Source organism: Cryptomeria japonica, chromosome 6 (assembly GCF_030272615.1).
Source record: "Cryptomeria japonica chromosome 6, Sugi_1.0, whole genome shotgun sequence".
Taxonomy (NCBI): Eukaryota; Viridiplantae; Streptophyta; class Pinopsida; order Cupressales; family Cupressaceae; genus Cryptomeria; species Cryptomeria japonica.
This window is the reverse complement of record NC_081410.1, coordinates 202735702-202807790: the sequence shown is the minus strand read 5'-3', so window position 1 is coordinate 202807790 and position 72089 is coordinate 202735702. Positions and strand designations below refer to the sequence as shown.

Genomic DNA, 72089 nt, shown 5'->3' with positions numbered 1-72089 from the left:
ACATTTAGTATTAGAACTATCAATTGGTATCAGAGCTTTGGATTCCAGAAGAAAAGTTTAAAGGCACTTGAGTTAAAGATCCAAAGATGTATAGGAGGGATGCACCGAAGCTGAACAAGTCAAGTTTCTCTACATGGCAGAAAAGGATGAAGCTGCATCTATCAGGAGTTGGAGAATATGATGTATACTATTTGGAGAATGATTTTGTTACACCAAGCACCTATCCATTGATAATGGAAGAGATAAAGGCAAAGCAAGAACATATTCAAGCAATGATTGAAATAACATTTGCATTGACCGATTTAGAGTTTAATGACCTAGAAGGCTGCAATGATGCAAAGGCTATGTGGGATAAGCTCATATCAGTGTATGGAGGAGATGAACATGTTCAAAGAGCCAAAGTAGATAGTCTAAGAGGACAACTTGAATCTATGAGGATGAATGAAGGTGAGAACATAACTCAGTACAATACAAGACTAAAGGAGATTGTCAATCAAATCAAAGGAGCAGGTGGAACTATTGAAGAAAAGGATATAACAAGTAAGTTGTTAAGAACCCTTCTACCAGCTTATGCAATCTGAGTCTTTGCAATCAATGAATTGAGGTCTGTACCTAATATGTCAGTTTCTTTAGATGCTACTATTGGTAAGCTACATGCATTTGAGTTAAGTAACTTTGATAACAGTGGATCTTCGGTAAATAAAGTTGAATCTGCATTTAGTTCTTTTCATCTTGATGAATCTAATGATTACAATGAAAGAAAGTATAAGTACTCTGAAGGAGATCATAGTGGAGCAAGTGAAAGATTTTGTAAGAACATGGAAGAAGTACACAAACTGTATGAGGAAATCAGAAAGCAGGAAGAGTTTGAAGCACTATTAGCCAGAAGGTTACCAAGAGGCAAAGGTAAGTATAAAGGAAAACTACCTTTGAAATGTTTCAATTGTGATAAAATAGGACATATAGCTTCTAACTGTCCTGACAAAGATTCTACTGAAAAGAGAGATTACCGAGATGATAGACAGAAAGATAATCATTACAGAGGACACCGAGACATTAGAAGAAGAGATAGAAAGACATGCTTAATAGCTAATGAGGAATCCAATGATGATAAATCAGATGAAACTGATACAGAGGAAGTAGTTTATGTGGCTATCAAAGATGGATCAGATGAAGAAAGGTTTGAAGAAAAAGCCTTAATATCTCACATAAATACTAATGATTCTTGGATCATAGATAGTGGATGCTCACATCATATGATAGGAGATAAACACAAGTTTGTTATATTAGAAGATTATGATGGAGGCTATGTTAGATTTGGTAATGATGCACCATGTCCGGTGAAAGGTAAAGGATCTATAACACTTCTTGGCAATGCTAAATGTAATGATGTTTATTGGGTTGAAGGTTTGAAATACAATTTGTTGAGTGTAGCACAACTAAACAACACAGGTTATCGATTAGAATTTCAGAAAGGAATTGTCAAAGTTCATGACAAGAATGGAAAGTTAGCTGCTATCAGGACACAAACAAAAGGTAACACATTTCACTTTGACTCAACTCATAACAAGTGTTTGTATGCAAAGATAGATGATACCTGGTTATGTCATGTAAATTTTGATAATCTAATCAAAATAAGTAAGAAACATCGAGTAAGAGGTCTATCGAGTCTTGAAAAAGCTGAGAATGTTATGTGCCGAGGATGCCAGATGGGTAAGATGACAAGATCAAGCTTTACAAATAAGTCTTACACTTCTAAGGGAATTTTAGATCTTGTGCACACTAATCTTTGTGGTACTATGAAAGTTCAAAGTTATTATGGTGATAAATATTTCATATTATTTGTGGATGACTATTCAAGGATGATGTCAGTAATGTTTTTAAAAGAAAAATCAGAAGCTTTTCAAATGTTTAAATGGTACAAGGCAAGAGTTGAAAATGAAACAGGAAGACAACTGAAATGTCTTAGATCAGATAGAGGAGGAGAGTTCACATTTGATGAATTCAACTTATTCTGCAATGATCATGGTATTAAAAGACAAGTCTCTGCACCGAGAACTCCACAACAGAATGGAATAGTTGAGAGAAGAAATAGATCTATTGTGGATTATGCTAGAACACTGATGATTGAAAAGAAAGTGCCACAAACATTTCAGAGAGAAGCAATAAGCACAACAGTTTACACCCTGAACTGAGTACAATTGAAGAAAGGTACTTTGAAGACACCATATGAAATCTGGTATGACAAGAAACCTAATGTAAATTATTTTAAAATCTTTGGAAGTAGATGCTATGTTCACAAAGATGATAGAAATGGGAAGTTTGATCAGAAAAGTGAAGAAGGAACATTTCTAGGTTATTCTTCTAGAAGTAGACATTTAAATGTCTGATCAAATCATCTAACAAAATAGTAGAAAGTGCAAATGTAAAAATTGATGAATTTGCAGAAAGAAATGATGAAGGAAATTCCACGGAACCAGAAGACTATGATGAATTTGTCTATGTTCAACTGACAAGTCTTACCGAGAAGACTGTTGAAGAAAATGAAGAGAATATCCAGTTACCGAGTGATGAAGAAGATCATACAGAGCCTACCGAGCCTGTATTAGACAAGTATGTTAGAAGACATCATGCACCAAGTCAAATTATAGGAGATAAGGATGATCCAGTGATGACAAGGAACAAACTGAGACAGAACACATGTTTGATATCTGAATTTGAACCGAGAATAGTGAAAGAGGCATTTAACAATGAAGATTGGATAAATGCTATGATAGAAGAGATTGATCAAATCAAGAAGAATGACACATGGACACTAATTCCAAGACCAAAGGACAAAAATGTAATCGGTACAAAGTGGATTTTCAGAAACAAGCTAAATGAAAAAGGAGAGGTCATTCGAAACAAAGCAAGACTAGTTTGCAAAGGTTATGCTCAAGAAGAAGGAATTGATTATGGTGAAACTTTTGCACCTGTTGCTAGACTTGAAGGAGTAAGAACATTGTTGGCATATGCTGCTTTCAAAAACTTCAAGGTAGATCAAATGGATGTCAAATCTGCATTTCTAAATGGAATATTAGAAGAAGAAGTTTTTATTGAACAACCTGAAGGATTTGTTGAAGACAAGAATAAAGATCAGGTATGTAAATTGAACAAAGCTTTATATGGTTTGAAACAAGCACCTAGAGCATGGTATGAAAGATTGCACTCTTATTTGATTAAGATTGGTTTTATAAGGACAAGTGAGAACAACAATATGTACATTAAGAATGATGAAAATGGAATACTGATCTCAGCCATATTTGTTGATGATATTATATTTTGTGGAAATGACTCTTTATGCAAGAACTTTGGAAATGAAATGAGCAAAGAATTTGAGATGTTATTAATCGATGAGATAAAGTATTTTATAGGTTTACAGATACTGCAACTGAAAAATGAGATTTTTATTACTCAATCCAAGTACATAAAGGAAATCTTGAAGAAATTTGGAATGGAGGATTCAAAACCAGTAAGTACTCCTATGACTACCAACTATAAATTATCAAAGAATGATGAATCTGCATCTGTTGATGAGACACTTTATCGACCCATGATTGGAAAGCTACAATATGTTGTTCAAAACAGACCAGATATAGCATATGCAGTAGGTATAGTTGCAAGATTCTCTACAGATCCTAGGGAAACACACATGACAACAATCAAAAGAATGTTTAGATACTTGAAAGGCACTAAAGATTATGGCTTAGTATATTAGAAAGGAAATGATTTTGATTTAAAAGTTTATACTGATGCTAATTGGGCAGACAACATTGATGACAGAAAAAGCGCAAGTGGAGGAACTTTCTTTTTAGGAGAAAGACTAGTGAGTTGGCTTAGCAAGAAACAAGGATGTGTTTCACAGTCAACAACATAAGCTGAATACGTTGCTGCAACATTGAATTGTACCAACATTGCATGGATCAAAAAACTATTGGAAGGTATAAATGAGAAAGTTACCGAGCCAGTAACTATATTCTGTGACAATACTAGTGCCATTAACATTTCAAAGAATCCTGTTATGCACTCTAAGACAAAGCACATCTCTATCAAATATCATTATCTTAGAGAAGAAGCTCAAGAGAAGAAAGTGGTGTTGAAGTATGTTAGCACAAATGAACAAATAGCAGATATCTTCACCAAACCACTACCAAGGGACACTTTTGAATATCTCAGAAGTAAGTTAGGGGTCCTACCCCTATCTTCAACTCACTGACTGAGTTTGGTGAAAACATTAATCCGATGACTCTAACGAATATCTTTTAGGAGTTGATGTTGATTTACACACTTTAGGATGTTTTCTAAAGGTGTACAGGGTACCATACAGGGAACAAACATTGAAGACAAAATGCTCTGACCGAGACTGAATTGACACATTACAGTAGGAATTCACTTCATACAGGAAGAAATTATGTTTTAGTTTTTTTTTTTTTTTTTTGCATTGTTGTCAAAGGGGGAGAAAACTGAGAAAGGGGAGAAGACTAAAGATTGGAAAGAAGACTGAAAACAGGAGAAGTCTAAAGTATGGGGGAGAAAATCTATTAAGGTCAAATCAATTGGTTTTGCCATCAATGCCAAAGGGGGAGATTGTTAGCATTTGGCATTATAACAGACAATGAAGGATTGTTGACATTTCAATAAAGGATATTGAGAAGGTTGTTGATGATTATGGATATAATTGATTAAGGATGTTTATTGTCTTGATATTATTATTTTGTCATTGATGTCAAGAAATTGATTTTCTAATTCAGTATGATGTTGCCATATCTTGAGAAATATGATTTGAAGAATATAAAGATGTCGGTAAAAGACATAGGAAAGAATATGATGAATAAGGGGATGAATAAGGTATTCAATGGGCAACTATTATCGAGTTAGACAATGATGAGATCATGATGTTTGGATTGTTTTAACATCATACATATGTTGTAAATTGTAAGGTTAATACTATACTATGTTACCAAGCAAAGAACCTAGTCGGTAAACCCTAAGGTTATCGCTATCGGTTAATGAAGGCGGAATGTCTACCAAGTGAAGTTTAGTATTTATCGAGTTGTAACCGAGTTGTAACAAAATGCATTAAATGTTTACATGCGTTATTTAATGAAGGAAGCTGATGAGCTGGAACTGATTAAATGATTGGTATGCCATAAATATAGTTTGTTAAGAATCTATGGCAATGGAAGATCGACAGGAAGATCTATAGTTCAGATTGAACCACAATACCCTAGCGCAAGTTCCAAGAAATGTATGCAAGTTCCAAGGCAGGGTAAAACATTTTTAGATCGAAAGATGCATTGAACCTAGTCAAGTTTGAAGATCTGATGGCTATGATTGATCATGGGAAATGTGATCAAGGAGATTAAGTGGTTAGCTAATTGTTTATAAATAGGAAACAATTGATAAACAATGTATGCGGGCAAGTGTATGCACAGGCATGCTACATAGTGATTACCGAGCACTGAAGCTTGAAGACCTGTTTTGAAAAACAGAGTATAGAAGCCCAACAGATGGACAAGATTAGTTCTATGTCTAGATTGTATTGAACAAATAAGAATCTGCTTTAGCATTTTAGATGTGAAGTTTCAGATAGATTTTTATTACTGTTATTTTGTGAAAGTGACAGAAAATCTCTTAACTGAGTGGACTTAACAGTCTTATTTGTAAAACCCTCTAGCAAGGTGACATTCTGATTGAGTGTTTGAAATCCTTTAACAAGGTCACTTCTAACAAGGTGAAGATCCTAACAGATCTGAGGGAAATCCCTTAACCGAGTCACATCTGGCAATGTGTTTGTAATCTTTAACAGGATTTGCTTTTAACCGAGCATACTCTAGAAGAGTATATTTCTTAGTGGGTCCGAAATCCCACAGTGGTTTTTCCCTATTTGGGTTTCCACGTTAAATCTGGTGTTATGAGGTTTATGATGTTTATATGCTTTTGAGTTTGCATGTTTAATAGTTTTGGTTATATTACTAAAGTATATGTTACCGAGGTTGAATCTGATGTTTTTATGGAAGATTAAGTTTGTATGATTCACCCCCCCCCCCTTCTCATCTTGTTGGTTATTGGATCTGTACTTACATTTAGTATCAGAACTATCACCTATGAGAGAGAGTGGCTTTCGAGCGGGGGCCGCACCCAAAGAGGATGGGAGGATAACTCCTCGAAAGTCAGTTAGGAAGTGATAACCTAATAATTAATTAGGGCGAGGGTAGCTAAAATATTTGTAACGTCGTAAATTGTACGCACTTGCTAGGGTGGTACAATTTCACACCTAGTTTAGCACCCGCCTTGGCGCATTTTGTATTTTGCATTGCATTTCCCCTTTAGCACTTAATTAATTAAATTAATTAGGTCTAAGGTCCTATTTTATCATCTCCTACATCATAAAGTTGGGCCCTTTCATTAAAGTGTGCCCCTTTCATTTTATTCTTCCAATACATCATTTAATCAAAAACCCTAATTAGGTCCTATTTTGAACTTGGGGGCTTAATTTCGGGGGTCAAAACATCTCGAAATCAGCTGTAACTTCGGGATTCTCTCTAAAATCATCATATCTGACGGCCCTAAAAATTTGGTGAAAAGTTGTCTGGACCATGGCGCCCGGAGTGCACATGGTCCCGGACATTTTTCTCGAAATTTTAGGAGCGCGATCCAATCATAAAATAAAGCTTAACCCCAAGAAATTGGCGGGATATTCAATCTCTAGGTCGGTCAAAAGTTGAAATTAAGACCTAGGGTTTCATATATAAGAGCTCTCTTTCTTCATTTGAGAGGGGATCCGAATTTTTGGCTTTGGAGGACCTTCTATGCAGTGAAAGGGCAGACCTTTGAAGACTTCAATAACATTCAACATCCATCCATCAAGCATTCATCAATTTCATTCATTTAGGGCTTGGAAGACATTGAAAAACAATAGGAGATTACCGACTGAAGATTGGCTTGTACCTCTCCCTTGGGGTTGGGTATGATTTCATGTTGTTTTCATGTCTTTGCATAAGCTTCAATACATCACTTATTCATGCTTTAGATCACTTTGCATCTTGATTTAGAGCATTTACATTATCATTTATAAGCAATTAGGGTTTACTTTCTAGGTTGCTCTAGTTTGCTTTCTTGCATTTTAGGACCTTGCACACACACTAGGTCTGCACACACAATACATTTTACAATACAACTTGGCTATTCGTGGAGGTGGAAATCACCAGAGCGGGGGTTTGACTAAGGCAAAACCCTATATAGCCGCCCATACCCTTTTCAGATATAAGTGCAGGTTTCGGGACTCGGACGACGCCGCAGGTTGCAGATCCGGAAGAAGCAGACTGAGACCGACCTTCCCACCAAGTTTCAGAGCAAAAGACCAGGACAGGGGCGTGGGGCGCCCTGGTCCTGCCAGGACAGGGGCGTTGGGTGCCCTGGTCCTCCTGACAGACAGCAGTTTTCAGCATTTTTGACAGCTTTCCAGGTTGCAAAACAGCAGTTTCCGGAGCAGTTTCAGGGGCAGATTCAGGACAGTGGCGCCCACACCCCCGTCCTGAACATTTTCATTCATATTTTAACACCAGGTATGCATTTACATTCTTGTCTTGTCCTTGTGTTTACAGCTTTCCATTGTTTAAGTTCAATTCTGCAATCTTGTTATTAGTTCATACTTGCACTTTGGGGTTAGGGATTGAACTTGCATCATTTTATCTTTCAATTACAACAAAGGAATAGAAATCCTAATAGGTAGCCCATGGCTCTCTCTTCCACAAAAAGAAGTACCCAATTGTGTGATACCTCTAGGCTCTTTCGTATTCCACAAGTGTGTGGTTGAAAGTGAGATTAGGGCATGTTTGCTTAGTGTCACTTTTTCTCCTACACATTTTGGTGAACCCGACATGAATCTATCATTGCTTCCTCTTGCATTGCATTTGTTAGATCTAGATCTAGATTTAATGTGTTTTCATTTCATTTTCATTAAAAAGAAAAAAAAAAAGTGTGTTTCTTTGCATTGTGTGTTTAAAATTTTATGCAATTTCAAAATGTCAGATTTTTATTTGCAAGATGTTCATATTTGTGATGATTATGAGTTAGATGAAGCTTTAGATGAATTTTTGAAACCTAAATATACCAAACCTTCATTTTACCAAAAACTCATAAACATTGTTACTATGCCATTTCGTTGTGATGAGAAAGATAAGTCGAATGATTCCTCTCAAGGGTACATTCCTATCAGCTCTTCCACTAAATCTAGTAACATGGTTGTTTTCAATGATCCCCTCTATGAAGAGATATCTCCTTTTGAATCAAAAGATAAACCTTTTAATAGATATGATCATGCTTTGTTGAATGATGCCCTTGATGCCTTTGTGTCTCCTAAAAAACACTCCCTTCATGAGGATCCTTTTGTGCAAGAAGATGACATTATCCCTACATTTCCTAGTGATGGCCTTTCCTTTTCCAACAAAATTCCCACTAGAGATGATGAATTAATGGTAAATGCTTACCCTTCTCCTAAAGTTGGTCTTACCCATAAGCATCCCTTAGAGAAAGAAGATGAAATAATAAGCAATTTCCTTAATTCTCTCTCCCCTATTTATGGAACATCTATTGATTCTCTCCCTCCCAAGGAGGAGGAATTAATAAACAATGTTACCTCCTCTCCCGAAATTGACAATACTTCAAACATTCCTTTCAACAACCTCACTATTTGGGATGAACCATTAGAAGAAGGTATAGATTATTCTCTACCCCTAGCCAAAGGGGATGAAATCAAGATTGGAAACTCCCTTGATAGTTTCTCCCCTTCCTTGAATCTCAATTATTCTCCCTTTAAAAATAAAGCATCTCCCTCTCCTCAACTTGGTTCTACTCATAAGGAAACCCTAGTTCAAAGCAAAATGGTTAACTTCTCTTTCAAAGATCTCCCTCTCAAAAGTGAGACTTTAGAGAGTAATGTTGATCCTTCTCCTAGAGAGTTTATTCCCCATGTAGATCCTTTGATGATAGAGGATGATATGACCTTTCCTAGTATTACTCTTCCTACTAGAACATCAATGCCTACCCCTTGTCTCTCTCCTAAAATTGATTTAATCTGTGATAAGATTTTAGTGCAAGAGAAGACTATCAATAATTCTTCCAACACTTTTGTTCATTCCTCTAAACCATCCTCAATCAATTTGATACATGTGAATGAAACACCTAATAAACCTCTCTTCACTGTCCAAGGTGCTTGTCCTTCTCAAAATTCTCAACCTTTAAATAAGCCTATCTTAGTGGTTCAAGGTGGTTATGCTAATGATTCTTTTTGCACTCCTAAGAAACCTGTTATTACTGTGCAAGGAGGTTATTCCTCTAAGAGCCCTTATGAGTATGCTAAGCAATTGACTAGAGAGAGTTATCATGCGGTTGCCCATACTTATAACACAAGAAACAATAGGCAACCTAATCCTCCTCCAGTTATCCCAACTTCACTTCTTCCTTCCCAACCAATTCTTCCGCAAGCTCCACGTATTTCACAAGTTCTTGGTAAGGACTATGATCTCATAGAACAACTTAAAACTACCCCTGCTAAGATATCCCTTTGGGATTTGATCCAAACTTCTTCCGCTCATCATGGAATGTTACAAGATGCCTTGAAAGATTTGAATGTTCCTCCACCTAATACATCTAGTAATATAGTGTCTTTGGTTAACTCTATGATGAATCCTAAAGCTCAAATTGTGTTTACTCAAGATGAGTTGCCTACTAGTGAAATTCAACATCAATATGATCCCTTGATGATTGTGGTTATCATAAATGACACTTCTATAAGACGAACACTGGTAGATAATGGCTCTGGCCTTAATGTGTGTAGCATTAATCTATTGCATAAGATGAATGTGGATAGATCCCTTATTGAGCCTGACTCTCGTCCCATTCGAGGCTTTGATAATGTGGCTAAGTCTTCATTAGGTATTATCACCTTACCCATCATAGTGGGACCCGTTACTTTGCCTACTCCTATCCATGTTATGTCAGGAAATCTAACATACAACTTGTTATTAGGGAGACCTTGGATTCACGGTATGCAAGCTGTCCCCTCTACATTGCATAGACAAGTTAAATTCATTTATAACAATAAGACATATACCTTGATAGGTGATACTAATTTTCAAGCTTGTTTGCAAACATCTAAGCCTTCCTCTTCTAGTAATGACTCTTTGAACAAGATACCTATGGATGAATCCTTACCCTCTGATAATCAAAATTCTTTGGATGAGTCTGAAGCTCCTGAAGAAGATCCTTCTCGACTTGAATATACACATAAAAAGGCTTTTGATCCTGAGAAGGTTCTCGCAGAAGACGATTGGAGATCTCTTGATTTTAATCCCACCTTTGTAGGTGAGTATAGGGTTCCTCCTAGAGAGCTTAAAGTTAAAAAGAAGGAAGAAACTAGAGATCAATCAGTCTTACCTGAACCTATGAGCAATAATTTTGTGGCCGCTTCTCAAACTTCTTCTCCTCACACCTCTAATTCTGAAGAATTTGATTCTTTGTCTTATGAAAAACCACCTTCTCTTCCTGAAATGGCTGATCGTTATGGTCGTGGTTTTCACATTTTTGCTAAGCATGGGTATCATGGAAATGGTTGTGGCGCTCATGAACAAGGGATAAAAGTTCCTCTAGAGACTAATTTTCACAATTATACCTTTGGACTCGGCTATAATCCCTGCAAACGTACCAAAGCATCTAAAAGACCATCTCTCAATGTGAATGCTATATTTAGTAGTGATGATGATCTCACTTCAACTAAATCATCTTCTACTTCTATCAACTCTCATTCCCCTCATAAGGAAATCTTGGCAATGAACAAATCTCTTTATGAATCCCCTCAAATTTCTAAATCCACTTATGAATCTTTATCTCCTATTCATCATAAAGTCCTTTCCTCTAGGGATAAGGCTCTAATAAATTACACTCATCCCTCTTCTAAGATTTCATGTGACTTTTCTTCTTCAATCTTTATCATTTTATACATGTTCTTGATCTCACTTATAGTTGAGCATTTAACATGTCATATTCAAATACCTCATTTAGTCTATCATGTCTTTAAATAACATTAATGGCTATTATGTTGCTCATCATTATGTGACATTGGTAGCTCATTTACTGGGGGCTCAGTGTCATTCATGATGGTACAATTTCAAGTGCAATCATATTTTTTGAAGCAACATAATAGCCTAATTTTCTTGTTCCTATGGGGACAAGAATGATTTCATACATCTCTTCTTTTGCTTATGTCCAAATCTCTCCCTAGAAGATTGTGTAATTCCTTCTCATTGTCCTTATCCTTGGGGGGCAATGATCTTTCCTTATTGTTATCTAAGGATCCACTTTTTCCTATTTCGTGGATGGTGTGAACTTTATTACTTGATGTTATTCCTTGTATGCATTTGTTGTTGTTCAAGGATTCTCTCTTACAAGAAGTGTAAGTCCTTGACTACAACCTCTTTTGCACTTGGTAAAATACATCCATAATGAATTCACTCTCCCAATTGGGTTACAAAGAGCGTCATCCTTCATTAAGAATCACTCTCACCTCGCAAAAGAAGAAAGTATTGCATTCTTATTCTCTTCTTTGTCTTATTCTAGAAGATGTTATATTTGTCTAATACAATTCCTCTCGAGGATAGGTGTCTTTTGTATAAAGATCTCTTCTCCTCTAAGGATCTCCTTTACACATACTACAAGATATCCCTTTCCAACTATCTTATCCTTGCTTAAAGAGTGCGAAACTCTCTTGCTTGGATCTATGACATTGTTGCATTTTTGGGGTATCTTCTTTTGTGATGAAGGTAGATATCCTTGTTCTACTTTACTTATGACATAAACATTACACTTTTTGAGCAGGTGATTATTCTCGGAACCAGAGCACAGACTCTTAGAGCGAGATGTCACGCTTTTGTACTATACATATATGGGTTGTAGCATACTCGGGCATAGACTCCTATGAGGTGCTTCTAACCTCCCTTACACACACATGCACGAGGTTGAGTGGAACTAGCGGCATAAGGCTAGACTTTCTCACTCTCCTCCCTTACATGGATCACCTAGACAGACTCTAGGGGCTAGTTTTCCATGTCCCTTTTTCCATGGATCACCTAGACAAGATCTAGGGGCGAGAAGTCCATGTTTTCTCTCTCACTATTCTTCTCATGGATCACCAATGTGTGTATTCATGCTTTTTTTCTTTCTTTTCTTCTCTTTGAATTTTGTTTCCATTTACATCCTTCATCTTGTGTTAGAGAACTCTTAAATCTTCACACTCTTTATTGTGTTGGAATTGAGATTTAGTCCTCTTTCTTACCAAATGATTCTCCATTAGTTTTTGATCTCATATCAAATCTTCTTGTGAGCATTTGTCATCAATATTCTTTAACAATTCGAAGTGGTAAACATGATACCCTGTTTCAACTCACTAAAATTAGCAAGCCGAAATAGGGGGGGGCATATAGCTACCCTCGAATTTTCATCACCTTCCTTAGTAAGCATTAGGTGATTTTGTGATCTAACGTGTGTTTTGTAGGGTGCGGTTCCTAACTGTGTACTGCAGATACTGCTGGGGGCTTCGTTCGACAGACTTATGGATATATCCTTTTTCAAATAATGTTTACTTTTCTGTACTTTAGCTTGCATATGCACGTAGTGTTCATATGACCGCTAAAGTGGGGGCTAAATGTAATGTCGTAAATTGTACGCACTTGCTAGGGTGGTACAATTTCACACCTAGTTTAGCACCCGCCTTGGCGCATTTTGTATTTTGCATTGCATTTCCCCTTTAGCACTTAATTAATTAAATTAATTAGGTCTAAGGTCCTATTTTATCATCTCCTACATCATAAAGTTGGGCCCTTTCATTAAAGTGTGCCCCTTTCATTTTATTCTTCCAATACATCATTTAATCAAAAACCCTAATTAGGTCCTATTTTGAACTTGGGGGCTTGATTTCGAGGGTCAAAACATCTCGAAATCAGCTGTAACTTCGGGATTCTCTCTAAAATCATCATATCTGATGACCCTAAAAATTTGGTGAAAAGTTGTCGGGACCATGGCGCCCGGAGTGCACATGGTCCCAGACATTTTTCTCGAAATTTTAGGAGCGCGATCCAATCATAAAATAAAGCTTAACCCCAAGAAATTGGCGGGATATTCAATCTCTAGGTCGGCCAAAAGTTGAAATTGAGACCTAGGGTTTCATATATAAGAGCTCTCTTTCTTCATTTGAGAGGGGATCCGAATTTTTGGCTTTGGAGGACCTTCTATGCAGCGAAAGGGCAGACCTTTGAAGACTTCAATAACATTCAACATCCATCCATCAAGCATTCATCAATTTCATTCATTTAGGGCTTGGAAGACATTGAAAAACAATAGGAGATTACCGACTGAAGATTGGCTTGTACCTCTCCCTTGGGGTTGGGTATGATTTCATGTTGTTTTCATGTCTTTGCATAAGCTTCAATACATCACTTATTCGTGCTTTAGATCACTTTGCATCTTGATTTAGAGCATTTACATTATCATTTATAAGCAATTAGGGTTTACTTTCTAGGTTGCTCTAGTTTGCTTTCTTGCATTTTAGGACCTTGCACACACACTAGGTCTGCACACACAATACATTTTACAATACAACTTGGCTATTCGTGGAGGTGGAAATCACCGAAGCAGGGGTTTGACTAAGGCAAAACCCTATATAGCCGCCCATACCCTTTTCAGATATAAGTGCAGGTTTCGGGACTCGGACGACGCCGCAGGTTGCAGATCCGGGAGAAGCAGACTGAGACCGACCTTCCCACCAAGTTTCAGAGCAAAAGACCAGGACAGGGGCGTGGGGCGCCCTGGTCCTGCCAGGACAGGGGCGCTGGGCGCCCTGGTCCTCCTGACAGACAGCAGTTTTCAGCATTTTTGACAGCTTTCCAGGTTGCAAAACAGCAGTTTCCGGAGCAGTTTCAGGGGCAGAATCAGGACAGTGGCGCCCACGCCCCCGTCCCGAACATTTTCATTCATATTTTAACACCAGGTATGCATTTACATTCTTGTCTTGTCCTTGTGTTTACAGCTTTCCATTGTTTAAGTTCAATTCTGCAATCTTGTTATTAGTTCATACTTGCACTTTGGGGTTAGGGATTGAACTTGCATCATTTTATCTTTCAATTACAACAAAGGAATAGAAATCCTAATAGGTAGCCCGTGGCTCTCTCTTCCACAAAAAGAAGTAGCCAATTGTGTGATACCTCTAGGCTCTTTCGTATTCCACAAGTGTGTGGTTGAAAGTGAGATTAGGGCATGTTTGCTTAGTGTCACTTTTTCTCCTACACAATATTAAATTAAGATAATGTGCCTCGCACATGGTTGAGTGCTTGTATAGGCTCAGGATGTGGTGAGAAGGCCTTGAATGGCAAACCTACCACCTTGTCTTCACGAAGGGATTGGTAGGGTCTGCATGATGCTTAGATGGAGTTGGGGGTTCGGGAGAGGTTACCAAGATAACTCAGGATGGGGGTCGGGACCTATGGAGGCCTACCTAGGGTAACCACCTTAAGCCATGCGATGACACTCTCTCCTTAGAGTCACTAGTGTTTATGAGTTGAGTCACATGGGTTTGCGGAGTCATGTTAGACTGTTGTACTTATCTTGTTTTGCTTGCTTGAGGGTCTTCTGTTATCTCCCAACATGGTGGGTTGGTTCCACTTTGGGATCACTTGGTCGGGTGGTAGTGCCACTTCCCATCGGATATCTGTGTTCATACCTTCATGCGAGGAAAGGCTTCACTGGTGTTTCTTGGTTCGTGGTTCATGTACCAGCTCATGTTCGTGATCATTGTTCAGTTGAGACCTTGTGGTCATTGTATCAAACATTTATGTAACCTTGGCATTGTAACTTTTGTATTCCGTGGTATTTTTGGAAGCCATGTATTTATGGATATTGTAATATTATATCAATGGAATGTATGTTAATTCAGTTGCTTTAATCTTTTGTATAAATGATCTATGAAAAAATAAATGCATTGGAATACTTTGATTCTTTCATTATGTAAATTAGATATATGAGTATGTTTTTAATTTAAGCATTTAATTTTCCTAATTAGATGAACAATTGGATTAACCATGGTGTTAGTATAATCTGCGAATTAATCTTCGTTGGTAACCCTTAGGAAATCATGTGTTAGACTTCCGCTGTGTTATTAAATGTGTAATTGTTATAATTAATGCACTTATCTTTTTTTAAAAAAATATTTCACCCTTCAGTTGCCTAGTTGTGTTGTTTTCCTTTAGGGTTTTTGGTGGGGCATTACGAGTCCAAGACCTGAATAGACTGTCGATACAATTTACATTTTGTTGAGCATTTACTTATGTATAATAAAAGAAATTTCTAGTAGTGCATATACTTATTTTATTTATGTATTAGTATAGTTTTGTTTTATTATTATTGTATCTTCCTTGCTCAACAGAGCGCTAGTTTAGTGAGGTAGCGAAGGTAGATTTTCTCCTTGAGGTTTATTGCTTCAAAGGTAGCAAATCTCCTCCTCTACAATATGCTTTCTTTAGGATCAATCCATGATCAAATTCATGATTTGGAGACCCTTAGATTGCTCCTTGAGTTTGATGAACCCAAGGTAGGATTGAGAGGGGGGTGAATTGGTCCAAACAAACAATTATAGTAGCACACAAACAATTAATTAACAACAAATATGAACATTGAGATTTATAAGTGGAAAACCCAAATAGGGAAAAACCACAATGGGAGTTAATCCACAAGAAAATATCCGCTATATATGAAATGATTACAAAGATAGAGCTCACTGCTCTGGACTTGTACACCAAGGCTGATTGCTCATGGGACAAGATGCAAAGAAGACTTGCAAAACCTGAAGCTAACTAGACTCAAGGAAATATACAGAAAAATAATCTGAAAAGAAGGGTCACCTAATCATGAAGTTGTCTGTGAACTCTGCATCAAGCGACTAACATCAACACACAACTCTGCTCTCAACTACCAATACTATCTCTCAACTCTCTTCCATAGTCACATAACAACCAACATATCATTCAAACACAACTCTTATTTGTTGCTCACACTTCCTATGATATTTTCACTTCACCACATCATCTACACTCCCTCATTCCCTTTTGTCTAACTCAAGATAGATCATCAAAGCTTAAAAACAAGTCAGCCTAAAAAAAGATATGCTTTTTGAATAAAAAAACATACATGTTGATCCATTCCAGGAGAAAGAGAGGACCAAAACACATCTTCCAAAGATTAATTCATTGATCTGCAATCACCAGAACCTAACCAACAACATATCCACATGCTACATAACCATATAAGCAATTACCAATCAAAACATACTCTCCAAAAAAAAATCAAATTCAAATCTCCACAAGCTATAGTGAGACCCATAAAACATCAAACATGCTTCCACAAATCATATCTGGACCTAAGGATAGGTCAATCATAGAATTTCACAACCAACAACAACACAACACTCAGAGAACACACAAATGTTTTCGGACCTCAAAACCAACATATCCATGATATCAAAACTATATCCAATGGATATAACAATAATGTTCAACACTAACAACATATTTTGGACCCAAGAACTTCCAGAACAACCAACACAACAACTGCACCAACAACACAACAAGATAACTCTCCACCACAGACATTCCAAACCAAACCAGAACAACTAGTTTGACATCAATGACAACCACATCAACACACCAACTCATATTTCCAACAGAGTTATGGTATTGTTATGCATTGAGTATATGATCTCTTGTGATGTTATTATGATGATTAGTATGTGTATCTATGTATTATTCTCACTCAATCATGAGCCCCATGTGTGTGGCGTTATAGCATGTTGGTTTGCAATGAGGTTGTTGATGTTGCTTGACCTGTGCCTTTTTTAGTGTAATGAATTGATGGCTCTTAATATGAGCAATTGTCATGAGTTCTTGAGTAATTATGAGAATATTGAAATAATTGCCTTGTATCATTTTATATTATTTTATTTCATTGTGGGATCAAGTGGATCCATTTTCTTAGTAGTATGACCAATTGAGTATGCCTTGCATATGGATGAAATGACATTGTGTAAAAGAGATATTTGATGTTATTGAGCATATGGAAAGTAGATCATTGCATTATATTTTATTTTGGATACCTCATTCAATTGAATAGGATGAGCCTAGGTCTAGGTACTAAAGTGGGTATAGGGAGTGGCTCCCAATTGTGTCCTTGGCTCGTAAGTGGTATACTTGCCAGATTATGGATTTTTGTAATCAAGTGATAACATAATAATAAACTTGAGAAACATTAATAAGATAATTGGTTCACCAAGCATGCATTGAGCACTAGTACGAGGCTAAGGATGACTTGGGAAGGCATGCTTACACATGGAGCAAGTGGGACTTGTCCAAAGAGACATGCCCACACATGTAGCGATTGGACTTACATGATCATCATTCTTGTCTATATAAGAGAATTCTTGGTTCTATGTGGTGTGTTCTCACAAGCGCACATGATGACACTCCCTACACTAGCACTCTAGTACATCTAGGTCCTGATGGTTGAGTAGTACCCTATGGATTTACTATTGCTTGATCTTTTTGTTATCTCATCATGGTATATGTCGTATGAAAAATTTGGTGTTGCTCTTGTGTGTCCCTTCTTTCCCTCATTGATATCAATTGATGATGCTTCCTCGTTCTTGTGGTATTTTACTTATTGTTGTCTGAGCACTCTCTCTTACTTGATTTTTGCTCAGTGATGTGAGTGATGTAGTGTTGGTATTTTCATCTTGTTGTGGCTTTATGACTCTTGATTGGATGTTATGTTCATGTTGAGTATTTTCTCCAAGTTTTCTTGTGTAAGTGCATTGCTCTCCCTTGTATGATTGTTTGGGTCGCGTGACTATCTACACGAGCATGGTGGGGTGGACCTAAGGGTACCACATGGTCAGGTGTGCGTTACCAACCACCATTGGGGATAAGAGGACATGGTTTGTGATTAGCTCGATGGATTTTACCTGCTTTCTTAACACTAGATTCTTCTCATCTTCTCTCTCTCATGTAAGATGTAATCATTTATATAATCGAATATGTAATGTATTATTGGTCATGTATGTATTGAGGACTCCTATTGGATATGGATGTAATGACTTATGTTGGATATGTATTGGTATTGCTTTACATGCATCGGTGTTGGAATCAGGCACAAAGAATGATCTCTTATGCTTCTCTATTCTTGATGTATCATGATGTTATCATAGGAACATTTCAATTGGTGTTTTAAAATGAACATAGATATGATGGTTAGTGTTGGAGGTTGATTTAGTCATCTCCTAGTGGGTCATGAGATATTGATAAAGTCTTGGATGCATTGCTAAGGTAGTGATATCAGGGAAACCTTAGAGGTGACTTGAGTTATCTCAAATGGAGTTCCAAGAGTTTAGACTTCTGCATGCAAATAGTTGGTTAACGATTGGTTGATCATATCTAGAGGTTGAGTGTTATACTTGTATATACAATGAGTGATGACACTTTATTACTTAATTTTTTTTTTCTTCCATGCATTTCTAGTATAGCTTGTTCATGTCCTCTAGGGTTCCTTGGTGGGACATTACAATTAGAGGGGAGCCCATAGGTCTTTTGTGATCAAAACTAAATAATTTAGAACATTTCAATTTAGTAAAGTCTTATAACTTCTATATTTTTGTCCAATCCGAGGTAATTTTTAATGCACCCAAAGCCATCTCTAATGAATCTCTACATAAGATGAGTTTGACTAGGGTTGAATACATTGGATGCATCTGATTTGGGGATCAAATATGTAGCCTTTACTACATGACATCAACACCCAAAGTGTTTAAAACACTTAGTGCACCTTTGTCTAGACCTTAGAGACTCTATTAATCTAGAACTACAATTGAGGTGGATCCTAGTTCCTTCAACCTTTGAGGTCCCTTATTAATCTACATGCCCATTAGGCTTGAAATTTTTGATATTTATTGCTTTGTGATCATGTGTGCCAATAAATTCAATTATTTTATTAAGTCTTTAAGCCTTAAATTTATATTTTAATTCACCTTAATTTGCTTTTGGGTGATTAAAAGTTAATATGTAAGTTTCCTTCTTAATTCCATGTTGATGTGATTTCAATTCTCCTTGGAGTGTGATGCCATCCACCTAGTTTTTAAATAATTAGTGATTGTTCTCTTATTATATGGTTAAAGAGATATTAAAAAAATCATGTATTAAGTGGTATTCATAATTTTTTCATTGTGATTCTTTCCTAATGAAATTATATATAGACATTTAAAGGAGAGTGTACTTCCTCTTCTTTCTTGTTCATTTAAATTAAGCATCTTACAATTGTTTATTCACAAGATATTAAAGGACTTGATCTATCATTTTCAATATTTAGTTTATGTGAGTTGACTCTACGTTTTGAGATCATGACACTCTTTTTATTTTTCTTTTAAAATGTTGGTTGGTAGGATGCTCTAGCTGGACCAACTCCTCATGAAATAAACGATTAGAAAGATGTTACCAAAGAAATGTACCAAAAAGTGACATCATAATCACTAAGTATAAAGAGTATAATACTATCATAATAAGTAGAATAAGTAGAAGGAACACTATCAAAACATACATAATGTTGTGAGACAATCATATATAGATCGTAAACAATCTCTCAATGTTTTACATATAATATAAAATCACATACTTCTCATATTATAATGTGCTAGTACTACAACTCGGGTAGCCATGTTAACTACAATAGTCATATAACTTATAGATTAATGCTAATTCTAGTTCAAAAATAATAGTCAATCTATAATATATTTTTATTTGGATACTATAAAGGAGAAACTTTTACCCTCATGTAGTTATCGAGCTTAGCCCCTTAGAACTCAAACCTAATTATGAGACTTAACCCACTAAATCTCAAACTTAGGTGTTTTACATGATAATGGTCCCATCATAATCACTACACTCAACTTGTTAAACGAGAGATCAAGTATCTTAATCCTATATATTTGTAGGTACCATGAGTTGGCATAGCTAGATAGAGTCATTACACTTTATCCAACATTTTTTTTTTCCTATCGAATATAACAATTTAACCAAAAAAAAATATTTTTTTATTAATTGAACAAATCAATTATTTTAATCCTATAGATTTATAGGTACCATGAATTGGAATGACTAGACAAAATCATTACACTTTATCTACAACTTTTTTTTCTTTCTTCCTACTAAAATTACAATTTTTATTTTTTATTTTTTATTTTTTATAGTTGAACAAAATTTGTGACAGTTAAAACACAAATGAAATGAAATAAGAGTAATATGGTGGGGTGGGCAATGGCCATAATGATGAAAATAGAGTCTTCAAGTTGATTCCCCTTCATGATTGCAGTGATTGCACACGCATTAAACATGACAATATGGGTAATAGCTCGAAAAACCTCGTTAATAAGTAGCATTCGAACCTTGGACGTTTGACAAACGAGGGCAAACGTTCGAACCTCATAACTCAAATCCAAATTTTGTGCAGTGCCTGTAAAAGTTTGGCCGTGTCTCTATGCGGGGTTTTACCATGTACGATATTTTGTTTGGGACAATCTCAAATTCTTATGGCGTTGCTTTTCTCTATATGAATTTTAAATAAATACCAGGAGAATAAGTTTTGACGAAGGACCCTTTCAACACGACAAATACAAGTCAATGTAGCATTTATATAAAGCATCCAATGGTGGGGATTAGCTTCGTCTTTCAAAGATTTAAATTACAGAATTATGCAGTTTCCTGCCACCTGTTATCGGAGCGGACAAGGATCGAAAAAGAAAAAGGCAAAATACAAGTCATGGATCTTTACTCAGTGATTAATGATAATGTACTGCAAAAGCCTTTGGTAATGGCTTTACTATCAAATATTTATTTATATAAAAGGGTCCCTTCCTGTCACATACATAAGACAAGGAGCATATTACGTTTGTACAAAGCTACCAAATTACATCAATCCAAATGCCTATTCCTACTTTTTAACAAGATAAAAATTCACGCTTTATCTGTGTACAGTGACGCATGCAGAGAGAATAAGGGCGGGCAAATAGAAGTTTCCATGCGCACTCAACAGAATTGACAAGAAAGAGAGAGAGAGAGAGATGTAAAAAGGATTAGTGAAGGCCAATGAAAGTCTATTAAAGCAATTGCAGACAAGAAAAGCTGCAGCACCATTGACATGAACGTTGCAAAAGAAGATAAAATGAAAACAGGTATAATTATTCCGTGGCAGCAGCCGCTACTGTATTTTGGTACAGTGATATGATGGTTGACATCTCCTCTTTTTGTCTGTTATCATGCGTCGTTAACATGATAACACATCATCATCTTTAATTTTTGTTGGTATCCACTGGCTTTCACTAAAATCTAAACCTCGGGGTCCCCTGTGTTTCGTAATGTGGGAAATCTATGCATGTAATCATATGAATCGAACGTGGGCTGGTAGTGGACTCAATCACATCTTGTCTCGATCCTGATCGTTCTTCCAAAGGTCCAGCCTCGTCGATTGAATGGTGCACAAGGAGAGTGAAGGAGGAGGGGCCCCTAATCCCTCTTATACCGTCTCTTTATCCCCCCTCCTCCTCCACAAATCTGACCCACAATCTTCCTCGGATCCTGTCTTTTATGGATTTGCTAAGTGGAAATATTTTGGACTCTAAGTGTTTGGCAAAATGTCTCATCGAGCTCTGAAGCCTGTCAGAGCTTTTCTGGTGTATACAAACTATTAATAGATTGACGTTGGGGAGATCCTTAGCTTTTGGTAATGGCCGGAAATGGGAAGACTGATAAGGCTCTCTTGCCGAAGCGGTCAAACCGCCCGAGCTTTTCGGGGAAGCGAGGCAGTGAATGGTAATGCTACTTCCTCTATATTTTTCAAGATTATTATTATATCGTTTGCTGAATTTAAATGGTAATGGGCCATTGCCTGGGTGACAGATATGTTTTCCAAGATTATTAATGAAGCCTCTATTTGTCAATGTCATGTTCTCTGTGCGATGTGATGATTTTATACAACAATATGTTTATTTTCATAACTTATTGATGGTTCCCGTTATAATTTAATTGCATGAGCATAACTACAATGATAGAGTGTTCGTATTCATCTGGAACCTTGATATGCATAAGCAGTAGTAGACTGGTTTGCTCATTTATTGAAGTGTTTGTCAATTTTGCTCATGTTGAAATCATTTAATTTTTTTTTGAACCCATATCTTTATTCGTTAACAATACGGAAGGATTTTTCGGAGCTCAATATCTGCACGCTCTTACCACACAATTCAGATCCTTGTGATTTAGCTTTCTGATCTTATAAATAGTTTTAACACTCGCTTTTTTGTTTCTTGTCTCTTTGTATTACCCAGCTAGTTATGTGGGTGTGGGAGTTGAGATATATCGGATCCACAAATGAATGTATACTTACAACGCAATTGCAGAGTTCCACTGCTCCTCACAGTTTCCTTATATGAATCTCTGTCCTATTGTGCCGATTGACGTATATTCTGTGATATACTTGATTTAAATGAGCTGTTTTAATTCATCTTGATCAAAGGAATGGAGAAAAACAGTTGCAAACTTAACATATATAAAAGTTGAATGAGCCTTGTGATCACAAGGGTAGAGATATACAAAACTACTGGTTGCAAGTTCAGATGCACTTAAAACCAAAGGTATTGAGGCATGGACTCGGGAACTTTGCAAACTAATTTTTGACTATCATCTGGACTTAAGGAAAAAAGTTGGCAGTTGAAACTGGCAAATTTAAAAGTTTAGAAAAGGTACGAGTTTCAATGGGAAAAAATAATTAATATGCATTCCTTATCGAATCAACTTCAAGTACACTCAAAGCTGATCAATTACATTTACTTTGCATGTGCACCAAGAAGTTTATGTGATATTGAAAGTTGAACTTGAAAACTGATATCAAAGAAGAGCTGCATTTATATTCATAAAGTTGATGTAAAATCCCTGGCAGTGGCATCACAAAAAATATCATAAAAAAAATACCAATCTAGTGTTGACAGTAGCGTGCATCACTTACCCCAACATTGTATTCACAACTTTTGATCAATCGGGTGCATCAAGTTGGCAACTACAACCATTATATCTACAATAGAGGTAGCAACATGATCATTCTCCACAATTTGTTGACCTCTAGTTGATGAGATTGTTTCTCCTTCTCCTCTAGGACTAAATATTTGTCTCATGAGCAACCTGATAAATCCATTATGTTCCTTCTCAATGTACTTAGAGTTGTTATCCTCAGCGAACCACACCAATTGTGGATCATACTTCTCTAGCTTATTGGAGGATTATATTTTTTCATCCCCTAGAGTTTTGTCATGGAGGTACAAGTTCTAATGCACAAATTACAAGCTCATTCAATCTTTAGATTGACAATTCTAGCATTTTTTGAGTATGCCCTGAGACATGCTCCCGTGACATATAATATAATTCAAAACATTGTTTGCATGTTCAGCCCGGCACTTGAACACCAATTCTATGAAGATTTAGCACCTTGGTGCTAAGAGTTTCACACCATATGTTTGTAATGATATGTTAACATGTAATAAACTTCCAAGTGCAATTAAAAAAAGCATAAATTCAATATTGGAAAATTTCAAAATATTAAACAAAGTATATAAAGTTTGTAAATTTAATTGTCTTAACAATTTTATGTAGTCTAGACTTTGTCCTAGCCATCTTAAAAATATATTGAGAAAAAAAAAAGGTTCTAGTGTTTGTAGATCTCAAGTTTGGACATCATCTTCACTTTGAACTATCTATTTGGTTTTGTGCCCTCTATGAATGTGTAGAGGACACCCATAATCTTCTTGTTAACTATGAGGCTCTCAAGGAATTGAAAGACTGTGTTTAGATGTACGCACAAGCATGAAGGCCCCTATAGAGATTTTTATCTGCTGATGGTCAATGATATCCCAATTGCACTTACTTGGCTTCCACATCGCCATAGAATGGTTGCAATTGCTTCTTGGTTTAGTCACCATGCCCTAATAAGTATGGACCATCGCACTTTTTTCTCTATCGAGTAAATGAATGAGAGAAATTGATGAATTTTTGATTTGTAAAAAGTTAAATATGTAAAAAATGAACCCACTAATTAAGTCACAGGTATAAAATTCCACTAGAAAGAAAATTTTGAAATGACTTACATCTACAATCACTTTTATGAAATTCCAAAACTAGGTCTCATTGAATATTCACTCTATTTTGACCCTAGTACTGGTCCTCGAGTATGAAGATGTGTTCTATTGCATGATAAAAATGTTCGCTTTAAAGAGTGTTTTGATTGTAGTAAATATAGTTTTAGTACTTGTCAAGTACTCAGCGAAAATTTCCAGTACTGAGTTTTTATAGGAAAAAATCGCCAAGTTGCAGTCACAAGTTTTTGGCAAGTTATGCACTGGAACTCATGGGTAGTTGGGGAATCCAAGTGCAGGAAAAAATAGGTGCTGCCCTAGACCCCTGTGAGGGTAACTACTCCTTGACCCCGCGAGGGGAACCGCCACTAGACTCATTTGGTACATTTTGTAACTGTTGTTTGCATATACATTATATCATTTATAGAGATTGAAGTATTTTTTAAGTTGCCGGGTTGGAAAATTTATGGCTTGTGGAGTCTGAGTATGCAAACTATGGTAGTAATGACTAAAAAGTTTTTGAATGATGTAAAAGATTAGGTTATATAATTATATTGAACTTGAGTGCACAAACTATGGTGGTAAAGACTAAAATATTTTTGATGGAGGTCAAAATATAAGTTATACGTTGGACTAGTTCTTTGTTCTCTTTGTTCTCTTTGATTAGGAGAACCCGTATGGTTACAGATTTATTTGTAAATATTATTGCTATGCTCAACAATTGGTCTTGCCCAATCCATTTTACCAATATCCTAGAGCAAAAAATCTATATAAGGGACTGAACATCGTCAAAAAGGTACAAGGTCGCTTCTACATAAGTATTTTACTTGTAGCAACATAATTTCAAACTAGCCACATAATTTGAGGTTTCAGCTTCATAGACCCTTCCTCAAGTTGCATTCACAAGTACTCACTTGGAATTGGCAATTCTCAATTCACTGCTTAAAACCAGCCACATTTTCCTCCGAGTTGAAGCATTGCACTGAAATCCAGTTAACAATACTGGAAATTTTTATTATCTTTTGTATTGATTTGACTCATAAAAACAACTCTGGAATTTTTATAATTACTTTTTATTTGTACAGGGAGGCTTAGTAATATGTACGAGACAAAATACTTGTGCACATTTTGAAATAGTTCCATTTAGATCTACTTATTCGAATTATTTCATTCCTGCCCTTTGTTCCGTGGTCTGAGGGAAACAACATAGATTAGGAGTGCAGTAGAAATATTTGGAATCCTCAAACTGTTGACATATAAAAATATACATCTGAGTTTATCCTGACTCCTACTTGAATAATATTGAAGCTGTCAAAGTACTCTGCCGTTGAAGTCAAGTTTTTTTGTTTCATAACTATGCAATGATCACCTTCTTGAGTTAACAAGGCCTATGCATTATTTGTCATTTCAGTAGGAATTCTGATTAAATGATTAACGAGATAAATATAAGCGAGGGCTTGTGATACACTAATACTGCAGTCATTCAACATCTTTTTTATTTGAAGCTACCTACTTTGTGAGGATGCTAATTGCACAGTACTTTTGTCTATGACATCATTGACATGTAATGCAAGTTTGCAAGTCCTTTGTTTACTAATGTCTACAAGTTGTAATTCAAGTTTTCAAGATTTCTTGTCAAACTCTTGCTGGGTAAGATGGACAAATCTGGCCTCATATATTTCCCTCAAATCCTGCTCTTGTCCGTACTTCCATAGAAGTTGGATTGAGTTGCATCCTACAATATACATTGATTGAAGCAATTGGCCTTAGATATTTAATGAAATTGTATTCCTTTATTTCTATTTTGAATATGCTGGTTAATTATGGGTTGGGGATGGGTAGTTTTGTAACTATTAGGTTTGTTATTTTGCAACTCTGCTGCAGGTGGATTATTATACAGACCAGTATTTAAGATTGAGATGACCATGACCCTATGCTTGAAACCATGATTCTGTAGGAAAGGGATTTGTAATTGAAGGTCATGGCTTGTTTTGTTGCCTTGTTTACACTCAGTGAACAATATAGATTCAAAGCTGATAAAATGTAAGGTGTAAAATAGGTAAACATTAACTTCATAGCGTGTGAAGAGTCCAGAGTTTATTTTATGTTGATCACATGCAAGGTTCTCCCAGGTTGAATTTTTATGTGTGCGGACCAGCAATTTCTCAAGTGAGTTGTTTGTAAAACCATACCTGGCTTTAGGAAGTGTGAAACTTGTAAATTATATGCATGGTTGTTTTTGGCCTCATTAAAAGTCTTTGAATGCATGTTGGCTTATTAGCTGTTGCTCTTACAGCCACCATCAGGTCTCCAATTCAGGAGATGATATACTATGTACTGTTTCACCATGAGTAAAAAAGCACCATTACAGGAGACATGGCATGATGTGTAAGCAAGAACTAGAAGAGGTGTTATCTTTAATTATGGCAATAATAATGAATTTTTCAATTCCTGATTTTTGAAATTAATTAGTTGCAGTAATCTGTTTTATAATGTATAACCATATGTGGTTTAAGAAAGCATGAAACTTGCAGTATGCTTATTTAGATCTCCCAAAGAGACTTTAAGGAATACAACACAATTGTTTCTCTCATGAACTTGAGTCAGCAAGTAGGTTTCCACTTCGGAAGGTGACATTTAACTCTTTGTTGAAACTATTAGAGAATAGCCCCAAACAGGAGACAAGACACAAGATGTGAAGGCCCAGAAGAGGCTGTTGACTTTATTTTTGACAGTTGGAATTCATTATGATATCATCCTTTATTTAAATCATTATCGAAACTATCATGAAATGATTCTATTCTAATTCTCTCTCCTTTGGCTAGCATATATTTCAAGGACAGAAAAAAATATCTTCTAGGGAAGACCATACTGCTGATATCAGCAATCTTGCCAGTCTAGAGTCTAGACTAAGTTCTTTGAATGGACTGTTTGACTTTATGTAAGGACACAATTATCAGAATATTAGCATTGACTAAAGGAAGACAATTGTATAGCAAGAGCACTGCTGTGTTGACCAAAGTTTTTCTGTTTGGCTGGCTAAGTTGGCTTTCTTCAATTGTTTGGATTACTGTGTTTATTTGACTGCATAAAATGATGAATGATGATTGCTGTAATTGTATAATCATGAAAAATTTGACTGTAAAAAATTAGCTGTTTCATCCACATATGCTGCTCCACTTTGAGTCATAAAATCTATGGTGTGAGCCAATTGTCAGGATGAGTGTGAGACTGAGGCCGAGGTAACCCATGGGCTGCTTACCTTGTGGCCCATTAATTTGTATTAGGTGCAGTAATTGTAGCTCATTGGCCATTTGAGAAATCAAGGGTATACTGAGGACTGAGATAACTCATGTCCTGATTAATGATGCAAGGCTCGGATTTTATTAAATGGTTAACAGTAGAATAAGATAAGAAAGACTAAGACTGCTTTCAGATTAATTTAGCTAATTTGAGAACAGATAAGAAAATGAAAGAGAATTTAAAGTCTTACTGATAGAAACAATGCAAGTCTTCCTATTGCATGCATGTCTTATTAAAGTTACTAACAGCAGAGTCTATGCAGGTCTTACTAAAGCCATCCATGTCTTACTAAAGGCAATAATTAAATTTGTTAAATCCATACAAGCATTTGCATTGAGAATGCAATCCAAGATGCTTTTCTTAAGCTGGAGTTTGCTTTCTTATTTGCTTCAGTGACACAACAGAACTGCTGCACTGACTAAAGTGCCTAATATTAAATATCAAAATAATTGCAATAAAGATACATAACAAAGGCTCAGGTCTGTTGAGGAGTGAGGTAACTCATGTACCAATTAATGATGTGACGCTCAGTTGAGAAAACTTATGGGCCATTAATTTGGTTTAGTCTTTTGGTGGACAAATGTGTATCTGGTTGAAGTTATCTGTTGGAATATTGAAGTGTATGTTGAGTTGAACTTATAATAAGCCATTGATTCCTTATATTTCATTATCTTATTGAATTTCTTCCTATTAATTGACTGGTCTCAATTGGTGCTCAACATTTGAATATTTAAATTTTATAAGGGCTCAATGTTAGCAATTGAGTGGTGTATATTTACAAGTTGAATCAAAATCAAGCTCCAATATGGTTGATATGCATATCGAATGACTTCTAAATTTCTAATACATCATTCATTATTTGGAAGTCCTTGAGTTCCATTAGGCTGTGATTTGTGGAGTATATTAATCTTGTGAGGCATTGTGATCTGTGAAGTCCTCAAACCTGTGAGAATTTGAAATAATGAAGTCATCAAAGACCATGGGACATGTTTGAAAACTTTGGTTCTTGAAATTCTGTGAAGTTTGGTATCACTGTTAAATTCTTCATTGTCATTGGTTCTTGAGCTGGATGGTTGAGATGAGCTGGGAAGAGTCCCTAATTAGGGCCATATCTATGGCAAAATGTTCCTCTGAGATTCAGGGGTGGCAATTTTTTTCCCAGAGTTTGGGGATGGTTATTAAAATAATATTTGAAAAATAATTACAAAAAAAAATGTAAAAGCAGTAAAAACAATAAAATTTATCATTAACATAAAGTTAAACAATATGAGCAAAAGAAGTTGATATTTGTACAAAGTTGTTCTGCTGTATGACATTTTGCATTAGAGATAATAAGTCGAAATGTGTCAAATCACCCCCCTATCTGCAGAATCTTTAGTGGAAATTGTACCATTGACCAAGATTCCACTGTTAGACTTTGTAGGATGATCTTAAGCACTGTCGGATGCTTCAATTTCAGCCTTGCTGTAGACAATCTAAGCAAATTCTGGCACTGTTTCTGCAGTTGCTGTTTTCCAAGATGATAAAATCTATTGCCATTCATCATCTTAGAAAAAGAGTGCTAGGCTCAAGCATACTCATCAAACAAATAATAGCAGATATGCCAATGCTAGCCAAATTTTGAATGGACCATTTTATGATATAATTTAGGAGCTTCAATAGATCCCAAGTAAGAGATTCACTAAAGAACAGAATTTGACAAAGAGCTCCATAGTGCCAGAGTACATGCAATCATCCACTAAGATTGTTATATTTAGTTTCTAAATCATTTGATTGCAACCATAAAATCATTCCTTGGAATTGGGATTGACTTGGCAAACAGGTATAAATGGAATTCAATTACTTGAGCTTTAATGAAGAAATCAAGAAACTAAAAAACATTGAAATATTAAGAAAAACAGGGAAAATCCAGAAAATCCAAAGATGCCTCTTTTCTATCCAGTGTACCCAAAAAAATATTTTTTTTTTGCTTTTAAAAACCAGACTCTAGGTCTGGGGGTGGCAATTGCTGGCACCAAGCCAAATTAAGGCCTTTGAGGCCACATGGACCTTTCTAGGACATGCCATTTTTCATTAATTTATTGTTTTTAACAAAGTTTTGAACCTTTCTTTTGTTTTGTCAATTTTTTTTTAATGTTTAAATGTCTTTTTTTTTTCAAATGGTTGTAGGGGATGTCATGTCCTTGCATATGTGAGGTTGTCCTAGATATGGTCCCCACTTGTGTAGGGACCTCCTTGGGATGGTCTCCAATGGGGGCCTAGGTGTGGGGAAGGCATAAGGGACATTTTGTCTATCTTGTTACACCTGCGATGTCCCCATACTGTGAAATGTCTCAGAAATACCGGGGGATCTGCCCCTGGTGTACGCTGCCGATGATAAACATCAAGGGCTGTTGGTGTTAGAAATTGGTTTGGCAACGGTCACTTCTTGTACATGACGTATTGTGTTTTCATTTGTTTACTTTGTGTGGTCTTTATGGAGATATTCCCATAACATGAATGCTGTTTTTTTTTCTGTTCTCTTTATATTTGAGTAGGAGGATCCACAATGCATAAGAGCAGAGTTTGAAAATGCCTTTTATAGTCTTGACTCTTGACAATCTGGTCAGCCTTCGGTTACAACTTACAATTGCTACCACTGCATTTACTTGTTGTGTGACTGTGTCCATGTATAATACATGGTAGAATGCATTTCCAAGACTTTGTTTTGAATTTTCCCTGCTAGTGAGCTGTCTTATAAGTCTCCTAGCATTCCAGTACATAATATTCCTATCAACATAGAGGAGTAGCCATAAACTTTAATTTGGCAACTGCAATGTTATCTTTATCTTTAACAGCTAAATAGGTTTCTAAATGTTTCAAACTTTCAACCATTCTTCAAGTGAGTTTGTGTGAATTTTACTCTTAAGAACATGGAATTGTTCAGTTTATCTAATCTTTTAATTGAGTTCTTTGGCCGAAATCATGCAGTTTGGCATTATTATATGAAGTTCCTGATGCTGACAGGTTAAGATGTATCATCAATGGCCAAAATTAGAAAATATGTCATCTTTGTTTGAAGATGATTTGCATTGATCACAACAAAAATGTTTTCCAGATTGCATTGCAGAGTTCTGTGGATATGCATATAATTCACTGGTATACACTTTATGAGTAATGTTGAATTAAACCATTGCACTTTGTGTCTTGTAGGAAAATCCTAGTCCATATGGGCACAAACAATAATTCTGCAAAATGTGAGGTTAGCGATAATTATCAATGGCTCTATGCTCATTTCTTAGAGAAGCAATTCTTCTTTCTTTAACATGAAGAATATGAACATATCATATTTCAATTCAGAGAGAGAGGAGATCGAAGGCATTTGTATTACATACACAATATGAATGCGCTGGACGGGTTTGATCCATGACACTCAAACTTTATTAAGAAGATGATGAATCCATTCTACCTCTTGGGCAGCTGTAATTGCTCCTTATCTGCTTCTGGAAAGGGGTGGATGAGTACCCTCCACTATGCAAGGATTGGGGTCTACTTCTGCTGGTCAATTGCCCCACCCTACTTTCTCTGCATTCCCCTCCCTTTCTATGGTAGGGACTGTCATGTTAGCTTGCTCTTATGCCAAAATTGTTTGGCTGTTACACTACTAACTAGCAAGAAACATAAACAAAAATCATGTACTATGCAGACATATTTGATATGTCATAAAAAAACAATTATGGTTGGTCACATTCATATTAAAATTTGTTTTGTCATGCAATTGAATATTATAGAGAGAAAAGATGAAGTGATAACGTGTTGCAAAATTTGTCAAAACGTTTGTGCAAACAAATGTATAGTGCCAAAAAGCCAAAGCAGGAGGCTATAAATGTGTAAATGAGTTATAGCATCAGGATGTAAGAAAGATGCCATGTACAAGAGAGCTAACAGGTATTCAAGGAGGCATTCAGAAGTGCTCAGTGCAGCTTGAACCTTCAGGAAATAGATCCTGTTCATTCTGACTCATGATTTTTTCTCATTCTCACGAGAAACTAACATGGTTGGTTGTGAGATCTAGTGCAGTATTAGCATTAACTGATATTTGTTATGCAAAGTGAAGTTATGTCACCAATTATTGTGCTGCAGAATGTAAAGCAAAGCACTGTCAGGACACATCAATAAATATCTTGGCATGAGCTGATGTCAATGATGCTAATGCAGAAATTGTAATAATCAAGTTAAGAAAAAACAAAAATTATAATGAAAATCAAGAAGTGAAAAGGTAAATGAGAATTGAGATTACTGTCATTGGCAAAAGCACAATAAAAAGTTATAGTAAATAAGCATGGGCTGTCTTACTTGTGGTTAATTCTTCCTTAAAGTGAGAATCATGGGCTGTCATACTTGTGGTTAATTCTTCCTTAAATTGGGAATCCCCTTATTTGTACATGACCAACCAAAAATAGAACAAGCAATGAATTCTTTGAAAAACAGAGACAATTTCTAGAGTATGGCGTGATCTTGTAGAAATTAAAAGGATGTTTAAAGATGAAATTAATCCTAAAATGTTCGTTCTGCCACATTGTAATGTCTGAATAATGGAAGGACATAAGGAGTTTTGCTGGAACACCATTCTTTTTTCTCTGAAAACCCAACAAATGATGGATAGTAGGGCCACTGCTTTGAGTAGAAAACTTTATATTATAGTTCGTGGTTAAATTCCTTAAAATATTAATAAATAGATAAAATTTTATAAAATCTTCCATATAGTGTACAATATTACAAGTCATAATACTTTTGTAAACAAAAAATTTATGATAGTAGTACCTAACAGATTATAATTTTTTCTGTTTGCTAGGTAAATGAGGGTTTAATAGGACCTCTGTTTTTAAGCTTGAGAATAATAGTATGATAGCATAAATTAAAATCTAGAAATCTAAGGACAGATCATCTGGGTAGATACAAATAAACCAAAAACCAGTAGTAGCAGAACTACAACAAACTTTGACTTTTGGTAGCTATCTGCTGCTATCATCTAGCAATAAAATAAAAATGACATAAATGCAGAACAAAGGCAGGTGACAGAAGGAGTTAATCTTTAGCTTTAATCCCAACAGGTGCATGAGAGGCTAAATTTTTCTAAGTAAACATTTTTGCTAGTAGAGGAGGGTTGTCCACAGAGTGAACAGATTCAATGTTTTCTTGCGTCATCTTCTTCTTCTCTTGCTCTTGCTCAGATGTGGGTTCCACTATGAACTCCTTTCATGCACCTAGTTGTGCCTTGCAGAACTATGATTAGCCTTGGTAAGGTACTTGTGCTGTTGCTTCATAGAGAAGGAAGCCCAGCAGGCCTCAATTGCAGGCTTCTTAGCAGAATTGGAAGCTTCCATGAGCTTGATTATGTGATATTTCGACAGATGTGGGCAAGACATGCTGCTACAAATATGGTTTATAAAGCCATCCTAAACAACCCCCCACCCCTCGACTACAGTTCTATAGTTGCAATCAGTTAACAATTCCATTACAGCCCATGAAAATAATCAACCATGTCTTCTGTAGTGGCTGTCCAAGCCATATATATTCATGCATCAAAATGTTTCAACTTCTTGTTCACAGCCTCAAATCTTCAGGCAATTACTGGCTTGGGCTTGGCAAAGCTTGTGTATTGAGGAGGGTGCAATAGAAAGGAGCAAGCCTTCTTGCATAGGATAGCTTAGTAACTTTAGCTTTAAAGGCATCAAGAAGGGCAGTTACAAACATGGGCCCATGATTATCTTGATCAAGAATAAACTTCACAAAAAACAGTCTTGGTGTTGTCTATCTTAAATGCAAATTCCATAGTACTCTGAGGGGCTGGGAGATATGTTGCAGGATTTGAAAACTTGCATTTTTTGGGATATCATGAAAATAAAACACAAACTCACTCTAAAGTTTAATACACAGCAGAGTGAGAATAATAAAAAGACTTGATCAAATGAATGAGAGAAATAATGCCTGTCAGGGGCTTTGAATCCATCATGACATTTTGAGGGTAAAATCTATCGAAAATTTATGTGAAGTGAACATAGACTAATGAGTAAATGAGCAATAAGTTTCTTTATATTTTTTGAAGCTAAGTAGCTGGTTTGGGTTTGGATTTTGTGGGTTTGGTATGTGGATTCAGCAAACAAAAAGGGGGGTTCGGTTTGTCTTGGATCTGTTTGCACAGTAAGTTACAAAAATCATAATTTCTTACATATTTGCAGCCTAAAAACACGAATTAAGCTCATAATACTACATAAATGCTACTTCAAGTTCGAAGTCAATCTGTCAAACTCGAATCTGATGATAGATATTCATTGTTCAATATTGAAATAATAGTATCAGCAGTCAGCATCTTATGGGATCTGCAAAAATATCAGCACCAGTTCCATGTCACAGTCAAATAATCTACCTATCTGAAATCAAAATTTCTAAGTACATAGTCCTTTCAATTATTTTATCTTTGCTTCATTTCCATCTATAATCTCCTTTATCTTGATTAATTTCCAATTGATTGAATTATAAAAGTAATTACAATTAATTTTATTTGAAAGTAATTACAATTAATTTTATTTGTTAGATAGGGTTATTGTTATCTTTACACTAGGAAAGCGTATTATTTTGTTGTACATATATGTTCCATTACAATTTAGTAAATTAGTATATTTTTGCTAGTTAAAAAATTAACTTTTCTAAATACTGAAAAAGTAGAAAGAAAACTAAGTAAAAGAATAAAAATCCTCGACTTTGGCAAGGGCAGTTGTAAATAGGAGGATGTAGTATATCAAGGAGGACATGTGCAATTGGCTGGACAGGCGTGCAAAGGCCAGGGCATCCTTTCCTTTTCCTTTTCATCTTTTTTCTGCTCGTCATGGATTTTTTTTTTTTTTGATTGATTTAAATTGCAAGAAAAAATGAGAGTTCAAAGTTTAACCAGGTTAAAAATAAATAAATGAGTTTGAAACAGGTCTGTTCTGGTCAATAAATGTCAAAGGCCTAAGATGATTTTAAAAACCAAAAGGAATTTAACAAAGTTGTCAAAGTCCTGCAGATTAATTTTGGGTTCTATAAAGTACTGCAAAATTTGGCCTCCCCAAGTTTGTTGAGGATGACCCCACAGACAAAAAGCAGTATGCTGGCAGAATCCCAGGCCAAATCAACTCAGGATCCAAAGTGAACCCAGATCCAAGGCCCCCAGGGGGTGATGCTCTTTTCTTGCAAAATTTGAATTAGGTCCCTCCAATTTGTTAGAGTGTTTACCTTGAGGTACTCATTTGGTATTTTCACAGTACTGGCACAGCAGTGACAGCAGCAGATCCAGATGTGCGTGTAACAGATGTATTAGCATGAATCATGAACATTTATGCAGGAAAGGGTGCATGCATGTGCCAACTTCATCCTCTTCCAGAATTAAAATGCTTTCCGGATTTAGAAGTCTGAGTTTAAATTTTGCTTTTGTTATTTTTGGAAGTTCATTTTTTCTTCTAGCCTTCTTCATCTATAAAAGAAAGGCAGGGGTGTCGGTGTTTGTTCATTCCATTTTTGAGCTAGTGCAGTGTATCTCTTTTCATGTTTAGTGAGAGAAAAGTTTCAGGTTTGAGAGTTCAATATTGGGTATTTGCTGTTCCTATTTTCAGCAGTATATGTTTGTAGATTTGCACATCCAGAGATTATTTTTTTGATTGAAGTTTTTAATGTTTTAAGCTACCTAGTTTTAAGGTTGATTTTTCTGAGAGCATGATCTGCTTGCCATGGTCTGAAAATTAACACAATTTGGGCAGGAGGGGTGCAGGTTACTTGTCATAGAACCAATGCTATCAACTCCTGCATTTGCTAAATAGTCAACTTTCTTGTTAGCTTGTCTGAAAATTAATATCCATGAAATGCTATCAAAGGTGCTCGTCATATTTCTTACTTCATTAAGGACTAAAGCAATCTTTCAATTGGTATTGTACCCTTCAGCCATGGCCCTGGTTATGATCTGTGAATCACCTTTGATGAGAAGGAGAGAGATAATTTCACTCTTTTTTCCACACCCACTGTGGTATCCATATTATTAGATTCATGACTGAATTTGATGGCAAAATCCCACACAAAACAACATGGTTCATCTCTGATGAGGCCACCACATCTTTTGCCCTTGGATTATCTCTAGATGCACAATCAAAATCTAGTTTAAAATGGCTACATCAGGGGGTGTCCATTTAGCAATGCCAATAACCTTTTTGCAATTTACTACTACTCAACCTTTTATTGGGGCCTGACAAATTATATTCTTAGTTTTTGCTATATGAGCTATAATTTTTGAAGTAGATTCAACTTCATACAAACCATGATTTTTGAAGTGGAGAATGACCAGTGTTCCTGACAAGCATATGGTCAAATTGTATTCAAAACTGCAAGGTAACTAATGATTAATGTAGAGAATGACAGATTGTAGCAAGCACGCATCATCACATTAAATTTCTGAAAGCTATTCTAGTTCTGTTTCAAGTGTTTTGTAGCATCTCCTGTATGCCAGTTGTATGTCATAATGTTGATTTTTTTTTTCTTTGTTAAAATTTTTACTTTGTGCTAAGCCTGAATGTGCTTAGATCTTTGGATATTGCAAATAGCATGCTTTGTACTTACCTGTCCCATTGACCAGTTTTTGATTGTCTGTGGATATCAAGTTTGTTTTCTTTTAATTTCCACACTAACAACAGTACTTTTCTTTTTGTTTTATTTATATCTTAACTTATTTATGTAGCAGAACACCACCTATACCCGTAACACTATAACAGCTTCAATGAGCATTTGTAAGGGTGGTTTTCTTTGTTGATGAAATTTGGTTCATATTCTTGACCTAGATGCAACTTTTTCATTTTGTTTAAATAAATAACGTTTAAAGGTGCATTTTTTGTGTCTTGGATATTTTAAAAGGTCTAAAATGCTAATGCACTGGCAATATATTACAGGATCTTTTCAGATGTCCCCAGTGATATTGTCATAGAGGTTGATGGTGTATGCTTTGCATTGCATAAGGTAAAATCTATATTGTCCCATTATAATGGAAATATTACTGTTGTCTTCCTCCCTTTTTCATGATGCCAAAACTATTTAACTTGGATATTTACATTATTTATTTATTGTTCATATCATATGAGACCTGCTTCTTGAAGTATTTAAGTATTAATTATATGATTCATGATGTTTTCATTTTGTGTCTGGATCTATTGATTTGAAGCATTATTGTGTATAATACTTGAATACAATTCTTATTGCAATTGTCAAAAGGAAATATTTACATGAATTTACTGCTAATCAAGTGGTCGGTTAATGCTGGTTGATCTGAGGGTAGTTAAAGTAAATTTCGTGAAAGCTTACAACCACCATAGTTATAAAAGAGTTTGTAAGATAAAAAATAACAGAACATGCTGGCTGAAACTGATTTACAGGAATAGTAGATCTTAAGTGAACTCCCACTCTTGCAACCGACACAAACTCACTAGCAAGACTAATGAGCCAGCCTATTGCCATATACTGACAATGATTAATAAAACCATATTCTATATAGATCTGCTCCGTGGGGCCCAAGATGGTGGCATGGAGCACAACACAATAAATTAGCTAGCAATCTACTGCATAATAATGAACATGCAACAACATAAAGTGAGATAAATACTGCAACATTTGAAGAGGCAAAGAGATAGCAAGAAAATGCTCTTATATTCACTATGAACGAGAATAGGACATATGGATGCTGGAGATCTAGAAGACGTAAGTGAGAATTCCCATGATGAGAGACTAAGGATGATAATGATAGTCTTAGCCAATTGGTTTAGCTGAATAAAACCACTTGATCCCCCTTATAGAGGTCAAATACCAGTATATATGAAATCACAAGAAGAGTTCATTATATTCAAGAACAGTTCAGTTTTGTAATGGAAAATAGTTCATATCCTTTTTTGTGTCATATTGCCTTCCTTAGTTGCAACGATGTCATTGTGCAAGTTCATCACTCAAGCAATGCTAATCTGACATGCTATAATGTCCCCAATTTTTAAGTTGACAATTAATTAAATTGATTTCTATGAAGTTGTCAAAAAATTAATAAAATATTCAAATGATGACTTAATATGAATTAATTTAATTAAATAATAATAAAATAAGTCACTTATTTGTTGAGACATGGACCAGCTAGGACTTGAACCTAGGACCTTCCATACGCTGCTGGAGTGCTCTACCACTGAGCTACTGGCCCTTCTTGGACCAGTCCATCGTTGGTCTGGGTGTGGCTTATTTCCAACACCAACACCCCCCCTTAAGCCACACCTCTCGTGTGCTTGGGGCTCCTAGCTTGGACCTGGCTCTGATACCATGTTGAGACATGGACCAGCTAGGACTCAAACCTAGGACCTTCCATATGCTGCTGGAGTGCTCTACCACTGAGCTACTGACCCTTCTTGGACCAGTCCATCGTTGGTCTGGGTGTGGCTTATTTCCAACACCAACATTATTAAAGTTACTCTCCAGTCGGCCTATCTTCTAGATGCTTCCTGGAGATCTTTACAAGGGGGTTCCTGGTGATGCATTAGATATGCTTGTGATTTTGATTAACAATTAATGGATTTTGGAGACGAAAACCTTCAAGAATTGACAGAAGGGTTGAACGAAAACCTATCTCTTTCAAAGGGGTGGATTCGTGACGGAGTCTACAGCTGTGCCAAATTTGTAAAGTCTCCTTTGGAGACAAATTTGATGATTGTTTCTGAAATAATGGTGGATACTTTATCAAGTGGTCAGTTATCTATTTGAAAAAATAATATTATTGAAATGTATGTTTTAAGATTGTCTTGAAGTTTAGCGTATCATTTTAAGGTGTGGCATGATCCTTGTTTTCATTTGAAAAATCTTAATTTCTGTGATCGTTGTGGGACTTTCGTTAAGAGCGATTAATACAGTGTTCCACAGAGTTTCCTGACTAGGGGACGACGGGGGGACCAAGGGCCTAAATTTGGGGACAACGAGGGGATGGTGGCGGGATGGCGGTGGGGGGTTGGTGCTGATATAAAAAATAGAGGTGAATTGAAATCTTCAAGGCAAAATCTGCAATATAACATCTCTATGAGTGCCCCATGAAAGGCCTACTAGTTTTCACAAAGTTAAAGGTTGCAATCAATATGTAGCAGCATGTGACATATAGCAAGCGACCCAACAGTGTCCTTGCCAGAGGTGGCGGAAGTGGTGGTGTTGTGGGGGGATGTTTCCCCCAAGTACCCAAGTCTCAGAAACGTCCCCCCTATAGGAGATGCGGTTTTTTTTGGGGGGGACGCGTCTCCGTGGAACGCTGGATTAATATTTCTCATTATCTGCACAATAGAAGTCTATTGGTTATTTTTTCTGGGCACTGGTTTGAATATATTTGTATGCTTATATCCATAACTCTTAGGGTGGCTTGCTCGACTAATATTTGCCTAGTTCTTCATCGACTTGTTTGCTTAGTATTGGCATAAGGAAATAAGGTCAAATATTTTATTATCGATAGTCTAAAGTAAAGAATTTGGGACAAGTATTTCATCCATCGGGCATAATCTGAGATTGAATATAATGGCGGAAATTCACAAGGAGATTATTCGTAGTGGAAGTTCTCTAATTATTGCAAGTATCCTTCTTCAGCTCGTGGTTCAATATTCCTGGGCGGGATTTCTCAAGATGGAAAATTACAAGAAGCAACTCGTGGCTTTTCCCTGAGCAATGGCATGAAGAACCGTACATGTGTTTGATGGAAAGGTGCATGGCTGTTCATCTATCAGAAAAGGACGGAATTTAGAGACTATATCAGGAGTTTTATATTCAGTTTGTAGCCCGAGTCTTCAACAAATATCTCTCTGGGATAACAACAACATTTGGCATCAATCATAGGTTGTACATCACTGTTATGCGGAGGAAATAATCATTAAGTTGGAATTGATTTTTTAAAGAATTGAATATATAAATTAATGTCTTGCACCTCTAAATGCAGACATTAATATGGTAGTGGTTTCATCCTTCATCTGGACTGCTACAATAAAGGTGCAAACTGTTCTACTTTTGCCAAGTCTTGTTGTGTTTTTCTATATGCTCTTGAGAAGGTGTTAATAGCTGAGACATTGAAGTTTGTTTTCATGGTTCCGTTATTTTAATTATATGTTTGAAATTGGAACTCTGAGCCTTGAAACCTAATCATATCTAGTTTGCAAGCACCTTTGATATTGTATTTGAGGAAGATAGTGTTGTTTTCCTGTTATATCTATTTGCGGATCTTTCACATGCACCAAATGGTGTGGGAATTGGTGTTAAACATGCAACTCGCAAGGAAATCTTATTTGACAAGTGCCAACCTAGGAGAAATCAATTAGGATGGCACCAATTTTTGTATGCCATTTTGGATGGTGTATTCTAGGATTGCCATTCCACATGTCACTTTCTTATGTGAACCAACATGTGTGATCAAAGAAGGTGCACTGGTGGTTAAGGTTGTTCTAAGATCGTCACACTTTCTTTAGAAGTCATGGTATCACTACCCATTGCACCTTTAGTCAGTAGGGAAACCAAGCCTAAAGTTGCAGAAGGTTGTACCACTTAGATTTGTTGGTAGATTGTCTAGCTTTGATGACTCCAAATGATTGATGGTGATGAGCATACTAAAAAATTACAAACTCAATAAAAACAAGCCAAAATTTTGAATTGAACTTGAAACCTGACAAAAACTTGGAAAATACTCTTTAACATTTAGAAAATACAAAAAATTATAAAAAAATTTTAAATAACGTTTAAAATATTGTTAAAAATCACAAGAAAATAATTTAATTTTGCATAGCTAGGAAAATTGGTCAAATCAACAACAATGGAAAAAAAATTGAAATGTTTTTGGGAAAAAAAATGTTATTGCTAGTCGGAGATTACTTAGGGAAAACTCAACAAGTGCTTTGCACAACTTGGCAAGCAAATTTTTGTCCAATGTCTTGCCAATCAATTTTGCTGGGAGTTTATGAGCATCTTGCGGGTTTTTCTAAACTATAGCAATAAGCACCTTGATAGGAGGACAGCTAAAAACTTGGAATTGGCTAAAATGTGACAGCCCGAAAATTAACTTGTATTTGGAGTTTGGACTGAGTTAAAATTTTGTCAAATAAAATAAACTTGAATGATGCACAAGAACTATAAAGAATGAATTTAGTGATTGTCAGTTTATCATCAAATTTTGATCAATAATTGCATATGTCATATACTTCAAATGCTGAAATTTCAAAATGTTGTACAACTATAGTCTACAACTTCTTTCCCCATTCTCTTTTGACAGATCTTGGTGAAGTACCATGCACTTTAGAGCTGGTCTAGAAGTTTGTCTATGTGAGTCGATAAATATTGTTTAGTCACCATGAGCTTATTGAGCATGCAATAATCAATGTATAAGTGCCATAAACCCTCTTTCTTTGGTGCAAGGCCTATTGGGCTGCCACAAGGAGAAAATCTTGGTACAATTTTTCTATTATTGGTGAGCTCTTGAATTTGACACCAAACTCCATTGCTCTCCCAAATCAATTAACAATAGAGGAGGCTATTTAGAAGTGAAGATGTAGGTACTAGTGCAAACAAGTACTTTATCACATATTGATTGGGAACACCTTTGGTTTACTCAAAGACATCTCCTTACTGCTGTAACAAGTTGGCAGTTTGGTGTTTTTGTGTTGTTCATTGGATTGACCATGTCTTGACTGGGTTTATGCTTAGTGTTTAGGGTCTCTAGGAGAACCAAGAGATAGGTGAAATTTTTTGTGTGATACACTAGCAAACATTTTTCATTGCTTGGCAGATACGGAAGTGACTTTGTTTGTTTAAATAGATTCCATAATGTGGTAGAAGAAATTATTGACTTTAACATACCAATGTTGTTGATTAGTTCTAAAGATGTCCGCTTGGTCATAAACATGTTGGTTTTAAGACAAATGTTGCAAACTTTAGTGAAGCTATGCCAGGGTGGTTGTATCACTTATGAGATTGCTACCATAGTTGAGAATGCATTGACTTCAAATTTGACTATTCTTGCCTTGCTAAAGTCATCTAAGAGGGCATTTAATGAGGATTTACTATGTTGTGGGACCTACACACTTAACTGCATCTCCTTGATAATGTTCTTTTGGCTCAAATTATTGAGGATGAGATGGAGAGATTTTCCTTTGATTCTATATTAAGTGTGAAATAAGCACTCCCCTTGGTGGTGTTGGAGTTAGAAGCACTAGTGCTTAGACAAGTTTCATCCCAATGGTTTCTTCCTTTGGAATAGTTCCTAGTGTAGATTACATGATCAAAGATTACTCCTTAGAGTTGTGGGTCTTGATCTTGTGGTGCTTGCACCATGTCCCCTTGTTTTCTCATGCCTTTGTTTGGTGGTGGTGGCACTAGAGACTTTTGTCGTGTAAGGGGTTGCTTTGGCTATGGTGTAGGGGTTTTGGCATGTTAGGCCCTAGCTTTCTTTTGCCCCCAACATGAGAAGAGGGACTATTCTATTTCATCTTTCCCTTTGCTTTGATCTTGGAGGCATGCCAATAAGTTTTCCCCAAAGAGTTAGAGGTTAGAAATTTAATCTTTTCGTTGATAAAATGGAAAAGTCCATAGAGGCACTTTAGCACCATATTTTGGTTTGTATCCTTGATCCGTAGATGTAAGGAAGTCATAAAATTTGATCATATAGTCTTGCATTGATGAATCCTTCTTTTGGCATAGCTACTGGAATTTCAAGGCAGGTGGTGTGTGTTGGTTGAAAATTTTGTACACTTGGGGGATGTGCAAAATTGTGGTTTCAGCCACAGTGTGTGAGTATGATACTCTCCTAATTTAGGGAAGGCTCCCCCTATCGACAGACTAAACTAATCTAATATGGGTGGGACAACAGTCTTTCTTCTTCTTTCAAGAAAAACTATACTCTTTTCTCTTCACAGAAAAGTAATAGCAATTGGAAATAAATAACAGGAAATACAGAAATGAGACTTTTTTGTAGGATTTGGAACATAAAGGGAAACAAAGTTTCCATGAAAGCACAAAGACCTCCGTCGCTTCCCCGGGATGGGAAAATAGAAAGAAAGCTCAAAGTCTTTAACTATCTATTCTCCTATCAACCTTTTTAGATGATTTTCTGCTAACCAAACACAGTATGTAGCAGCTCAAAGCCTAACTACATGATGCACTTCACCTTACATGCACAAGTCTTAAAAATAGAAGCAGCACAAAGTCTACAAGCTATCTTCCCACTTGAGCTTTCCACACTAGCTTCAAATATGATAAGCAACTCAAAGTCTGCAAGACCAAATTTGAAAACCTAACATATAACTCTAAATACAATTAGCAGTTCAAAGTCTGCAAGATTGAATTTAAATCCTTCTTGAACAATAGAACGAAACTCACAATCAACTCCAGAAAATGTCGTCACATAACAACTTGAATTGGCACAAAGTCTCAACACAACTTGCCTCTTTTATTGAAAGCAATCTGATTTACATCCAAGCTCAAAGTCTTAGAGTGCACATACAAATTGGCAGAATTTTGTCGCATTGCCAAAAGATAAAAATTACAATAGACCCCCTCAAGTATTTATAGGAGAGGAGGCTTGAGAAAAAGGTGGGAGGATCCTAACTAACTTGAGAAATTCTCTCAACCACCATGACTTATTCCAACTACAGTCCTGATTGAACTCAACTTGTAGTTGCTTTACATGTAATTACAAAAGTGCAAGTGATGAGTTAACTTGCAATTACAAAGTTGTTTTTTTTTACATGTAACTTGTCAAAACAAAATTACAAATGCATAATTGAAATTACTCTGTGTCCGAAGACACGACTCTAACTACATCATCCTTTGTTTTGAAAATCTTCATGCTGCTTCAGGATGCTAGAACTTGAAGTAGTCTAGATTGGTGAAGACATCTTGAACTGGAATGGGAATTTGCATCCTTAATGATCTTTGTGTCCTTGGTCAACGAACTTCAACCTTATCTTCTTGCTTGGGGAAGTACTGGCTTTTCAGGAGGGAAGTTTTTTGCAAGGCTGAAGTAAGAAGCCTATCTCTGTCTTGAAAGCATTCTATGCTCTCAACCATTCATATCACTTATTATTCTCCTTGTGTGGCTCCGTCATGTTGGTGTTCTTTCTCCAATCTTGGAATCTACTTGCAAAATAAGGTCCATGCCTTATTTTATTGATTTGGTAGGTTGTGTGTGCAAATAGGACTGACATGGGAAGGGATAAATTGATGCAAAAATGGGCTTACAAGTGAATTTCGGGTTCTGGAAACTGCACTACATGTGTGGTAAAACAAGAGCATTAACTTGCAATTGTGGAGAACAAACATGCAACTTCATGTGTAATGGGAAAACACAAGTTTGCACTTGTAATTGGACCTTTGAGACTCATTTTCAAGTGTTTTTTGAGTGCATTTTGGACCAATTTCGAGTTCTGGAAGGCTGACTGCAAGTGAAGACACAATTGCAATCAAGTTTTAAAATTCCGACTGCAAGTAGACTTTAAATGGGAAAAATGGATGAAAGTGAAATGAATGGATGAAATGGTGAGAATAGGGATTTTGACATGAGGGAATGATGGAAATAATGATACCAACCGGTAATGGCAAACTTTATGTGACAAGGAAAGACACATTTTCAACTTGACAATTTTGGAAAATGGGAAAAACTAACTACTTGCAATCAGATTTTGAAATCCCGAAATCAAATGAATGAGTCTCATGGCAATTCTTCAACATTTGTAAATTTTGTAAAAAGAAGATTAACTCTTTTACAATATGGGAAGAACAAATAAAAATAGAATTTAAACAAGATCAATGCAACCTCTTTCACGTCCAGAATCCAAGGCTCAACAACCGGCATGAATGTAGGGCACATTTAGCAGAAAACGTTTGAAGAAAACGTGTTCTTCTTGAATGCAAACACCAAGTATTAAGTGACAAACACTACGGTTTGAATGTAATGCAAGGCGTGGCCAAAACGTGAGCCAAAAACGGATTCAAAAACGTCTTCAACAACATCTTCAAAAATGCTTTCAAAAATGCAAAACGTGTTTGCCAAAACCGTTTTTGGTGAAAAACGTGGCAACCAGCATTGATTCCTAACGATTTTGCATGAATGTTGGACAAATTTTGGGGAAGAAAGCCACAAAAAAGGGATTTGTGGGAGCAAATGTGCAGGTCAGGTTCTTCATTTGCAAATACAAGTAACAAATGTCTTCAAAAAATATGCAATCGGGTTTTAGAAACCCCATTGCAAGTTTTAATTACTTCACTTTTCTCTTCCTTGGGCAAATTCAGGTTTTAGGGAAGAAAGAACAAAAAGACATGTCAAAATAACTTGTAATAGGGAAATAAAATCCCCTTTACAAGTTTAAATGACTTTGACAAAAAGACTTGTAATAGGGAAATAAAATCCCTTTTACAAGTTTAAAAGACTAAAACAACTAAAAGGACATAAAACATGTAATAGGGAAATAAATTTCTATTACATCCAAAAATCACTTAAGTAGGAACTTTTAAAAGAAATTACAAGTTTTTATAATTTTAAATTCACTTGTAATTTGTCCAAAAAGTTCCTACAATGACTTAAAAGACATAAAAAACAAGGGGGAAATAAAAAGTAAGTTACAAGTGACAAGTTTTAAATAAAGTGCACTTGTAATTGTTTTAAAATTTCCCTACAACACTAAAACAAGAGAAAATTAAAACTTGCAATCAAAGGAAAATTTCCCACCTGTAGTCAGGAAGAAAAAACCCGAAATTGAAGAAAAAGCATAGCAAACGAAATCGAAACACAATGAATTTTGAAACGTGAATCGAAGATGGACCGAAGATCAGTCCAATTCAACAAAGAGCAATTTTTGCCTCGGGAAGCGTGCCTTAGGAGCAAAATCTTCAACATGCAGTGACTGCTCTGAAACCCGAAACTGCACAAAAAGCTAGGAAAAAGAAAACCAAAACTCACCAAAGCTTGGACAATGATGGCAAAGACAGCCCCAAATTATTTGACACTAACAAATGTGAGTTTTGTACCTCGTAAAACATGCATTGGAGACAAAAGCAACTGATTTTAAGCAAAAATTTGTAAGGGTTGTCACATTTTTGAAAATTCAAAAATGAGGACAACAGTGTGGAGAATAATAAAATAAACTAGCTAGTAATCTATGGCATTATAATGAAAATTAACAACACCAAATGAGACAAATCATTACACATTTATAAAGGACAATAAATAGTAGAACAAAGCTCTTCTATTCTCAATGAAAAGGAAGAGTACATATGTGTTGACGTGTATTTTGTACACTATCAAACATAGAATAAAATACCTAAAGGTACCTTATCCTCTCTTGAGTAAAGCCTCTGATTGCTGAAGATATCGCGAAAAAGGATCAATCAGGATGACTTCAAGGTTCTGGTATGTAGGGTCTCTACGTGTGGATAAGCTCTTTGTGGTATGATGTGATTTGCTGGAATCACAAGGGGACTTACACTTGATGCCTGAACTTCTGATTTGCTTTGAATATTGCTGGAACACAGGATCTTACTAGCTTTGACTTGAAAAAAGGAAAAAAGATGAGGGCGAGGAAAGGATCTAATCCTAACACTAAGAATGTAAGAGCAATGAATGATCTTTGATGAAATTCTAACTAAGTCTTGTTTTGACATCCCAGGACCATCTCCACAAGGTTAGTGCGATCTTCGAAGGAAAGCTTTATGATGTTCAAATCATCACTGCAGGCATAGACACCATCAGGTTGATGCATATCGATGAAGAAGCGACAATTGAAGTTAAGCTTAGGCTGAATGATTCCAGTTGACTACGCAAGGCAAGTCTGCAATCAACAAATTGCTAGTAGTATGGATATACGAATTTCACCATCAATCAAGCACATTTCTTCCACTCATCTAATAACATGAAATCAAATATGAGAAGTATAAAGACCATGCAAATTGTCGAATCGACCCATAAATTTCACCATTTCTTCAATGAAGTTACAAGTCTTTTACAACAACATCTTGGCAACAATCTTTGCCTTCTCTCTCTACTCTACTTTAATTGCTATTCTATCTTATTACTTATCTATCTATCTTCTAACTGCTTCCAACTATATTCTATTATCTTAATGCCTTTACAAATGAAATGCCAGGGCTTATATAGTGCCCTCAATACAATTCGATGGCTTAGATCAATTTGAGATCAATGGCCAAGATTCAACAATGAAAACCCTAATTAGGGTTTGTTACAACCATTACATAACATTTAATGCTCGACCGATGAAATAATTGTATTGCCTGGACACATGTCCTCTCTAGAAAATTCCACCAATGGATAGCTGGGGTAGGTACATCGGAGTTTGCGCCACCTTCCATGAGTTAGGTACATTGAATTTGGAAATGCTGAGGTGGACCACACTGATTGGAGAAGTGATGACTAGGATGCCACCTCGTCTGACACTTGTAACTTGGTAGATATTCAACTTGATGTTGTTGAGAAGCTAGCTTTAATTAATTCATCTGGAACTATCTGCTTCTTCAACGAACCCTTGTTCTAACTTCTTGTGTCCTTGATGTGCAGGATGATTGATGTACCTCGCCTTGGAATACTGGATTGGAGAAGTCACCCTTGATGACGTTAGTCCAAAGAAGGCCGTCCTTGTCGATGCTAGGCCGGATCGAAGAAGGTCGTCCTTGTCCTTGCTTGATTTTCCTTGAGGAGAGTCTTCCGGCTTGTAGATCCTCCGGGCTTTGGAGTCGCCATCTTGATACCTACACAACATTTCACAATTAATAATATATCTTGAAATCTAAAAATTAAACTTTAAAAGGAAGATTCAAGATTTTAATTTAGGAAACCTCATGATAAATCTTGAGTTATCATTTCCTAATTTAGGATTTTCAAAGCAAAATTTAAATCTTCAAAAATGGTGCCAAGGTGATTACACCATACCTTCACTTGGGAATTAATTCTAAAAAATGATGCAAAGATAGGAGAATTCGCTAGGCAAAATGTAGATCAAGACTCCCTTTAGCAAAATGCGCCCCCTTTAGCTTGGAAAAGGACTCCATCTTCCACTAGCTTCTTCAAGATCTGGAAATTCGCCTTCAAATGTCTTCAAAAATCTGGAAATTATCCTCCAATCTAGCAAGAAATTTGCCTCTTCAATAGCCTTCAATATGAATTTCGCCCTCCTTAGTCTCCACACTTAGTAGAAATTTGCTCCACTCCAGCTAGATTTCGCACTTCTTCTTTGCCCTTCCAAATCGCATTTGAAATGATGAGTGAATGATGGATTAAAATCGCTCAACACACCTCTCTTATATAGGCGCTCACCATTTCACCTCCCCATAGGCCGACTTGATGAAAATAGGCCAAAAAAAAAAATAAAACTAAAAAGGAAGAGGCCAACTTAATTAAGCAATAAAAAAAATGATACCTCAAGCGCTCTTCTTTTAAATTTTAAATTAATAATAATTAATTTCGAAATGCCTCAATTAATAAAAAAAAACGATTTTCCAAGGCTCAAAATTAATTATTAAATGCTATGCGATTTTCATTAAATGCCAATTTAATTAGAATTTTTAAAAATATTTCGAATTTTTTTGGCGAACTTGGCATCTAGTGCGATTTGCTAAAATAAGGCAAAAAATAATGAATTTTGATAACTTCGCTCTGGTCCCTTGGAGAGGGACAGGAGTGCTCCTGCATTTTTGTCCTCCATCCTTCATTTTTTACGTTCAAAACCTCATCCTTGACATTCAAAATGGCATTTTATTGGGAACTTTGAGTTTAATTCACTTGATCTTTAGAAGGAGCGTGCCTTAGAACATTTTCGCCCTGGTCCCTTGGTGAGGGACAGGAGCGCCTTGGCCAATTTTCATCAAATTTTGTGGTCTTTGTAACTTCATTCCTCTTTGAAGCATTTTTGAATATCATTCCAATCTTGTGCCTTGACCTGGATTTGTCCCAATTTGAGGAGGAAGGCTTGTTAATGTGTTTTTCGCCCTGGTCCCTTGGTGAGGGACAGGAGCGATTTTGCAATTATAAGCTCACTTGTGCTTTGCTAGCCTTCGAAATTATCTCCAATGGACCGATTATGCCTTTCTTCATTCACCTCAAACTTGAAATTCGCTTTACCTTTGCCAGAAATTTGTCCTGTGAGAAAATCGCTCTTGTCCCTTGGAGAGGGACAGGAGCGCCTATTGCAACTTGGGTTGATTCTCTCCTTTGTAGGCCACTCAAGTTATATTCAACGAATAAAACACACTTCCCTTGACCTCTTCAAATCGCGAAATCACTTAAATCTTGCAAGGATAATGCAAATTTGGAATTCAAGCTCCGGTCCTTCAGTGAGGGACGGGAGCACTTTTTCATTTTTAAGCCAATTCGTCCTTTGCTAGTCTTCCAAATTATCTTCAATGGATGAATCTTGCCCTCTTTCATTCATTTCAATCACGCAACTTGCCTTGCCTTTGCAAGAAATTTGTATTTTTAGAAAAGAGGGACGGTCCTTCAGTGAGGGACGGGAGCACTTTTGACATCTTGGCGTACCCTTTTGTTCTTTAAATCTCTCAATTGCGTCCAAGGCATAAAACATCCTTCGTCCTTCCCATCCAAGTCAAGTTTTGCCATAAAATATCAAAAAAATAGGAGAAACTTGAAAAAGTGGCACGGTCCTTCAGTGAGGGACGGGAGCACTTTTTGTCATTTGGGTTGTTTTACTCCTTTGTAGACTGCTTAAATTATATTCAATGGACAAAACATGCCCTCCTTGATCTCTTCCAATCATAAAATTGTCCTGATCCTGCAAGAACAGTGCAAATTTGAAAATCAAGCTCCGGTCCTTCAGTGAGGGACAGGAGCGATTTTTGTCCTCAAGGCCAAATCACTACAATTTTCATCTCAAATTTCCTTTGCTAGGGAAGATTTCACCTTACTTAATGCTATGAATAAAAGTTAATGTCCAAAAAAGGTTTGAAATTGTGCATATAAAGAAAATCACTCTGGTCCTTCAGTGAGGGACAGGAGCGAATTTGACCTTCTAGGCAAAAAACTTCATCATTTCATTGTCAAGTCTGGATGCTCTATTACGTTCATTTCGTCCTCCACCATGCCTTTGATGTTCCAATTCGACCAAACAAGGTCAGGAATGACTCAAATAAGCCTTTTTGCCTTGGACCCTTGGTGAGGGACAGGAGCGCTTTGCCTTGGTCCCTTGGAGAGGGACAGGAGCGAAATTCGCTCTGGATCCTCAATGAAGGACAGGAGCGAAATTTGACTTTTTGAACTCTCTATCAGGATAATTTTTATGGAATATAACATTTAAGTATAAGAAAGAAGACCTTATACTTTAAGTTATATTCCATATATACTTTTAGGATGTTTGAGAGTCGTTTTAGACCTCCAGGAGTTATATTGCAAAATCTAGTTTTTTGAGGTTTTTCAGTTTCCAGACTTAGTCAAATTCAGGATCAGGACATTCCAGACTTAGCCAAATTTCAGGATCAGGTTTTCACTCGAGCAGGACCTGCTATCCTATTGATCTCCCCTACAACACTCAAAAATGCAAAAGCAACTGACAAAACCCTAAAAGACCTAGAAAACAAACCCTAAAAAGCAAAAAACATGGGTCCCCATTTGCAATGGGGCGATGTGTGAAAATGTCACAACAATATGGTACAAAGATTTAGTTGGTTGGAACTATGAATGAGTGGGTCTGTGTCCTAGTGGATTTAGACAATGAATGATAAAATGTGCATTTTAAGGATTTCTCCTTGTTTGTTTGTTAGATGGCATTTTTTCTTTGGATTTTGGGGACAGTGAGATGACAAATATTAAAATAATATTGAAAATAAATTATTTGAATATTTAATTAGAAAAAATAGCCTTGTTCCACCAAGTTTCTGGGATAGGATGGTAGGGGACAAGAGGATGCATTTCCGAGATGAATTATTTGGGATGGTAGGTGACGACTTTCAAAAAAATAGGAAAAGTCTAAAAGTATAGGAAATTTCAAATATTCATATGATGATGTTATAAATCATTTGTCATGTATATTAAAGAACCTTAATACATAACATTAGAGTTGACAAATGAATTAACAAAACTCATTGCTTCCATTATCAATGTGCATATGTCTATTGTATAGCAACTACAACAAAATGCCCAAAGGCTGCAAGTTTTAATTACACAATGAAAAAACATAGAAAATATGCCATTGCCCTTAGTCAATATTTGCTAACATTGCATCAAAATTGGAGTTTAAGTCAAAGTTACTGCCACTATGTGGGATTGTTTCATCGAATGGAACCCCAACCAATCTCTTATGTCTCCTCATCACCTACATAGCATCATTGGGATCAACATCCCAATTTGAGGTTGGAGTCTAACGATACTCGAGATTGTTGATCTTGAAGTCGCAAGGCACTATGCACAACCACTAACTTCTCCAATCATTGAGAGGTAAGTATGTTCCTCTTGATTGTTCATATGAAGTTGTAAGCACGGTTGAGGGGTAGTGCTCCTCTTGATGGACTAGAAATATTGCCCCTAGTGCGGTTGATGGGCAATACCTCTCATATCGAGGTTTGGGGGTAGCATCCCTAGCAAGGTTGAGGGGCGATGCCCTTCATAGGGTCCAAGATAGAGCCCTCGCTACCAAGCCCAAATTAAAGCCTTTGAGACCACACAAACCTTCAAGGTGTATGCCATTTTTGATAATTTTTATCACTTTTAAGTTAATGTAATTATGCTCTCTTCTCACTGCCATTCTCTTCTTTTCTCACAACTATTCTCCTTTTTGTTCTTGATAATGATGGTAAAATGAGTTTTTTTCAGTTGTTTGTGTGGTCTTTTTAAGTTTAGGGTTAGTGTAAAGTGGTGGTGGTACTTGTGAGACCCCCATCCCCTTTATTTTCAGTTTTTTGATTTGAAAGGAATGCATTTTATGTTGATTGGGGTGTACAAGATGGCTAGTTGTGTCCCTCGATGTTTCCTATTTCAAATTGGTCATTCTCAAAACATTTCGTATATTTTTTGAAATCAGGTTTGGGGTGGGAAGTTTTCCTATTTGTCCTTGTGTTTCCAAAATTTCCCCTATAGTTGATAGGGTTAAATTATGTAGCGGATGTAGCCTTGGGGAGCATAGAAAGATAGTAAAAAAATTTGCAATTTATCATTTATGAAAACAATGAGTAAAAGAATCTGAAATTTATACAAAGTTTTGCAATTTGACAATCAATTGACCCAAATATTTATATTTAATAATTACTCATCAAGTTTTAGATACAAAAGTACGATGGCTAATCTTGTTATGGTATATAGATGCATTAAACAAAGGAGACAAAGGCTTTTTAAAAAAATATACAAAGACAATGTTTCTAAATGAAACAATCATGAATTAAAGACAAAAAAGGAAACTTCCTAAAGCAACTAAGATGACCATTAAAGAAACATTACAATATTTTAATACCCTCCCTTAATGGTCATCGTTTTAACTACCCTACAAAAGACATAATCTGCAGGTCTTTTGGTCACAAATGCATAGAAGGCTGCCCCCTTCTGGTCATGAATGCATAGAGAAAGCTGTCCCTTCCTCTTCAGAACGCTCTACAAAATGAGCTTGCTGCTGAGACCCTCCTTGATACTGCAAAACTTCTGGAAATGACCAAGAAAACCAAAACAAATTGAGATTCATCCAACAAAACTGTCCCTCCTTGTAGCCAGGGATACCGAGAATAGCTTCTCAAACTGAAACCACGATTTTGAGGAGAAAATCACCAAATTCGATCTGCTTCAAAAAAAAACAGCCACGATTTTGTGGAAGAAATCGGCAAACCCTTGGGCAGACCGTTGCCCTAGCAACTCTAGGTGTGATCCAGTCCAATTGCAAGAAACCAGACAACCAAACACGATTTTTGAGGAAAAAAATCGATCAAAACCCACAAACAATTTTTTAGGAAAAAATCATGAAAATCCAAACACCGAAACATCAGCAAGTAGCTGGCACAAAATACGAGACACGGATCAGCATATGAAACCTCATTTTTTAAAGGAAAAACAGTAAAACCTTTTGTACAAAACGATTTTTGTGGAAAAAATTGTACAAAACCGACAATAATTTTTTTTAGGTCAAAAATTAGAAAACCCTCCCATGATTTTTTGATGGAAAAAAAAACAAAAAAACCCTTGATGCCAGATCACAAAATGGCCGCAAACTGCAGAACCGCTCAAGCAAAGGGTTGCACAGATTCTGAAAATGTCGGCTCAGGAAAACAAAAAATATGACCATGGAAGACAAGGTCGTAGGTCTACTTAAACAAAATGCGTAACAAAAACCTATTGGCCATTGTCAATAGAGATGTGAACATAAAGGTTGCGTGGGCTGGGTAGATGAACTAGGGCCGACCACAGGCTGAGAGAGCCTCAAAAAAATAGGCATGAACGCAAATCGCGTGCAGAGGACAACAAACGTGAAAAAATATCACGCGTGAGCATAGAGAGAAGGTGCTTTGATTTTGAGAACAACCTCAAACTCTACAGGATTTGCACAGAAAACCCATTAGCTCCCACAATCACAAAAAACCCACAAACTCTTAGAAACGCGAACAAAAAACATTGATGGATTTGTCAAACTCTCGACAAAAACAGGAGAAAAACACTTGCAAATTTGCTCATAGAAACCCACGAATTCTCCAACGATTTCAACAAAACCTCCAATGATTTTTATTTTCATAAAAAATCGAAAATTTTATTTTTGGAAAAATTCTAGATAAGAAGAGAGTACAAATTTTTGTTTCAAAAAATTTGCCAAATTTTATGAAAATCAACTTGCTCTGATACCATGTTATGATAAATTGATGTATTAAGCAAAGGAGACGAAGGCTCCTTAAATAGATTTACAAAGATGATGTTTCTAAATGAAACAATTGTGAACTGAAGACAAAAATGGAAACTTCCTAAAGCAACTAAGATGACCATTAAAGAAACATTACAATATTTTAATAAATCGAACTTAATGTCTGATGCAAATGTTGTGGCATACTCATTGATAGAATTTCTAGAATCATCTAGCTTTTATAACTAGACCTTGATAAAACTTGTATTTGCTAATTAATCCTCATCAATCTACCTTAGCTCCTTTGGCTCTATGCTTCCTTCTTGTCCCATTGCACTTGGGTTATATCTCAATTTTAGGAAATGCTTTGAAGACCTTAAGTACAATAATAATCAATGGGAATTGGAAACATACCTCAAGGAGTTGGTGTTGGTCTTCTTCCTCTTCATCTTTTCCTCATCTCTTTTGGTGATGGTAAAAGAGCATGGGGGCTTTATAGGTTTTTTTAGGTTGGGACCTTTGTTGACTCCCCTTTTAGGTTTTGGTTTAGGATTACACTTTTTTGTTTGAAGATGCTAGGGATGCCTTGATGTCCTTGTGAGGGCTACATGATGTTTTGATGTCCCCAAGTTCTCTTAGGGATGACAAGGTGTCACTAGATGTCCTCACCAAACTTCCAAAGCAAAGTGACCTTGGACATGTCCACACTTTGTGGAGGTGTCCTTGTGATGCCCCCTTAGTGGGACTTGGGCCCTAGGGATGGCAAGGGGACATTTCATCCTTGTCCTAACACACACTTTGTAAATGCTTTATAAATCCTGAGGACATGTCCCTAGGTTATACTAGAATTTCTGCAGCAGGTTTGATATTACTCATTCCAATCTTCTTACATAGGGTTAAATAGGTCAGTCATGTGTATATACACCGTAGTGTAAGTGGGATTTCCCTTCTTACTAACCTAATACATATACATAGGTTTGTGCATTATTATTGTGACTCCATCATGTGTGTAACTGTATATAGGTAGGCAAAGCTGATGTGTAATAGCTGCATATACCTCTTTGTGAGTGACATCTCGTAGCATCTTCAGTCCACTTAATGAGGATATAATTAGATGTGTTTATTTATACATACACACCATTTGGTGCTTGTTTTAAATATATGCCATTGCTGATTTTTCTGTTAAGAAGACTACATTATCTGCAGAAATAATCACTGAGTTTAGATACAGTTTTCTTCATGTGCTTTTTTTTCATCTAATTGAATTCTCGCTGATTTTCTGCTGTACTTCTGCTTTTATTTGTGATGAATTGGTTCATGAATGTGATTAAGACATGCATAATCCCTAGAATGTATGAACATAGGGTATACATAATTTTTTTTCTACTTGAAAAGCTTTAATACCATGCTAAGAAGGGTACGTGGGTTCTCATGCCATGTGAGAAGTGCAGGAAAATCGGTCACAACCTGCTTAAAAAGGATTAAATCATATGCAATAGGTCACTATAAACAGAAATCACATGCTATGAGTCTAAATTCAAAAGCTTCGAATGAGCATAAAAAATATTACACTAATAAACTCCTCAATAAGTTCCTCTCATGGAATTTATCTTATTAAATATCTCCCCCTATTATTCACTCCCTTCCCGTCTCTCGTTTCATTTCACATGCAAGCAAGGAAGCTCTAATTTATAGAATTTGTTAGGTAACCTTAAAAATGATCTTATTGGCCATACTGCATCACTCTTGATTTTGTTTGGCCTTATTACATGAGCAGCTCTTATTGGCTTGGCTGAACAACTTATTTTCTAGTTTCCTTATAACTTATAAATTTATAATAGGCAAATAATAATGTTTCTTAGGGTGAACTAACTACCTAAGTAAGCTTAAATAAAATGGTGTATTTGACCAAACTAGCATCTATTCTAGTTCAACTTTGGTATTGTCTAAAAAAGAGAGTCTAAGAACATAGAAATGGGTCTTTGCAACAAGCTTTGATGAGGTACTCATGTACAATAAACTCAGTGGAGAGGGCAAGAGGGCTTAGAATAGTCTCTTTTTCAAGGACAACACTCTTCAACCATAACAATACTCGAAAATGAGCATATCAAGGGTTAATTGAAGATGACAAAAACAAGTGAGTTGCTACTCCTTTGGAGGTTTGGAAAGATGAATTAATGCACTACATGACCATATGTTGATGAAGATGGACAAAAACTAGATCTTGGAAAGGTCCACTTGCATTGAACAATATTCCTTCTCTAATTAAGAAATATCTATAAATGGTGCATACTAAAAGTCTTCTCATTCCATGGTAAGATATGAAGGAATCGACAAGAAAGTATCTAGAACTAATTTACTTTTCTTCGAACATAGTATCGAAGACATCTCGAAGAAAAGATTAGGAAATGTCTCCATCAATGAGGAACTAGAAAATGGAGATGGATTACTTGAAAAAATAATCTCCACCACAATAGGAGAGTCTATAATAGGAACTCTCATTGTATCAACAAGATTAGGTGGATCACAAAATAAAAGAGGATCCAAAAAACAAGGTGTATCAAAAAGTGTGAGTTGATAAAGAAGCTCCAAAAGCACTTATATGGGAGCTCTCATCAAACAAAAAGTAATGACATCCTAGAAATGAGGAAAATCATCAAGCTAATATTCTACACAAAGATGACCAATGTCACACAAATATGATTCCCAAAGAGGTGGCTCTTAGATGAGTGGAATAGCTTGCAAATAAGAGGTGTCAAAAGATGCATCACAAATTGCATTACAACTTGACAAATTTGATGAGATTGTGTGTGAATTTTCATATTATACACCATCATCAGAATCGTCAATAAGATCCAATTTAAAAAAGTGTATATTCCATGGAAACATTAGACAATGACAGTGTGTCACTAAATAACTACAAAAAGATCATCCAAGCAATCGAAGGGCGCTCATTGTTCTCAATATGATGTTGGAAATCCATGGAAAGCAATACATACACGTGACCATAAATAATGTCATGATTATTGAGCTTCACAGTGTGCTTATCAGAACTGGGTTGTGGAACTTTTCCCCAAAGATAGGGATAGAGACCTTGTTGATTGAAATATTTACATTCTCCATAAGTTTATTTTTTTCCATTCAATATGGGTGTTGTATTTCAATTTTGCAAGATATCTTGTACAAATATGAATATTGATGGGAAACATTTTTTTTCATAATAGTAAAATTTAAGTATGCTGAAAAATTTGGATTCTTTGTGGAAAAAATTGCAATTATAAAAATTAGCACAAAATGTAGTCTTATGTGCACCGACATAGTATATTGCATTTGAAATTTAGGGTTTCTAGAAATGAATTGCAAAAGAGTTGCAAAAATTAGTTCTCTATGAGGTATTGCTGCCTACCAAACTGGATGCACTCATTAGTTTTTGACAATGAGCTCAAACAAGCCAAAAAACTCCTATAGGTTCAATTAAGAAAGCCCATGTTTGGTTTAAAACAAGAGTAGTTTGCCCTTTTAGGGAAAAACCACCTTTGATGAGGTTGGGTGGCCTATGTTGATGCACATTGACAATCTGAAGGTCTTAGGTTAGTTGGGGCAGTTTGGCCTAGTTTGTGGCCAAACAAGGCTTGATTGGCTCAATTGGCAATTGCAAAGGCTTGATCAATTGCTAGTACCCCATAATAACATTTTGTTGGGGATATATAGCTTCACTTGGGTGTTGTGCAAATTTAGTGAAGCCATGTAGGATCCAATCCATGTCTTCAAAGGTGGATATATGCAAGCTTAGTGAAGGTATACAAGATCCAGTCCACATCTTTGAGATTGGATATGTGAAGAAGCCATTTGTAGACTATTAGGTGGAAAACAAAAAACACCTTGTTAATTATTTCAAGTTGTGCCAATCGTCAGTCGTATGCAAGTGGCTTACAGAGGCATTTTGGAAATGGCCAAGGAGTCAACAAACATGTAGATGAAAGCTGAAGCATCATGAGCTCTTGGAGTCTTTGTTATAGAAAAGTGACACATAGAAGACTTTTAGTTCTTGCACTTGTGGGAAGATCAAATGATTGTACATCAGCACAAAAAAGGACATTTTCCTTTTTAAGAGGCTGTTGGAGTTGATATAAAAGTTGGGACTAAAGACAAGGCTGAAAAGAGTAGTCGTAAGCATAATTAGGCTCAAACCATGAGGATACATTGTAACAGAGAAATTCTTTTCGAGTCTGCTGAATATTTTGTTGGTTGGGTAAGATAGATTGTTGGGTTCCATACATTTTGGAGTGTCTATAGGGCATGTAAACTCATTAATGGAGACTGTATTTTCTGAAATCTTCTTTGTTCTTCCTTGTACTTGTGTTTTTGTTGTGTAACTTTGGGCAACTATAAGCAGGTTTTTCATTTGACCCAGTCATTTGCATTAGATGGCCTAGACACACACACTCGCCCATAGTAAAGAGCTCATCAATGATGAGGTCCAAATGGTAATGTATGCCCTCCACAGAAGAGGAATTTTGGCCAACCCTTGGTGATCATAATGCCTTAAAGAAATTGTACATGCTCTACATGACTTGAATTAAGACCAACAAAGCCTCTTATGTACTTCAAATGAGGATTGGGTGCCAAAATGGTGCCTCTTTGTGATAAAACAAGAATGCCTTTCATCTCTTAGCCTTCAAAATAAGTGTCACATTGTACCCTACATTGCCACAAAAATAGAATATCTTCTCCCCTAGGTACTATCTTGAGAGACCATTGAAGATGTTGATGCCTTCACCATAGATTGTGTAATGCCCCCTTTTTTTAAAATGAGATTAGAATAATAAGAAATAGTAAAATAAATGAAAATAGAAACAAACAAAAATCTAAAATATGGTATAATTATAAAATATAAAATTAAAGTTCAATTTATCAAAAGTCAACGGGAATGTGAAGAATCACAACCACTGAAGGAAAAAGTTAAAAAAATATATAAGAGACACCAAACAAGGAGAAGTAAGCATCATTGGAAAAATACATTTTATATTTATTTATCACTCCTTGTGGGATATAAATCAATATTCTAACAGCTTGAGGACGGAACCCCTCTAGGATTGAAATTGAAGGACAAAAATCCTTAATTAGAAACATTTTAAAAACTTCATACAGAGGGAGATAGCTGCAAATTTGAAAGAAGAATTACAGTAGAGGCTAAAGGATAAGTTTTTATATTTGTTAGAGATACATTATAAGCAAGGTTACTAGGAGATGGGGTACTTGGAGACTTGAGAGATTGGTACCAATATCGGTATGGCTAGTTTTCAAAAACAGGAGATAGGGGGACTTGGAGACGCCAACTTTTTATATTATAATTTAATAATATCTAGAAAATATCATGACATAGAACTTTGAAAACAAGTACAGTGGTAAAGTTTAACATTAACTTTAAAGTTTAAATACACAAATGTCAAATGCCATTGTGTCAAAAAGTGCAAAACTCTCACAACATATTTCATATTAGATTATCATTACATATTGAAATTCAAAAATATTGATAGTTTGATGCTGATACACATGCCAAAGGATATGAGATGCCTAGTTATGAGAAATTTTATACTGTTCTTTTGAGAATGGAGAAGGTTTGCATGGATGTGTCCCAATAAGATATTTGAGAAGGTTAGAGATACTTAGTGGTTTCCATTATTTCCAACAATTGAATTGATGTTACGCAAAGATCTCTTATTACCATTCTGGTGACCTCTTTAAAAGAACAACAGTTAGTAAATCATGATACTTCAAGAAAAGTGAATAATTGTACATCATTGATGAGTCTTTTTGGAGAGGCAATTGAGCAAATTGATTAGAAGACTATAGTGGCTATCATTATCATTACTAACAAATATGTAATAATGATTTTGCAAGGATGATGACAGAGGATAAAAATTGGAGTCTTTTTATAACACCTTATGCCCTAAGTCTTCTGTCGGGAGATGTCAATTTTTGGTTGGGAGACTTTGCAGACGGTATGGTAGGATATAGCAGCCAGAAGAACCCCGTGTGTCAGGATGTTTTTGGGGATGTCTCTGGTCTCCGAGATGCGTCTCCGTCTCCAAGATGCGTCTCAGGGGTAGGAGATGAGTCTCTTGGTAACTTGATTATAATCTTTAAGTTCAAATTATATAATCAAATTTATAATTTTTTGGATAAATTTATATTTATAATTGACTATGCAATCATTATTGCGAGTTATGGTTATTTATATAAGAAACAATATGGTTATTTATATAAGAAACATTAAGGAATTTTAAAACCGGACATTACAAATGGTATCAGTGTTGTGATCCTGCTAGCCTATAGGGTAAAGCTAACATGTTGGATCCTTTCCAGTCACAGAGTATTGAAAGTCTAAAAGGAAGATAGAGATTAAAGGTTCTATAGAGGCACAATACAATATTTTTCAAACAAGGTTCTTACAAAAAGAAGAGGACAGAGATTTTGTTCAAGAGTTATTGATGAAAATACAGGACAAGGCAAAGCCCCCAAAATATTTGATCAATATCAAAGGTTGCCAACTGATTTCAAAGCTAGTGTTTCCTCTCTTGATATCCTTTTAATGCTCAAACTTATTGTTCATGTGTTTTATTGTATGCTTACATGTTTATTGAAATTCGTAGGACACAAAGCTATCATGCTACTTGTCCCTTGGTATAACTATAACTCTGTAAAAAAAATTAATGGAAAAAATTCAATTTGAGAATTATTTGTCAGTCTTTGTACAGACTTGATACAATATCATGGAATGTTTATGTTTGTTCAGCACTGCAGAGACAAATTCTGGAATTTTATCTTTATGAGTCCTGAAAATCTGTTACTGTAGCTCTGGCAGAAGTTTAAAATAGACTCTAGAAACTTCTAAAGCAATAAAGAAACTCTACACAGGTTTTGTCTCATATGCTTGCAGTCTGATTGCGATATATTTGAAATATTGTTTATGGTATGCAACTTAAGTAATGCCAATCAGCAAATTAGTAATGTGTTGTTGCTTCTAATTTTTATTGTGACCTATTAGACATAAAAAGAAATTTTTGCTTAGGTCTTGTGGGTGTCTCAGCCAGGTCTTTGATGCCTAGTTGCTGATGTTTGGCTGTTGGTAGGCTGCTGGTAGTCTTTGGTGTATCTTTTAGCAGTGCTCTGCTTATGGGTTCTGGATTCCTGCTAAGTCCAGAGGGTTTCTGGTCCCTTTAAAACCTGTTGTAAGAGATTTTGGGTCCCTCAAAACTTGTTGGACCCTTAATAAAAAACAAGACATTTTTGCTTTGAAGATGGCACTTCCAACTTCCAAGTAGTTTGTTCCCTTGTGGGGAAATTGTTTGAGAAGATAGTTTGGAAATAATGTCTCCAACATGATTTCCAAGAGAGGCTAGGTAGATATCTACAGCCTGCAAGGCCTCAAAACTGTAATTCATGGGGTTGAGCCCCTTTAACCATTCAGAATCAGCAGTCAGTCTTCCATCAGTAATGATCCATGGACATGCTTATGAATTGCCCATCAGAATCTTAAACTAACCAAATCTGCTAGACTTTATCCCAAGTCCCATTAAACATCCTATTACCGAGTAAATATTTTGATACCAACTAGCCCAGTACAATCTTTTGGTTCCATTGATTCCAGGTTTAAAACTTAGACGAGCAGAATCTTTATTCATTCTAGCAAGAACCTATTATGAAGGGCATCCATAATTGTGCATAAGTCATGTAAGTTAAGTCATGCTCCCATTTATAGGGCTCAATTACTCCCTAGCCTCAACTTTATTTAATGGGTCTCTCTTAATATAACATTGAAATAAACTGACTTTGTTATATTAATGGTTCAAAGTCAGTTTATAGGATTAGGAGATGGTGTCTAACATCATCTCCTGTAATAACTTAATTCCATATCTTTAATTGCAGACCAACATTAAATAAAATAAAATTATGTAGCAAGGACTATGGAATCATAAATAATGAAAATTAAACTGACTTTGGACCATTAATATATCTTCAATAATTTACATAGGTTCTCTATCACATCGTCCTAGAATCTCTTGACTTGTTTAATCCTATTCCTTGGAATGTGGGAGTAAATTGAATAATTCGAAAAACAAAATAAAAACAAGACCACACAAGTCAAGAATAATTGTGCATAAGTCATGTAAGTCAAGTCATGCTCCCATTTGTAGGGCTCAATTACTCCCTAGCCTCAACTTTATTTAATGGGGCTCTCTTAATATAATATTGAAATAAACTGAGTTTGGAATGTCTCTTGACTTGTGTGGTCTTGTTTTTATTTTGTTTTTCAAATAACTCAATTTACTCCCACATTTGAGACATCTTTCAACCTATGTGTTCTATCAACTTGTTTTCATTGATTGTAGTTTTTCAACATAGAGTTGGTGAATGAAGAGCAAAAGATCTACAAATCTAGTGTAACTACTAAAACAATCTAAATGCAGAAATCCAGAATAACGTGATGCCATTTGGGGGTTGGTCTACTACAAAATTGGTCAGTGTGTCATGGTGATACTATAATCTTGCCAGAAATTGGATGAAATACACATAAACCTTGATGTCATAATTGGAGATGAAAACCTAGTTCTTTCAAAGACTATTAACATGAATTTTTTGAAGTTCATTTTCTGTCAACCTAGTTTTCTTTATTTGGTCTTTCTACCAGGAGTAAAAGGAGTTGAAGATTAATATGCACAAAAAAATTGTGTTTTTCTTTAAACAATTGAATTTCTTGAAAGGTTGGTTTGAACTTTGGACCTCCCCTGTTCCCAACTCCTACAAAAGAACACATGAATTTTTCTGGAAATGTGTTGGAGTGGCCAGAAGCCTGTTGGAAACATTTCTTGTGGAGTCACCAAGTTTTAAAATGCAAAGGAAAACATTTACTGCCATTCTGTATGCATTTCTGTTTTTGGAATGCTTTCAAGGTCTGCAATGCAAACCCCACCCTTTCCTCCCTTCCCCCGTGGGACTCACATACAGAATTGCTTAATGGTTTGGAGTACACCTTTTGTGGACCTTGTGCAGTGAATTAGACTTTCAGCCTTGTGCTATGATCTGAAAATTAAAAATTGCTTTTCTGTCTGTAATCATGCAGGCGAAAATTCCTAGCCCTCTGTCATGCTCTAAGGAGAAGCTTATCCACTGTCTCTGGTCTTGATGTGATTTACTTTTATTTAATAGAATATTATATATTGTATTTTGACTCTGAAGAAACATGTTCAATAGAATTTTTAACCAGTAAATCGCTTTCCAAAGTTTTGGCGAACATTACAAGTAAAATAAGACAAAAGTTTGTTTTTTCAACCTCTATGCTCCGTATAATAGGGTATCATGTTCTTCATAATTTATCATTCCAAGACACCATTAAGAGGGATGCGGATGTTGGTCCTGGAACATTGTAGAATAAAGAGGGTTGAGCACACTAATATCTAGATATATATTTGAAAAATCTAAACCTATGGATTTCAAAAAGTTTAATTCTAGCTCAACTCGGATGGCAGAGGCTTGATATCCCAAGGCATACTGCAAATGGCTTAACACCATTTTCAAGGTTATTCTTCTATTGTTGTTTCTTCCTCTAAATTGACTGTTCAATTATTTAGGTACTACTGCTGATGATTGAAACGCTAACCCCACCTACAGTGCTCTTTGAATGAAAATATGCCTATCATGCAGAGTGTTCTAACTTCTCTTGAATAGAAATGTTCCTATTGGCACAAGAATGCGTGCCAGTCAATCACATAATAATATACTTTGGTCCTGAAGCTTAAGGTCGATCTTAGCAACTTTGAAATGATGTTGCAAATTTTAGTCTTAATAATTCAGCAAGCTATGTGTGTTAAAGATGTATTAATTTTGATTCCCATCATTATAATCATTTTCAACATGTTTGCATTTTACTTCTAGAGGATGGTCAGAACAACAAAGAAATCCTTATGTTTTAAGTTTCTAACTTGTAATCTACCCTTGGGATCTTCCATGTCTGACGTTTCTGCTGGTATCCCAAAGTAGCTGAATAAGAAAGCTAGTAGCAGAGATTCATGAATGTAAATGTGCCCACTGGCACAATAATGCCTGTGTCAGTAAATCGATAATAAAAACTTTAGTCCTGAATGTTAAGATCAATTTTAGCATATTTGTGATGGTGTTGCAAAATTTCATATTGACCATCTAGCAAGCTGTATGTATTATAAACATATTTTCATTTTGATTTTCATCATATTTGCAATATGTTTACATTTTACTTGTAGAAGACAGTAACAACAATAAAGAAATCCTTGTGTTCTAAACTTCTTTGTAATTTATGCCCTTGGGGTCTTCCTGTGTCTGAAGTTTCCTCTAGTATCACGAAGTGGGCGAATAAGAAAGCTAGTAGCAGATCGCAGAGATTCAGATATCTCCAAGCTGGAGTTTCCTGGTTTACCAGGTGGAGCTGAGACATTTGAACTAAGTGCAAAGTTTTGTTATGGCATCAATTTTGAAATCACCACAGCAAATGTGGCTGCTCTTTTTTGTGCTGCGGAATACCTTGAAATGACAGTAGAATATGCCGAAGAGAATCTGGTTTCTCGAACTGAAGCATATATGGAAGAAGTTGTCAGCCAAAGCCTTGAAAAATCCTTGGAAGTTCTACAAAATTGTGAGAATCTGCTCCCTCTGGCTGAAGAGTTGAAAATTGTGAGCATATGCATTGATGCAATTGCTTCAAAGGCCTGTAGGGAGCAAATGGCATCAAGTTTTTCACGGTTGGACTACAGCAGTTCAGGTCGGCTTCATAGTAATGGCCAGCCAAAGAATTCTGGGGATTGGTGGGTTGAAGATCTCTCTGTTCTTCGTATTGACTTGTATCAGAGAGTTATAGTAGCTATGAAATCAAGAGGTGTACGTCATGAGAGTATTGGGGCATCCCTTATGCATTATGCTCAGCATTCTCTGAAAGGATTATGTAAGAAGCAAAGTGTGTGGGATGCAACTACAAGGTCAAAAATAAATGCTGCTACAGCCATGGAGCATGAACAACGAATACTAGTAGAGACTATTGTGAGCCTCTTACCTGCAGAGAAGAGTTCAATTCCAATAAGCTTTCTTTTTGGGTTGCTGCGGACTGCTATAATGCTTGATACAACTGTGGCTTGCAGGCTTGATCTTGAGAGAAGGATTGGTCTACAACTGGATTTTGCAACACTGGATGATCTTCTTATTCCATCCTTCTTACATACTGGGGATACACTTTTTGATGTGGACATAATTCATCGGATACTGGTAAACTTTTTGCAGCAAGATGACAATGAAGACCAGATGGACTCTCATTCTGCTTATGAATCTGATGGTCTGAGTTCTCCATCACAGACTGCAATTATAAAAGTTGCAAAGCTAATAGATGGGTACCTTGCAGAAATAGCACCAGATGCAAATCTTAAGCTGTCAAAGTTCATTGCCATTGCAGAAATTTTGCCAGATTATGCTCGTGTGGTGGATGATGGATTATATAGAGCCATTGACATCTACTTAAAGGTAATGTTTATGTTACTGGATCAGCTGGCAACTTATGCCTTTGCCTTCCAGTTTTTATTGAATCTTAAATGATTGGGAACAGTTAACCTATCGTCTAAATTGTGCTTTTGTATTGCTGTATATTTAGTTTAATGTAGTTCTAGCAGTGTTTCTATTGAATTACAATCCCTCTTGCAACTATATCTCAGGCACATCCAGGATTGTCAGATATGGAACGCAAGAGACTCTGCAAAATCATTGACTGCCAAAAGCTTTCCCAAGAAGCATGTGCACATGCTGCGCAGAATGAGCGCCTTCCTGTCCAACTAGTAGTTCAAGTGCTTTACTTTGAACAGTTAAGGTTGCGAAATGCATTAGCTGGCTCTAATGGAGATGGAGAACCAACAATGGTATATCAATCTCAACGAATAAGCAGTGGTGTCCTCAGTGCTGCTATGTCTCCCAGAGATAATTATGCATCTTTAAGACGTGAAAACAGGGAACTCAAACTTGAGATAGCTCGAATGCGAATGAGATTGAATGACCTTGAGAAAGAACATGTTTGTATGAAACAAGACATGGAAAAGTCTGGATCTAACAAATTTATGTACTCATTCTCAAAGAGGTTGGGTAAAATACAGCTCTTTTCTCGTAGCAATTCAAAACATCAGAGTACACCTTCAAAGCAATCTCAAGTGCATGATTCTTTTCATTCGAGGAGAAAGCGCCATTCATTATCCTAATCTGTAAATGTCGACTCTGTAAGGTTTGATATCTGTCTTAGAACCCTATATATAAGTATAGATCAACTCCTTTGGAGAATATCATAGTCAAAAGTAAAACCTTAAAGACTTCCACAACTTACATGGCTAACAGGACATAGGGACAGCTATCTGCTTCTGTTGTCAAATTGCATTTTGATAACTTGTATATTATAAAGGGTCATTTGTTCCGACCTACCAAAATAGATTGCTAGAATTTGTAGATTAAAATATTGCTTTCATATAATTTTTGAGAGAATAGGCTACATTATTTGTCCATGTGCATACCCATAAAATGCAATTTATATCACTATTAAATGAGATGCAATATCTTGGTCCCATTTTTTGAATTTGAGTTTAGTGCATTATTTAGGTAAAGCCATCTGCAGGCTCGTTGTCACAAACCATATAATTCTGTATGATACCATTGTATATTGCATTCAATTGCATCAGAGCGCTTCTCTATTGTGCATGCTACATGCTACATGCTACATTATATTGAGCCCGTTTCTAGTTTACAAGGGTGATTTTCATTTCATGTACAAACAACAAGCTAACATGACATTGACTGACTAGGCTAGTATTGAGTTTATTCAAAACAAACTTGAGCTTACAGCTAGGCATGCCTATGTTAGTTGGCACTTTGTTGTTCCATATGTCTGTTGATATAAATTCCATATCGTAGACGTCATGCTGGAGAGTTTAACTGTAGAGGATGAAATATGGATAACTAAATTTAAATCAAGCCTAAATAAGTAATTGAAACTCTTTAAATAGCTTTAGTATCAGCACTTTTGGGATCTGTATATAGAATCTAGATAGTTGAAATTGCACATAATGTTATCCGGGTTTTCTGCAAATATTGTTTAGTGTTTGCATCCATCTAAGCTTTCTTTTTCCTCTAAATTATAGCTTCTTTGTTTCAGCTATCCAGATTGTTGATATGAGCAAACCTTGTTAGACTTGAAAATCTCATTTTTTCAACCTTTTGGCTTTTTGTTTATAGTCTGATGGTTTCATTGTATAGGCGTCAAATCATTCATCTGCATTTGTGCTAATTTTCTATGCTTTTTGATGGTTATGTACTCAAATGCATACTTCTTCTAGGAGTGAATTCTAATGGTAATCTTTTTGAGGTCACGAGCTTTAGCTTTGAAATCCTTTCACCACGTCCTCAGTGCATACGCAATTGCATGTGGCCAGTAGCACAGGACCTTTGTTGAAAATTCAGAATACAAATACCTAATATTCAGTAACGCATGATTTAAGAAACAAGGTTGAAGTTTAAGAAGATACAAGCTGTATAAAGCAATGCCTTTTTCTTTTAGGTAATTTTATGGGTTAATTTCTTAACTAGACTATTTTCTGTTCTAAAACCCCCCTGCCAATTGCATAACTTTCTAATTTTTTTTAGTTATTATTAGCAAATTCTATTATGTATATATTGGTCACTTCTTAGAAATGATAAATCCTATAAATATATAATAATATTCACTTTGTGAAACTACTATTTTGCACTTATTAAACATCTCTCATACATCTAAATTTTCTTCGCATTGTTGACTTATTTTTTCGGAGTTGCAGTTGAACTTTATTGGCATTAGCCAGCTCAGCCAACATCCTCTCCATGCATTTCTATTAGTAGTCACCTTTCTGTTAATGAAGAATGGATCTCTATAAAAATATGTAGGCCAAGGTATTGTCTAGTTGCATAGAGAGGTGTATGATTCTAAAATTACCATCTTCCTTAATCCCCTCACACAATTTAATTATTCTTTGGCTTGATGTAATTTATACGGTGGTTATGCAATTATTGGAACGTTCATGAATCCAGTCACTGGCTGTGAGAAATTTATCACCTATTAAGCAGTCTGTCCAGTTCAACTTATCTGTTTGGAATACAAGCATTATCGTCAATTCACATGTTCATGGTGGGAATATATGGTGGGTGACACAGTTAGGGATGTTAATGTAGACCTTATTAAGACTAATGTTTTTATGCTACTCGGACAAAATATTGTTGAAGGCTTGGAACTTTTTAAAATTATGTTGACAAAAGAAAACATGGAGATTTTAGATGCTTCAAGTAGATGTTAAATTTTTTAGATGCTTCAAGTGAATGTTAAAAATCTAGCTAAAAAACTTCTAACTTCTTACCTCTTGGAAGACTCTACTAGCTTCCTCCACCATAGTGGTGAGTTTCTGCTAATTATAGATTAATGATGTATTTTTTGGAGTTATAAGAATCATAATTGTAGTTCAGGATTAATTAGAGAATGTTACCTTACAATCAAGGTTGTATGGCTCATTAGAGGCTAGTGGTATTGATTTCTCAGAATTTATTCCAAGGCATATCCTAGTTAAGGGTTATTGCATACAAGAACTTCTAACAGGAGATCCTTAGGCTTTAATACGGATTTTGTTTTATACTAAAAAGCAAAAGTAATAAAGTGTAAAAATGTCAAACCTATATGAAGTACTAATATATGACATATAATTACCTAATCAAACATGTAATCAGTTACAATCTAGCTAGCGTCTATTATAACCATAGCAACAAAAGTTGCACCATACATAATTCCCTATTGTAATGCAATTAAAAGGTGTATGCGTGAGTTTGGACTAGCTCTAGCCCCTACTTTTACTAAAATTCTTTTCCTTGGAGCTTGTAGGCTTGGTAGCGCTTTCATTCTTTCCATATGAAGCTTATGAATAATTACATGGTCTAGTGGCAATTTAGGAACCTTATCCCTTTATAAGAGTTCAGGGTATAAAATGAGAGACTTGTACATAGAATATTAACAAAGAACGCTATATCTTAAACTTATCTTTTTCAAAGACAAAAGGGTGTAATGACCCAAATTTTTGAGTATGAGGATGTATAGATCACTTGTACATAGAATATTAACAAAGAACACTATATCTTAAACTTATCTTTTTCAAAGACAAAAGGGTGTAATGACCCAAATTTTTGAGTATGAGGATGTATAGATCACTTTTTAAACTTATCTTATACTATCATGCCTTCCTTTCATTTTCCGTGCCTCCACTTTGCTAATCATTTTCCTTTTGTGGCTTCTCGAGCTTTCCCTTACCTTGATACCCATTCCCTTGATTCCTCATTCCCCAAACTCCTACTTTGCCTTAACAATAAAAATGTTCGACTTAACTTTATTGGCATCCCTTTTCCTTCTATCTCCCTCAAGTCATCTAGCCCCCATTCCTTGTGCTTTGAACCTTTAAACTTCCCTCTATTGGCATACATCATCTTCATTCCTTGGAAGCTTCCTTCTCTCTACTTCATGGGATTTCATATTTGTATCTCTCCTTGCACTTGTTCTAAAGGAGTTGAGAGTTGTCATAATAGTGTCACATTTATGGGACATCCTAATTTTTTTCTTGAAATTACATATATTTTAGAAAATTTAATGATTTAAGCCTTGAATTTTGTTATCTAAAAGGTCTTAATTGAAGAGGGTTAAATTAAACCCCCTTGGATAGACCCCTCTAGTCTTAAATCATATCCACAATGGAGTTTCCTTTGCATTTATCAAAATGCTAACTAAAGACCATTTTTTCTTTACCTTTTGGGGGATCAAATGAGATAATTTAGAAATTATGTTTTACAAGTATGTAGCCTTTTTCTAAGCTTTCCAAAAAGTATAATTACAAATATTTTGATTATTTAATTTATTTTTTATTTCTTGTGAATGTAGGTTTTCCACCAAACATCAAGGTCTTTGTTTCATAGATGTGGAAAAATAGAAAAATAGAGAAAAAATTCTAAAAAAATATTTGTGTTTTAGGTATTGATTTCTTTATTTCAACAAAAAAAAGGTTAATTTAAATGCATAAAAAAGAAGTTATACATTATTGAAATAACTTATGTCTGAATTATAGTCAATCTCATTTCAAAAAATTATAAAAAAATATGTGTCCTAGATATTGGTGTTACAAATTTATGTTTAAAAAGTTATAAATTTATTATTTTACAAATAAAGTTATGCTTTACTGAAGTAATGCCACTTTTAAAAAATGCTAACTATAAAAAATAAATTAGTAAAAGTTATGTGAAAAAGCTCACAAATTATTTCTTAATTTTCTTTAAAAATACATATCTATAATCTACATATAAAATCTCAAAATCTCAAAAATAACTAGTTTGCTTCATCTTCAAATTCTTAACAATTTAGTTGCTATAGGTGTCAAAAAGTTAAAATTTGGTGAAAAATGCTTATTTCAATGTTCCACTTTGGCCAAAATGTGGGACACACTATTACAAGATAACCCAATTTGCATCTTCAATCCTCAATCCTTGCTATATTATATACCTTGAACCTTGTTGTACTAGATATCCTTGAATCATGCAAGTTTAATTATTCCCAAGTCTCAACCTCTACTATGTTGTGGGTTCTCAAATATTTCCCTACCAATATACCCATAGAGTACTTGATATCTTGGAGTCCAAATCTTGATCCCTACTCCTTTTTTGCTCTTGGGCATGCATACATTTGGTTTGTCCTTTCGCTCATTATGCTAGTAGATATCCTTAATTGTTGATCTCCACTAGTAATAGTATCTCAATTCTCCCGATCTGTGCTCCCTCTTGCATCGAGTATCTCCAAAGCTTGATTCCCACTCCTTCCTACATTAGGTATCTTTGAAGCCTAATCAAATCTCCCTCATGTTTATGTATCTTTGATGCTTAATCCCCACTCCCTCTTATATTGGGTATTTTCAAGGTCCAATCCCCACTCCCCTTCATACTTCCATCTTGCAAACTATTATGATTATCTCTACCATGATCCCTTGTGTAAAAGCTATTATGAAGCACTTTGATACCTGTTATCACTAAAACCAACACCCTATTGCTAAGCTATCAACCCAACATGTTTGTGACACATGGGAACACTCCTAGGCTTGTGGGTTGCCTAAACTTGGAGTGAACCTCCAGAGCAAGCTAGTTCTTGTGGAGCTTCACCTAATTCTAACCTATTTTAATGATCTTATTGAGGAAAAAGGAAGAAGGATTGCATTAATCAAACCTACAATCTAATAGGTGATACACCAAATTATACTATCCTAATCTGCAAATTCAGCTTTAGCAATGTCACAATCTCAATCAAAAGATAAATTAACTTACACAACTCAGATTGCATACCCTGCATGGACACTTCACAAGAAGGTTTACACTGCACCTAATTCAAGAAGGAAGAAAATAAACTTCACAACTTGAATAAACTACAACTCAACACAACTCATAAAAGGCCTGCAACAAGTTATATTCTCTCTGCAAAAGATGTTGGATAATTAAAACAAAATTAAAAGGAAGTATGAACTTCACAAGTAGCAATGCTAAATTACTAATGGCATACAATATGACAAAAAAATAAGAGAGGCAAACACTTATCTATTGATATCAAAAGGTAGACTGATATACAAATCTGAAAAAAATGAGTTACAATATCTCTCTCTGTAGCAAGAACTCTGAAAAAGGAGTTACAATAACACTCGTGAATGACAAGAACTAACTTCACAAAGGAAGTTAGAAGCATGCTTATGCTTCTCACAAAGAGTTACATGAAAATAGGAGTTCAAACCTCCATGGTCGAATTCAACCAAAATCCCTAAAATCTAGCCACTAGATTTCTTTCAAAAGAGCTCCAAATGTGTGAAAAAGTCAAATTTGACTTTGTCCAACATGATGACTTGCAAAAACAACCTCCAAGATGTTCTCAAATAGCATTAAGAAACCCAAAACCAACTCCTATATCTCCTCCAAGTGTCTTGCCACCTCTCCAACCTCCCTATATCCTTGGCACACACTTTGCCACTTTCCTATACACTTGGCATTTGTCATGAATTATATTCTCATCTCCTTCTTGACTTGTCAATTGTCATAAATTCAACAGTTAGATCATATTGACATGTCATTTAAACATATGCTATTAAATGATTCATTGTAAAACACTTTATAAATATCATTACACATTGATAATATGTGATGCTAGGTAGGTATTAGGAAGAAGATATTTTCAAAATGAAAAAAGGCACAAAATGCCTAAGTTCTTTAACGGGCAAGTTAGGGTAAAGAACTAACCCTAAACAAAAAACGCGAGGCAAAGCAAAACCTCACATTTCATTTCTCATTCTCACATTCTAGAAAATTCTTGGCCGCTGACATGAGGTATGCACAGATACTCCATGGAGGTTTTGTATGAGGCCCTGCTGAAATTTCCATGGTGTCCTCTGGAAAATAAAGGCATTTTTCATAAATCTCACGCTAGAAAGGCAACATTTAGCTTGGGTAAGCTTCTCCTTGCACAA

The 72089-nt window shown here is 35.8% G+C and overlaps 1 protein-coding gene and 1 long non-coding RNA gene across 4 annotated transcripts in view; both read left to right on the top strand.

Annotated features, from left to right (window-relative positions):
• The first annotated feature begins 20668 nt into the window (after nucleotides 1–20668).
• LOC131069852 (BTB/POZ domain-containing protein At5g48800) lies at nucleotides 20669–66083 on the top strand. Of its 3 annotated transcripts, XM_058005431.2 has the most exons (5): nucleotides 20669–21992; nucleotides 36559–36625; nucleotides 59380–59584; nucleotides 63841–65022; nucleotides 65211–66083. In XM_058005431.2, the coding sequence occupies exons 2-5, from the start codon at nucleotides 36600–36602 to the stop codon at nucleotides 65742–65744; spliced, it is 1947 nt and encodes a 648-aa protein (XP_057861414.1). In that variant the 5' UTR covers nucleotides 20669–21992; nucleotides 36559–36599; the 3' UTR covers nucleotides 65745–66083. The 3 variants fall into 3 exon arrangements, with proteins under 3 accessions (XP_057861414.1, XP_057861415.1, XP_059063286.1); XM_058005432.2 differs by lacking the exon at nucleotides 59380–59584; XM_059207303.1 differs by lacking the exon at nucleotides 20669–21992 and having other exon boundaries at nucleotides 36588–36625; nucleotides 59391–59584.
• Nucleotides 66084–71638: 5555 nt separating this feature from the next.
• LOC131069853 (uncharacterized) overlaps nucleotides 71639–72089 on the top strand; it is a 3646-nt gene continuing 3195 nt past the window's right edge. The window contains exon 1 of the long non-coding RNA XR_009112236.2: nucleotides 71639–72069. This is a non-coding gene — a long non-coding RNA (uncharacterized LOC131069853). The remainder of the gene's footprint in view (nucleotides 72070–72089) is intronic.

Excerpts from the sequence above, each read along its gene's own strand:
- LOC131069852 (XM_058005431.2), top strand. The coding sequence starts at position 36,600 with ATGGTGTATGCTTTGCATTGCATAAG. Across the intron at positions 36,626-59,379 it reads TATGCTTTGCATTGCATAAG|GATGATGACAGAGGATAAAA; the intron begins GTAAAATCTATA and ends TGATTTTGCAAG. Across the intron at positions 65,023-65,210 it reads CCATTGACATCTACTTAAAG|GCACATCCAGGATTGTCAGA; the intron begins GTAATGTTTATG and ends ACTATATCTCAG.